The following is a 72,089-nucleotide window of genomic DNA, read 5'->3' on the forward strand; positions in this document are numbered from 1 at the left end:
AGAAAAAAAAAAAAGAATCACGCATCCGAGATTGGTGGGTCAATCACAGGTGGATCCATTCCTTTCATAGAGAGCTGAAGAAGGATGGTAATTAGTTTTTCTACTAATTAAATGTAAATTTTATAAATTTATATAATGGTTTATAAATTTTTTTATTTATTTCATATATTTGTCATGCAGGCAAGGAAATTAGATCGCGAGCCCAATGAATTTGAGATTTTTAGGAGAACCCACACTCGAAAGAATGATTAAGGACAAGAAGTATGGGTTGATAATAGATCAAAGGCCAATAATTGTATTTTGTATAATTTAATTAACATTACAATTTAATGATTTTTTTTATTAGTTGACAACGTCAATATTTTAATTTATATAAGAGGCGTTCGAGAGATTAAGTGCAGAGGCATCTTCAGCATCAGCCGGCAGTAGTAAGTCATCTTCTCCATCTACAATCGACGAACGTTAGATTTTTTATCAAGCTGTCTCTGGTAGGAACAAGAAGGGTTATGTCTACAGTCTCGGCTCTCAAGGTAGGCAGTCCTTCCCGGTTGGATCTGATAGCAGTTCCAGTGGTTCATATGGTTTGTCGACGAAATTAGAATAAATGAGATTGAGGGTCACCTAGATGAACGAGGAGTTACATTCTACTCAAACCAAGGTCGTCGAGGTGGAAAATCAGCTGCAATCCACCAAGTCTCGGATGAACGCGGAGTTGCATTCTGCTCGGACCGAGGTGACAGATATGAGAATGAGAATGTGCAACTGCGTCAGCGGCAGCAACAGATGATAGCGTGGCAAGAACAAATGAATAGACAAATGATGGCGTTACAATAACCTGCCCTGTCTTATCAGCAACCTAGACCGTCGATTCAACCAGGACCAAGTAATCAGTTTTTTGATGATGAGGAACAAAATGATGATCATTGTAATTGAATATTTATGAATTAATCAGTTTGACTTACAAATTCAGTTTTATTATTTTAATAATTAACATGAATTTTGATTTTTTTTAAAATAATATTTTTAAATTTATAATAATTAATTAAAATAAATTGTTAATTATCATTAATTTTATTTATATATAAATTTTATTTTAAATAAATATAAAATATAAAAAAAATTCGAATAATAATTAAATATGAATTTTTTATAAATATATTTTTATTTATTGTAAATTTTTAAAATTTTATTTTTAATTTACGTTAAAAATTTTATTTTTATTTTATCTATTAAAATTATTATAGAAAATAATTTAAAAATTTTGTTTTTTTTAACGTTTTTAAAATTTTTATTTATATAAATTATTAATAATTTTAAAATTTTTATTTACGTTTATTTATTTATTTTTTTACAGCTGATCTGCGACGGGTCACAACCCGTCGCAATTTATTTTTTTAAAAAAATAGCTGATTAGCGACGGAAACCCGTCGCTGATCAACGACAGGAATGCGGACCGTCGCTGATCAGCGATGGGAGTGCGGATCATCGCTGATTAGCGATGGGAGTGCGTACCTATCACTGATCTAAATTCGTCACTAAAAAATTTAGCGACAGATTTTAATGTTTTAATGACAGAAATTTTCGTTGCTAAAACTCTGATTTTTTGTAGTGTCTCGCTAAGGTTGCAATGCTCAATGCTAAGGAGTAGGGATGCGAAGGGTGTTGCATGGGCATTCAACATCCTGGCCTCATGGCGCCAAGGAGGCCTTGTAAGGAGTTTACGACCATGGTCGAATTGGTGAGGTTGTAATTCATGTGGATAGTATGAGGGCAGGACTCAAACTTTCACTACACCCATTCGTGATGCAATTTTTAAAGGATGAATTGTCCCAGACTAGCTGCACCTAAATGGTTGGGCCGTGTTGGCAGGATTTTTTATCTTGTGTAAGGACCAAGGGCTAGATCTAATGGCAGCCCCTTTTAGGTGTTTCTATTGCGTTCGGACCACGAAGGGAAAGAAGAAATTTTCAAACCTCTAGAACACGGTGAAAAAGGTGAATCTGTTTAGGGGTGCGCCACAGAAGGTGGACGACTTTGAGACTCATTGGCTATTAGTCTAGCCACCCTTAACCTGGAAGGCACCGCGATTTTGGCACACCACAACCCTAATGAAGAAGGTGCATAAATGGTTGTATGTGAAGTCAATGGTAAGGAAACACAAAGAGAAAATCAATAAATTGCCCCACGGGTCCAATGACCTTGTCTGAGTTAATTGATGATGAGTGCCTATTGGCGCCGAGGTGGATGATTATAGAGAAAGATGAGGGTGTCAGCCTGTTGGAACCCGCAACTCAAAAGGTTGGACCTTCGGAGTTGATCAGACCCAGGAGGGCCGCTCCCGTAGCACCTCACACAAAAGGAAGCGATGAGGAGAGTGAGGAAGATGAAGAAGACGATGAGAAAGTTAACGTTGTAGGAGATGAGGATGAGGCAGGAGAGGAGGAAGAAGAAGGGTGCGAGGGGGAGTCCTGAGGGTGCTCACCCTACCCTATCTTTCTTTTGATTACTTTTGTTTTTTTTATTTTAGAACACACTAATAGTTTTTTGTCCTTTTCTATTTGTAGAGATGGAGAAATTCTAAAGAATTGTGCTAACAAGATGACTAAGTCGACGAAGTTGGCCTAAGAGGCTAATGAGTGGGAGGAAAGGCAGTGGTAGACAGAACAACAACAACGACAATAATTTGCACTCACCCCCAACTTTGAGGAGACTGAAGAGGGAGAATCTCCCTGGCTCGGAGAAATAAGATAGCCAGGGTGAAGGGAAATGACACTACCAAGGTGGGGGCATTCATAGAGTCGACAAAAGATGACTTATTTGACTTACCCCCCATCACTCTTCTACCAATGCCACTATCCCTACAACCTTCCAGTGGGGTCTTCAAGTAAGGAAAGTTGCCAAATCCACCTTTACCACAAAGTTGAGGGATGTAGGCCACCTTAGAGGCTATTAGGGTTGGGGAGGCAAGGGCCTAACAGGAGCAGACCCAATTGGAAAGGTAAGATAACCAAAATTAGGTTGTGTGCCGAGTTTCACTCCCTTGGCGAATGGAGCACCTGCCCCACCGGGAGGTGGAGACAGAGTCTAGAGCGCACCTACCCCCTGTTTCCCGCCATGGGGTTGATACATGAAGGGACAATCCCCCTCCTATTGGATAAAGGCCCTTGAGAGCAATTCTAGTGACATAAAGGAACTTGATCTTGTAATTCTCTAAATATTAATAAAATGACAAGTTTATATTTTTATTTAAATCAAAATATGATTTAAATTAAACATACATCCATTAGTATAATAAGGAGTGGATACCATCTTGAAGTGTTAAGGATATGAGTAACGGTTAATCCATAGTTCATTATGCTATAAACAAGTTCCTAGCCATAGAATTCCAAACGTGGATAGTAGCAACTCGTAAAGGCTAGCACCTTGTCTTTCTCCTTATTTAGTATGAGATACTGAAGGTGAATGTTGGTGAGTCTCATATCATTCTATATGAGATATTGAAAGAAAATGAGTGAGTGCTCATTATAGGAACGAGTTCACTGAATGAGACTGTTAACATTGAATCACATGAGTTCTTGCTCACGAGTCAATGATTCAATGTTAGCTGTATATGTGCAACTAGTCCTTAGACTTGAGATGACATATATAATTGTGCATTGGTGCACTAGGAAATCGATAATACTAAATATTTGTTTTAATCAAGAATGATTATGTGTGTCTATGCGTGTGATCTAGTGGTACATGAGGTATGTGTGCGTCAGACATAGAATCTATCACATTGAGGTTTACGAGGAGGATATCCATGCTATCTAATAATTACTTGACGATGAATCCTTAGCTAATGTATTATGACAATAGAATGAGTGTTCCATAAGTTATGCCATATTAATCAAGAATGATTTTGGATTTGGTTATATGATGAGATTAAGAGATTTCACTACAAAAAATTCAACATTTAGTGACGGACGGGTTCCGTCACTAAAATTGGCATCGCTAAATTTTAGCGACGGAATTATATTACCATCCGTAGTTGAATTTAGCGCTCCCGCAAAATCAATCATGGCCTACCTACACACGCGCCCCCTCCCCCTTCCTGCGCGCTGTGTGGCCGCGCCTCTACTCGTCACGTGGCAACGCTGGGATATTACTCCCAGCTATTATCTCAAGCTCTCTACCAGATTCGAATCCCCAACCTTTCATGACCAAGTTTCACGCGCGAGCTAGCCGATCTGGAAGCCTCATTGTTTATTGATGTACATAAAATATATTTATACTATTCTCTTCTAAACTTTTCAAAATAATATTTACACTCCAAAATTTCTCAAACTTATTTAATGATATTAATGTTAGTAGAGGGAAATGAATATTATTTTTAATTTTATTTCATTATTAATTCAAATAAAAGTTTATAAAATATTATATTAGTAGTGAAAAATTATGTTCTTATTTTGATTTTAATTTGTAATATGTTTAAAAAAATATTAGTTTAATTTTTACTAATATTAATGTTAGTAAAAATTATTACGATATGTTTAAATGTAATTTTTATTTATTTTAGAGTATCATGAAAGTTATATTTATATTTGTTTAAATAATTTAAAATTTTAAATTTCTTAAATAATTTATTTTTTAATTATTTAGCGACGGAATTAACTATTTAGCGACGGAATTTTTCGTCGCTAAATAAATTTAATTTTTTTTATTTTTTAATGACTGGGTAATCCTGTCGCTAAATTTTAATTTTTTATTTTTTAACTACTGGTGTGACCTCGTCGTTAAATTTTATATTTTTTTTAATTTATTTTTATTTTTTAGCGACGATTATGACCCGTCGCTAAATTTTACATTTTTTATTTTTTATTTTTTAGCGACGGGGGTTATCCCGTCGTTAAATTTTTAATTTTTTTTATTTTTTAGCAATGAGATTATCTCATCTCTAAATTTTATATTTTTTATTTTTTATTTTTAGCGATGGGTATGACTCGTCTCTAAATTTTAACTTTTTATTTTTTAGTGATGGGTCTTTCCATCATTAATTAATTTTTTTAAAAAAATATTAGGGACGAAATTTCCATCACTATCCATCGCTAATTAGCGACGTAATAATTCTGTCACTAAATTCTGTTGCTAAAAATTATTTTTCTTGTAGTGTTTGCATACTGTCTATGATCTCATATCTTGTCGGAACATGGGATGATAGAAAGACCATATTGCATAGAATCGTAGTAAAATGTTCACTCTACTCACTTCACATTTAATTAGGTACTCATAACATATTGCTATATGTTACTCATGATTTATGAGAATTAATAATAGATTATTCTCGTTGTCAATTTAATTGTGAACTCAGAAAATCACACCTACTAATAAATCACTTTTAAGAGAAGAAGGATAAATTAGTAATTTTGGCGCATTTATTTATTAGAATAAATAAGAATAATTAAATAAATTTATTATGAATAAAATTATTAATATTATTTGTAATTGGACTAGGTTTAATGCTAGCACATTGAACCTGGCCCAAAAGTACCCTAGGGTTTCAATGGATTCCTATAAATAGAACCATAAACCTGAATCAAGGTAACAAGAAATCAGAAAAAAAAATTTAGAAAATTTCTTTTTCTTCTCTCAAGATGATCTTGGATTAAAGGTGATTTTGGGTAGACCAACTTGGCATCCTATACATGGAGGATTTTATAGCGGGTGACTTTGCAGTGAAATTAGATTTTGTCAAAATGTATTCTTCCATTTCATTATTTGTTTTGTAAATTGTAAAATTTTGAAAAACGTGATATCTGAAAAATAATTTTTATTCCACTGCGCATAATTAGATCTAAATTTCTTATAGTGGTATCAGAGCTATTGTTTTTCAATTTTACAATTTCTATTATATGATTCTTGGATATAATCGATGTTTTTGTTGAAAATCAAAAGGGAATTGTTGAATTAAATCTGAACACAACGCGGGTTGGCGGGCCATGGATCAAATCTGTCGCACTGTGATTCTGATGAGTGTTGCCTGCGGCACCATAGATTCAATTCGATGTTGCAAGGCAGCACTGTCAGACATGAGCAGGCATTGAAGATCAAATTTAGGGTGCTGGGCGGCACCATCATCCTCATTTAGGTGATGTTGGGTAACATCGTCATCGTCGTTGTTGATGGAGAATAAGGCGCTGGTAGGCAACACCTGTCGTTGTCGCCATAGAAGGTGACCAGTGGGGGGTCGCTAGGCGGCTCCAGTGAACGACACTAGATCGACAGAGGCACCATCGCACAAGGAGGCACCATCGCACAAGGAGGCATCATTTACACATATGACGTTGCCTAGGCCCGTATCTACCCTAGGTAGCATGTGCACACACGTGTGTTGGACTTGCGTCTGCCCTAGGCAGCATGTATGCGCACGATGTGGGCAAGGCCAGCAATCACAGTTGGTGAGATGCGCACACACGCCTCGGGTTGAGACGAGCTTCGTTCTTGCCTGCTTTAGCAGGCCACGACATGGCCTGACGTGGAATGGGCCGCTATGTGCGGCTATTTTTGCACGCGCGCATGATAGCCTGGGCACGCGCAAGGCACGTCGCTTCGTGCAAGTGTGCCAACTCGCATGTGTGCTTGTGTTATACCTCCTCCTGCTCGAATCTTCTTAGCCTGGCATATTTTTTTGGCACTATTTTTTTTTTAAATAGTGTTTTAAAAAACATCAAGGACTTAGGACACTACATGGATGATGTATGTGTTAGTCATTTTATTTGACGGTTTGCTTGTTGGGTTTCGTCGTTTTTCTCGACGGTTGTAATAAAATTTTAGATTTTGATTTCATTGTAAAAGTAGTTTATATTGAGTGTAAAGCGAGGGATGGATTTACTATGATCGAGGCATGACTTGGAATTAATGCATGGATTGCAAAAGGATCAAGGAAATGAAGCCCCTATGTAAAAGGGTTATGCTTGTAATAGTTATAGGCGTTTCTTTTTGGGCACTCATGAAAGCACCTTGCAATTCCAATAGCTAGAATTGCGCATAGTATGCATATTTGAGTTTATGACCATATCGACTATTTTATGTAATATTTTATGTATATAGTGGATGTATGTAAAATTGTTACATGTGAAAAGTGAGACCTAATAATTAAAGACCGAAAATCTCTCATAGTTATAAAATTAAATTGTAACTGATTAAATCTTAAGAGTTAATTTAATTAGGGCCCACCATCACTGTAGAAATTGGGATATTTTAATTTGTGTGTTAATTGGCTATGAAAACATAGGAGTTGCATATTAGTTAAAATATTTGAATTTCTATATAACATTTGATGTGAGAGGAATGCACAAATATCATGACTCGAGAATCTATAATGTGAGAGAATCAATATTTAATTGTACAAACTTGTCAAGGTAATGGTATGATTTAGCCATGTCCAATTACTAAGAATCTATAATGTGAGGTTTATTGGATTGGAAGCTGAAGCAAAAAATTTGGGTCGTACATGCGATGTACTGGATAAGAATTGTCCACTTATTAAAATTATTATTCTAAAAATCTATTATGTGATGAGTAATAAGTTTAATAAGAATTCAAATATAACAATCTCGCTCCCAGAGTCCTCACGACCAAGGAAACCGAGAGGGAGCGTTCAAAAGAATGGATACATAATAAAATTCAATTAAGAACATACACTCCATTAACACAAAATAATAAAGGCCATAACCATTTTTCCATTCAAGCCAAAATAAACATCATTTTTTACATCTAGTTAGGCTTTCTAAGAAAATATACATCAAGCCCTATTGATAAAAATGCAACCACTAGCATGGCGCAAAACAACTGACATCCCAAGACCTTTGGTTTAGGAGAGTTTTGTACACATCTACCCCAAAACAAGAATAAATCATAAGACCCAGCAAGTATAATATGAAAAGACATTAGGCATGAAACAATATAATTCAATATTTTGATAGATTCATTGCACATGAAACAACTGACCATACACAATGCCTATCTCATGCACCAATGAATAAATACAAATCAACTCTTTGAAATCACATATCTCATACCACATAACCATCGACCTTTGGGGCCCATTGGCTCAATCCAAGACTTATGCTTACAACCACATACAGATCTTGGAGCCCATTAGCTCAACCCAAGGTCATGGACATATCATACACCACGAGATCTTTGGGGCCCTTCAATTCAACCAAATGTTTATGCTTTCATACAACATACGACCATTAGGCCCGTTAGATCAACCCAAAGCCTTGGCACACATATAACATATATAACACAACATATGAAGTCATACACATAAAATGCATCCCAATTCATAAGCCCCATATAGCCTAACATTAGCTTGTTATAATGCTCATGCATGCTCGTTCATCCCCAAAAAACATGGGTACATGTACCCAAGATGAGGAGTCAAAAATAGAACATTCAAGAAATAACTAAATTTTGGAAGTAAAAAAATAGAAGAACCGGTCAACAATTGCCAACAGATTGGTCGACGGTTGCCTCTCTTAAAGACAATCAGTCGACAGCCCCCAGCCATTTGTCGACTGGAAAAACGTTTGGGGGCAAACAGTCGATAGTTCCCAAGCCATTTATCGACCTACAAAACGTTTTGCAACTCAAAATAGAGCATCAACATGCAAGCTTGTCAAAAATCCTTTCATGATCTAGATCATACCAAGAAGTACATCATTCCCAATGAATTATAGGGTGGAACAAACCCTATTTGAAGTTCCAAAAGGTTCCAACCAAAGCCATCAAGAGTCAAGGGAGATTTACAATCATATCTACATAGACATGTTTCAAGAACCTTTATTTCAAAATAGGGAGTTTTGATTGATAAATCACAAAGATATTTTGCTTCAAGAGTGAGAGAGCTAAAGGAGAGATTAGAACCTGCCTTACTATGCTTCTCCTTTGATTTAAACTTGAAGAAGCTACCACAAAAGAGACAAACTTGCACTCCAAAGCTCAAAACAGAGAAACCAGACAGCAAATAGGAAAAATAAAGAAACACAACTCCTACTAGCACTCTCCACCCTCCATGGAGCCTCTATGATCAATGGGAAAGAAGGATAAAAGAAGAAGACTTGAAGAACCCTAGCTTCGTTTCTCTCACAATGGGCCAACTCTCACTCTCTTAACCCTTCTCTCTTTTTACTTCCATGCTCTACATACATGTATAGAATATCTAAAATATCACCACTTAATCCATATATATACTAATACCACAAATTCCAAATATATATATATATATATACACCTTGCAATTTGGCATCACCCCACACCCCACCAAATCTATTTTGACTTTTCCATATTTCCGCTTTAATTGCCTTTTCCTTTGCCTTGACTTATTTCAATCTCCTTTGCTTCTTTCTCAAGCATTTGACTATTTAACATGGACTTGCTCTCTTTGCTTAGCCATTCCACCACACCTAGCAACACATATATAATCATAAAAATTTATTCGATTAAAGTAAAAATTCAACCCACATATCAATATTACCCCGATGACCTAACCCCGCTAATGGGTCGTTACACCAAATACCCATTGGAATTCATACCAATGTGAATCCTTTAATGAGTAAGGAATTTGAAAAATTTAGTGGGAGGTACTATTTAATTTAAATATCAAAATCAGATAATTAAGAAAAATAAGATATCTAATAATTTATTTTTTTATAGATATATCTAATGGCTTCTATTAATCCATTTGTAAAAAATACTTGACACTAATCACTTAACTGGACCAAATTTCAATGATTAGCTTTGAAATTTGAAAATTATTTTCAATTTGGATAGGATCACTTATGTCTTGGATGTGCCTGTTCCTACGCCAACGGCTAGATAGATTACTCAAGAGGAGTAGGATACACTTAATAAGTGATAAGATGATGATCTCATCACTAAGAGTTATATCCTTGCCTTTATGGGTAGCAAATTGTAGCGTTAACATGAAAAGATGTTTGATGCTCATACTATGATTAGTTACTTGCAAGAGTTGTAAGGTGAATAAAGTTGGACGACCAGATATGAGATATCAAAGGTAATCATTAGGGAAAAAATGACCCTAGGAGGATCGGTTAGAGAACATGTTCTCAAAATGACATCCCTAATTGAAAAATTAAAGAATTTGGAGATTGAGCTTAATGTTGACCTTCAAATTGATTTAATTATTTAATCTTTTCTAGATTCATGGGAGTTTTATTTCAAACTTCTATATCATTGAGAAATTTATATTTTGATTTATGAAAAAAAAAATAAAAAATATATTTTTAGTTTATTGATGATTTCCAAAACATTGTATAAAAGTTCTTTTATATATGTAGATTAGAAAATCCCAAACTCATATATTTATGTATGTCTTTCAAAATCAGTAAGTATTGGTTTCAGTTAATCAAGGAGTATGAAGCTTATAAAAATATTTTTCTTTAAATTGAAAAACTTCAGACTTATATATTCTTATATTCTTCAAAATAGAAATACATGGTTTTGTAATGATCGAGGTTGATATAAAATGATTGAGAAAATATTTTGAAAGTTCGGCTAAGTATAAAAGCCCTTTTGATAAACTTAGTATATATATATATATATATTTGAATCTTTAGAAGGCAAAGTATTTAAACAATCCTTTAAATCTTCTTCACTTGCCTTCGATCAAATACAATCTTTATTAATTAAATATTACTTAGTATATTTTTTAGTATATTCATGTATTTAATCAAGTTTTATAAAAAGCTACTCGAGTATGTGTTATCTGAAATCTATATCTTCAAAACTATAATCGAGTATGGTATAATCAAGTACTTTTGTAGCATGTAAAATTTGAGCATATTTTTAGTTGAGTATTCCTTTGTGTGTGTTTCAAATCAATCGATTAAATGCTTTAACAAATCCTTCTTTCAATCGACTATTAAGTTTTCATACTTGAGTATTTTATGCAAACTTTATGTATTTCAAAAATCAATAGAGTAAGGATGTTTTTAATCGAGTACCAATTATTTGTACTTGAGTATATGTTTCTGCTAGTCGAGGGAGCCTACCTAAATAGTCAAGTGCTTAAAGCAAAATTTCTATGGCTTGTGAGTCAATCAAGTAATGATTTTGTCTTACTCAAGTAAGACTTATCTATAATCGATTACGAGAAATGTCCAATCGAGTATGCGTTTCATTAGTCGAGTAGCTATAAGAGTTAGTCAAGTAACTAACATTTGATTTCAAATTTTATAATCGTTACTCTAAAAGCAAACAAAGAACAGTTGTGATCGTAAGGGCTTTGTTTGCTTATTCCTTTGTGTCTAATTGTGGTCTCTTATAAAAGAATGTTAGATTATATTTACGCAAGTGTGATTAATGCTTCCCATATATATTATGCATATATTTATAACTAATTTGACCATTAATGGTTATATCAAAGAAACTATAAGTTGCGCAGGTCTCAATACTAAATCCAACCATCAAACTTTTATTTAAGGCTAAGGTGCGTGATCTATCAAGCTGCTATTGAGCCATCAAGAAAGCCTATGCTATTAACATAGTTGCTGGTGCTTATGCTAAAACAACATAGAGCAAATCCTTTCACAACAAGCTATATTCTCTTGAGCCAATGCTTGAAGTGAGCGTTCTTCATATTTATCCTTCTTCACTTCAAAGCAACTATCTCGTGAGATTACATGTATATATTTCTAGACCAAGTAGGATTAAGAGAGTTGAGTGATTTATTCATTCATTCTTTCGAACTCCCTTTTGTTCAAGGGAATAGTGATATCATTGTATCATCTTATATTTTTTCTTGAGAAATCTTTACACATGCTCTGTGTAAACTTGTAAAGGTTATGCCTGCACCTTGAAAGGCAATGTATTGGTTGTGGTTAAGCCTCTTATGAAAAAGCCTCATGTAATGGTGGTTACTACTTAGCTTGTGAAAAACGAAAGTTCTTACTTAGCCTGTTAAAAGTAGAAGTCACTGTTCAGCATGTAAAAGCGGGGGTTTTTACTTAGCCCGTTAAAAATGAAGATTATAGTTGAACCTGTAAAAATTATTATTCTTAGTGGATGTTTTCAAAATTCTTAACGAGGAGTTAAGGTAATAGATTAAGTAGTTAGTTGAACCATTCTAAATTCATTGTGTTTATGGTGCTTATTTTTGTAGTTTCTGTTTTAATTGCATTATTCTTATTTCTCATAAAAATGTTTTTCATGTATCAGCTCATCTCACTACATTTCTTTTGAACTATTATTCCAATGATATCTTGGTTGGAATTATCTTAAAAATTACATTCTCTTACATCTAAAAGAAATGAAGTGCAATGACTCACACCTAAAAGGGAGTGAATTGAGTTTATAAAAAATTATAAAAAAAACTTAATTCTTTTAATGTAAAATAAACAACTATTGTGATTTAAATAGAATGATCTATATGAACAGCAAAAGAAATGAAATAGAAAGTGAAACTGTGAGACCCCTACATGGATACCCCAACTAAGCCGAAGAATCCGAATGAGAGCCTCACGAGGGATAAAGAAAACAGAATAGAAATCACCATAACCTGCCATGCATGCTCAACTAGGATTATCCATACTCATGCATAAAAAACAGATGCAGAAGCATAACTCACATCCTAGGCATGCATATAAAAAATAAGCGGTTATTGGGTTACATAGTGTATATACATATACACATACAAAAAAACCATGCCAAGCACTCAAGTGCTAAACATCCATGGCATAACATCACAAGAAACACACCAACTAGGATCTACTAGGACTGCCTTGTACACCACCTATCGGGATAACTCAAGATGCTAGCCTCGCCCCCATACTTAGCTTTACGTTTATCTGGAATGAAGAGAAGCAAGAGTGAGTCACAAGACTCAGCAAACATATAAGGAAGGAAAGGCTGGTAAGAGTATGAATAAACCACACCCAAGTGCAAAACTCATGCAAAGCATGACAATCAATCATCCATCCCATGTCCATGAATCACGTGACAAATATATATATATATATATATTAAAAACGCTGCATAATAAAATATGCACATACTGGTCCTTGGAACCCACATAAGACACATGACACCCAAGTCCCTATCACTACCCTGAAAGACAGTTGTACCTGAATCTCGAGTCGAAGCTCACTCGGGTAGGAGCGACCAACAGCTGTCTTTGTAACTGGAACCGAAGCTCGCTCAGCACGCTAAAACGTCTGACAAACATCCACACACCTACACGGTGCCAGTAACCATGCAATGCACAAATATAATGCAGTGGCATATGAGCATAAACAATAATACATAGCCCCCATAAGCCATGCATCAAGCCTTGCTCGCCCATATAGGAAATCACATATGATGTCGTGCTCATGTCTAAATATGATGCAGAGGCATAATGAGCATAAACGATGATACATAGCTCCCATAAGCCATGTGTCAAGCCTTGCTCGCCCCAATAGGAAGACACATATAATGCATTATGCCCATGGTCAAGAACACAAGTCTCATGGGAACCCCCAAATATATATCTCTCAGTCATGCATGCTTTTAAATGAATAACACAATGAGATGACCTCAATAAAGAACCCGATAACCAACCCCATAACAATGCCTAGGCTGGGAACCACCCCACTAAGCCTAGTTTCATTCCACAAGGAGAGAAGAGCGCGAACAAACCATCTTGAACCACGACGATGACTCAATACTCACAACTATACTGGCCAATATTTAAGCTTAACCTCGAAAAGTCAATTTACAATATCAAACCATTTGTAGAATAAAGGTGACCATTCTCTCCATGCCTTTGTCATAACACCATTTATTTTACTCGTAGGCCCTGGACAGTATACCCACTGTAAGCCTCTTTCCAGTTCATGTTTATGTTAGCCTAGCTGATGTGAATGGTAAAGATGCAAAGGTAAGGGTTGTCTAAGAGCATATAAGTCTTGGGCCAATTACTCATTTAAGGACTAAACAATTTCGAAAGGAACTTGAGTTATTTATTGGGAAGACTCCAGCCCATTTGGAAGAGTTATAATTCAAAGTGAAGGAGTTAAAGCCCAAACTAATCACATTACTTGTTTGCTTGGAAGCCTAAGACTAGAATGCAACATAGGCACTCCATGATCAAAACCAAGCAATCAGCCCATTTGTCAGGCCTAAATCTTTCCAACAAGCTCAAGTCTCATAACTGATATCAAGCATGATGTCACCCTTCATTGTTTGAGAGTGTTTTGTCTTTTATGTATTATTGTGTTTTATCATCATGATTCTTTCCTTTGTCAAAAGTGGCATGATGATGTTTTTCTTTATGCTTTTAGTTTGTCTTTTATCATCATTAGCCCCCTTTTTGTCAAAAGAGGCAATCATGATTCCCTTTGTCAAAAATGGCATGATGATATTTTACATTATGCTTTTGGTTTGTCTATTATCATCCTTGGCCCTCTTTTGTCAAAAGATGCAATGATGTTTATTTTTAATTATTAAGTTTGTCTTTAAGACTAGTATTTATATGTGTGATCTTGTAATGTTTTAGCATGAACATTTTTATGAAAAAAGTGCAGAGAGTTTTTTAATCATAATTCTCATCTAAGCAATTCATTTGTTTAGTGAAAAATTTACTTGATTCTTATCACTCTTCCTTCTTCCATCTTAGAGTGTGGTGAATCAAAGTTAGTATTTTCTTGTTTGTGGCGAACTTTCTTATCAAACGAGGGGTGCTAGTATTTTTTTTTGTATTTCGGGCACATCATATTGGTATCAGAGCCTAGGTTCTAATCATGGCTGAAGAAGATGCACCAAGAGGGCTTTCATTGGAACAAGCTCAAATCCTGGGTCTCCAACGAAGACAAGAAGAGATGATGAAGCAACTTACTCGTTTGACTTAAGCATTTGAGAGGATGGGAGTTCAACCTCCTCCACAACAGCAACACGTTCCTCGAGCACCAAGAAGGGTCATCCATGAAGATGAGGGCGAAGGAGATGAAACTGGAGATGAAGACAGCATGGTTGAACAACCATGGCAAAGGGGGCAACAAAGAGATCCAGGAAACAACATCAAGATGAAGAATTCTAGGTAGGTTGTTGTGTCGTTTTCAATTGGAAAAACATGCAAATTAAGATGAGTTGTTATGTGATGTGATTCCAATAAATGCGAGTCATTTGCTTTTGGGAAGACCGTGGCAGTATGATAGGAGGGTTGTGCATAATGGGTTCAAAAACACTTATTCTTTTGTCAAGGACAGGAAAAACATAACCTTAGCACCTCTTAGTCCACAACAAGTGCAGCGAGATCAACTCTTGATGGAGAAGGAAGAGATAGAATGAGCTTTGTCCATTCACAACTTGGTTTTAATGCTAATAGTAAAGGAAGCAACGCCAAACAAGGAAACTTCTTTCCCACCACAAATTGAGAAGCTTTTTGAAGAGTTTGTTGATGTGTTTCCAGAAGAGATACCAAAGGGGCTGCCACCAATTAGAGGAATTGAACACCAAATCAATCTCATGCTAGGAGCTACTTTACTAAATAGACCAGCCTATAGAAGCAATCCAGATGAAGCCAAGGAGTTGCATCGATAAGTAATTGAGTTCTTAGAGAATGGATACGTAAGGGAGTCAATGAGTCATTGTTCTGTATTAGCTTTGCTAGTGCTACAAAATGATGGGACTATGAGAATGTGTGTGGATAGTTGGGCAATAAACAAGATAACGATGAAGTATCGCTACCCAATCCCTAGGTTGGATGATATGCTTGATGAGTTGTATGGCTCTAAATTGTTCTCAAAGATAGATCTCAAAAGTGGCTACCATCATATTCGAATGAAAGGGGGAGGATAAATGGAAGACTGCATTCAAAACAAAGCACATGTTGTACGAATGGCTTGTCTAATGCACCTAGCACCTTCATGCGATTGATGAATCATGTACTTCGTAAGTTCATTGGTAATTTGTTGTGGTTTATTTTGATGATATTTTGATTTATAATAGAACTCTTGAGAAGCATTTGGGGCACCTTAGGAAAGTCTTTGAAGTGTTACGACAGAAGAAGCTATTTGGCAAATTAAAGAAGTGTTAATTCTGTCAAAACCGAATAATCTCTCTTAGTTACATGGTTTCACAACATGGGGTTGAACTTGATTAGGAGAAAGTAAGAGCAATTAAGGAGTGGCCCGTACCTGCTAGTGTTTTAGATGTAAGGAGTTTCCATGGGCTAGCATCTTTTTATAAGAGGTTTGCGAAGAATTTCAACACTATTTTTGTACATCAAGAAAGGTGGTGAATTTAGATGGAATGAGGCTGCCCAAAGAAGTTTGGAGCTGATCAATGAGAAATTATGCTCCGCTCTTATTTTAGCTCTCCCTGATTTTTCGAAGACTTTTGAAGTGGAGTGTGATGCTTCGGAGTTGGAATTAGGGTTGTCCTTATGCAAGATAGGTGTCCCATAGCTTATTTTAGTGAAAAGTTAAGTGGAGGAAGTTTGAATTATTCTATATATGTCAAGGAGTTCTACGCATTGATTAGAGCTTTGGAGACTTGGCAACATTACTTACTACCCAAAGAGTTTGTCATTCACACGAACCATGAATCTTTGAATCACTTAAAAAAGGCAAAACAAGCTGAGCCGAAGGCATGCCAAATGGGTGGAGTTCTTAGAAGTTTTTCCCTACGTCAAGTACAAAAAGGGAAATTCAAATGTAGTAGCAGATGCATTATCACAGAGGTATGCTCTAATCACCATGATGAATGCTAAACTACTAAGGTTTGAATTGATTAAAAATTAGTATGTGGATGATCCAACCTTTGCTTCTATTTACTTAACTTGTGAGAAATGGGCTATTAATGGTTACTACAGGCATGAAAGGTACTTGTTTAGATCTAAGAGACTTTGTATTCCTAATGGGTCTATAAGGGAACTCTTGGTGAGGGAAGCACATGGGGGAGGTTTAGCTGGTCATTTTGGTGAGAAGAAGACTTTGGAGCTGGTTAAAGAACTCTGCTTTGGCTGATCCCATACTAATTGCATCATATATCACACTTTGGACATACCTTAGACTATTGTCTGACTTCGACATTGGAGGGCCTACATGGGGGAGTCTCTCGCGTACCTTTCTAACTTCTATTTGTGACCGCAGGCTAAGTCCCAACCTAGCTTACCTAAAAGATAAGAAGCCTTGCCTCCCAAAGACCCATCGAGGTACCCTTTCTCTTGATTCCCAAGAGGCCTATCCGAGCAACTCATCCAGAAGCCCTTAAGGACCTATTCGAGTTCCTGCTTCTTTAGGTTCCAGCTTTGACCCATTCCACATCTGTTAGGCCTCGCTCATGGCATCTCAGACCCTTTGTCGTGGTGAAGAACTCTGTTTTGGCTGATCTCAAGATAAATAAATTTAATTGTTGTAGTTAGGTAACAACAATTTGGCGCCGTCTATAGAAATCGAGAAAAAATCCATCCCTTAATTGCCACCATAAGGGTCAGTTGAGTGAAGATGCACTCCCCCTTCATCCTATAGTACCTCCAAATGAGCCATACTTTGAATCCTCCATAAAGGCACTAGGGAGCTTTTTGTGAGGCTTTTCTTCTACTATTATGAACCTTCCAAGGTTTTTCTCTAGCTATTATGCTGGCCCTTGAAAGAAGAATGCACCTCCCCACCCTGTATCTCTACTAGGCATCCATGTTGTTCATCAAACCAGAGATTTAGGCTAGGCAAGTGGGAAGTGAGGAGGACGGTCCCCCTGTTGATAAAGGCTAAGTTCAAAAGCGCATCAATTCCCGAACTTGTATTTGATGGCTAGGGATCATTCTCCCTAGCAATGCCGGTGCCCACGAAAGAGTGTTATTATGAAGAATGAAGATTGTGGAAGTCTTTTTCGCGAGAGAAAGACCTCCTGGGATGTAACCCCCCGTTTTTTCCAAGAGTGCGTTAACTCGAGATTTTGGAAAAAAAAAATTTTCTTAACATAAATTTAACCACGACAATCTCGATCTACTATCTCAACATATTAATTTAAAAGAATAAGCTAAAACTAGTAATATCATCACATCAGTGGAAGCAGAATCGAAACCTCGATAATACAAAAACAATAATTTCTTTATTCATAATATAGAATTCATACCATCGATGTTCAACATGACATCACCAAAATAATACGCCAACGGCTGAATATTTCGTACATACTAAAAAACTACAAAAGATCTATTGTCACTATCAGCTACATCTCGATAACGCCATTTCCCTTAGTGACGCTGCTTTCACCTGGAACGATTGAATATTCTAATGACAAAATTCAAATTAGATGTTAAATCATCTAAGTGAGAGTTCAAAAACATTTTCATGAATATATCCAAGACATTTTATGAATTTTTGTGAAGAAACATTTTATTTACAAATAATTGTCCATTTGCACACAAATAAATAAACAATCAAGCACAAAACAAACAAGGTAATGAAATATAAATAATTAAATAAATTTGTAACATCAAATGAAAAAGTTTGGATATGTGATAGCAGATTTAAAAAACTTTTCTCCTTTTGACTTGTGACTCTTTAATAAATGTGCAATAATACTTTGAAAACCTCAAATGTATTAGATGTTTTGTTTGAGAGCGTCTGAGAGCTTTCAGGTGTTTTAGATATGCAATGGAAGCACTTGAATGTCTCAAAAATGAGTTTTAGGGGTATTCATAAAAATTTTAGAAAATACTATTCAAAACAGTCAAATTTACTATTCACAACGGTTGAATTATTGTTCACAGCGGTTGGAATACTGTAACGTACTGTAGCACACTGTAGAGTATTGTAGCAACAGTAAAAAAAATTGATTTTTGGTTCAAATTTTGAAAAAAAAAAAATATTTGTATGAATTTTTACTTATTTGAAAAATAATTTTAATGGAAAATACTAGTTTTGATAATACATATATTATGCCAAAATATTTTATATATTAATAAAAAATAATTAGGTACAAAATATCATTTTTTTTTAATCATCAAAACTTAATTGAAAATTAATAAAGCAAGTTGGCTCAATAAATGATCCCATGATATAAAAGATACAGGATAACATATATATGTTTGTATCCTTTAATTTACAACATTTCAGGAAAAGACTAAGAATCAGACTAGAGAGTTAAGGGGATGGAAACTGTTAGGCTCGCGTGGCCCATTGTACATCTCTTATAATCCAAAGTTCAGAATTAGACAAATATGAATAAATAGGATTTTTTAACAGAGGAATTCTCCCAACATCACGAATTATCTAGATAGCCATTTGTTAAAGAAAACCTCTAAGAATGGAGGTAGGAAAGGATCCAAACCGCTAAAACAAAAACATCGAAACTTCTATCATCAAAGAATGACATTCTTATCTTTCATACGTTGGGCCAGAAGAGCCATGCCATGATACATCTAGTAGACGTAGGTGCTCTGCTGAACCACTAAAACAAAAATATTTACTATCCTACATAGCAGAAGTAGGTATCATGCTGAACCACTTCAACAAAATCATATCATAGCAAAAGTAGGCATCCCGCCAAACCACTTTGACAAAACTTTATTATAGTGAAAATAGGCATCTCGCCGAACCGCTTCGACAAAACCTCATCATAGTAGAAGTAGGCATTTCGCTGAACTGCTTCGATAAAACCTTATCATTTTGGAAGTAGACATCTTGTCGAATCGCTTCGAAAAAACTTTATCATAGCGAAAATATTGATATTCTGATCACGGATTAAATGGCCTAGGAAAATTTTCACCGAATTGCGTCACCAAAATAGAGTGCCCATTGGCACACTCTGTGCCATGAAGGCCTTTTCCTTTCCACCCAAAACAAATAAAAAAGATAAGGGTCAAGGTGAGCACCCCTAGAGTCTGACTCCCCTTCAATCCCTTCCTCCTCTCTGGCCGCCTTTGAGTCCCCAGTAATATCCACTTCTTCGTCATCTCCCTTATCTCTCTCTTCTCCTTCCCTCTCATTATTATTATTATTATCTGACAAAGAAGAAAAGGGGGACACGACCGTCTGAGTTTGAACGACCCACGCCATCGCGACCTTCAATAACTATCCATTATATCTCAATAAAACATGTATCATCTATTAAATCTGATAAAACTATTGAGTCTACTTCGACTAGTTTATTGATATCATCTTAGTGATCCTTCACCAATGAATCTACTTCCACCCAATCGCACCTTATGCTTCTCAAACTCTCGGTGCACCAATATTGTGACCACCTCCAGTGTCTCGTAGAAGGTGTGACTACTATCCACCTAGTCTCAAAATCATCTATCTTTTGAGGTTCATCCCTAAACAATCTAATCCTAAAATACATCATTTGAAAGGACACAAATTCTTTCTCCCCTCTTATAGTGCAAGCGCGATAAAAGATGCACAATAAGAACGTCATGGGTTCCACCCTCCGCTTCTTACAAAAAATAAAAAATCTCGCCAGCACAATCCAGCCATTCAAATGCAACTGGGCCGACAGTAATATTTTCTCCCTTAAAAATTGCATCCCGAATGGGTGCAAGGGAATCCTAAGTGTAACACCTCACTTTTTTTATATATATATAATGAAACTAAATACAAACTAATATCCCACAAGGGCGTTATGGAAATCTTTACCAACGGAAGCGAATGATCGAACATGATAGCTAACTAAAGCTAGATAAAAAGGATTTCTAATAATAAAACCTCTAATATGAGTACAATGTAATGCGTGACTTCCAAAAATCATCAAATATCTTTTACCACGATCACATTATATAGCAATCACAACTTAGAACTTTAACAGCATAATAAGTAACTCCAAGCCTTACGTAACCCCTGTTTATACAACTACAATACACCACTCTCAAAACAAACCCAAAGATTACATAAAATCCATAGTACATGAGTAATAGAAAGTTAAACTAAACTTCAGCCTCCTCGTAACCCTTTTCTCTTGCTTATCTCTGGGTACCTGACACGTTGAGATACCTAGGACATTGAATATTCCAGGAGTATGAAACACCCGAATTAGATTATTACATCTAAGTAAGGGGTACATGGAAAGAAATTATGCATGCAAGAGCAATATGCAGTTTTTCCAGGAGACATGCAGAAATAAGAACGAAATCTTCCAAGATCACGGCTCATCGCAAGAGCACGAGAAGTCTAGGCTCACTGCAAGAGTACGAGATCTCCTGTGATGTCCCAACAACTAGCCACAAATACAAATACCGACATGCATATAAAATAGGCAAAATTTGCTCAAAAGTAATAAAACATGAGATGTAACCTCTCGGCCCCCTTACATAAGCACGAGGTGTCCTCCTTACTTGCCATGTATGAACCCCTCAGCCCCCTTACACAAGCTCGAGATAGCCCCCTTACACAGGCTTCCTTGGTAGTTCACACACGATAAGCCACCAACTAGCCACAGTCACCAAAACAACATGATGTATGACAAACCAGAAGGAATATGATATGCAAGCCACGCACGAAAGTTGTCCTGGTCAAACTCGATGCAACAAAATAGAAATGATATGCTTGAAACAAATGAAACATAAGACATAAGCAACCAACCATTCACAAATGAAACAAAGGGTGATCAAGAGGAAGCAAGAAGCATGCATAAACCACTCACCTTCGGGTTCACCAGAAAGTATCGTTTACATGCAAACTGAGGTTGTTTATTGCCAAAACATAAGTTTTCGTAAGGTAAATGCCAAATATTTTTATACAGAGTTGTACGGTATTAAAATGAGAGTATGTCATAAAAATTTCATGAAAAAATAAGGCTACACAAGCCCTCACGCGCCCCGGGAAGTGGCCCCATGAGCCGCCCCTTATTTTCAAACAGTTTTAGAATTTTCCACTCTTTCGGCCATAACTCGACCGTTTTAACTTCGATTCGACCCCCATTTTTTTTCTATAGCTCCCTTTTTCAATGCTCTACAAGATTATAATAAAAAAACCAGATTTACCCCGCTAATTTCTAACTGTTTTGGCCCAAATTCCAACGAGGTGTGATTTCCTGTCGAACCTTTGTATCTCCTTTATTCTTCCACCAAATTCACTCTCGTTTTTTTGCAGAACCTCCCATTCTCTTTTAAGAACAGAACCTCGCTTAGAAGTCTCCCAAAATAACCTCCCTACTCCCCCTTTGGACATGGCCGAATTCTCCGCCCCTAGCCTATTTTATAGAAGTGTTCAACAAATCACATTTCACCACATGTCACCTTTAATTATAACTCATCATTACTCTTCTACTCATTTGCTATGTGTCACCACAAGATTTGGTCACTTGGCCTTGAGATTTGAGCCTCATATTTATTTCTACATGTGTCCTAATCCCATGGTGCCAAGTGGTCTCAAGATCATCATTACTTAGATTTGAAGATTTAGCTTCATCATGCTTACGCCACTTAGATCAATAGGATGGTGACACGTGTCCTTGAGATTTGCACCCTAGTCATGACTTTTCTCCCCTTGTAACAAGTGGCCCTAGAGATTTGAGCCTAGTCATGACTTATCAACCCTCTCGACGAGTAGATTCATGCCACGTGTCATTGGAGATTTGAGCCACCATCATTGCTTTTATCTTATGGCGCCATGTATCCCATACAATCATGAGGTCTCATTATTACCTTCCATGTATGGCCAATAAAAGCTTGCCACATGTCCAACCTTGGACGCTAAGTAACCTTAGAGGCTAAACAAAGACTTGGAGAAGACTTGAGCTTGGACTTCAAAACAATCCAAAACTACATTTGATTGAAGTTTGATATCCAAATATATTTTGAAGTTCATATCTTTTACACTAATTCCTAAGACTTTTGGTCAATTGTACTTTTACCCAAACTTCAATAATTACGACTTTGCCCCTGACTCAAAAAATAATCTTTTGTCTCAGGCTTCAATAATCCCTTAAAATGACATATTTCCTCAAATATCGAAACCCTATAGTCTCAAGCATTACAACCTATTTGATTTTGAAAGAAAATCTCGGGTATTACATTCTCCCCCCCCCCTTAAAAGAAAATTTTGTCCTCGAAATTCCATCTTATTCCTCAAAACTCACATTAGGGTGGATAGCGTACCTAGTTTGGTGTGCCCCATCCAGTATAGTTTGCCTCAACTCTTGGCCTTAGGCACATGAATTCCATCTAATACCCACAGTCAGGGTTTTTGACCCATTCCCAACTATCAACACATGACCAACCTTCAAGTCTACTAGAATAGCTTGTCAGGTCTGTTCATCATATGAGAGTGAATCACTAGGCTAGAGACGTAAATAGATATTCCATTAGGAATCACATTCAATGCCACAGGCTAAAAGCCTCTACCAGTCCCCACTCTTGGATTAACAAAACAAGCTCATTCCCGCATCAGCCACCACATTCATCCAGAACAGCCTATTAGAGCAAGCTCGTTAGCCACCATGTTCACTTTCCCGAGATGGTATTGGATCCCACAACCCTTCGAAAACTCTATCCGTTGTTACTACCCACATTCCAACCCTTATAAAGAACAAATACCCCAAGCAATCATGAAAACCTCAAACTTTCATATAGCGTTGCCAAAGCACGCCCACTACTGCATCAGCATTCACGTCAACAACGACAGAGTTCAGGATAATCAAATCAGAGTCAATTGCTCACAATTTTCAAGGTGTACAACAATCTGCATACCAAATCGAAGGTCAGGTCGGTAACTAGAATAAAATTCCCCTTCCCCAAGGCCAAGTATGGGAACCACAATCTCATTGCTTGTTATTATGGGAAAACACATTTCCTAAGCAAGCTCATAACACATCACATGCCTACATGAAGAAAAACATACCACCCATAGTTACGACCTACCCCGATCCACGTATGCAGTTACCATTCCATCATCCATTTCTCGAACCTTCGAATTCCCAAGCCCACTCAGCACACGATGCAGTAGTCACACTTCTAGTACTGACACTTTCTCAAACTCGAATTCTCTCGAGAAGAACAAGTCAAATATCGGTCCATAAATACAATCACAAACTAATCTAAGTATGATTTGAACACCTGAATCATTAACTCATAAGGGTTATAAGTGCGTTAATCCCAAATGTCATCACTAGATACTCATAATAATCCATAACATGATCTAGAGCAACCTTGCCACACCTTATTTCTTAATCCTTAATTACATTCCTTAAACCCACAAATCATACTCAAAATTATAATTAACACTCATTAATTTATAACTACCTAACTTACTACTTGGCATCCCCTCTTTTGCCAAATTATAGGTTAATACATTTATCATCATTCCTTAAGTAATGTGAATGCATTGATCGGGAATCGACTAACACTCGCATAACTACATTAAGGAGGATTCAAGGTACCTTGCACGACCGTCGGGTTGTCCTTGGCATCTTTTCCCGTCAACTAGAACACACGACCCTACTGCGGCTCTCGGTCTCCTTGGTTCATCCTGAATTGATTGACTTCCCTCCTTTGCAGGCAATCCCTTGAGAAATGGTCAGTTCGTTGGCACCTGAAGCACTTGGGTCCTTTTGGACAGTCTCATGCAACGTGGTCACTCATCCCATAAGTGTAACATCCTTGGGATCTTTCTTCACATGGTTTTCCATGGTGAAATTTTTTACATTTGCGGCAGTTCCTATTGTGTTTGAAATTCTCTTCGAATCCCAAGATCATGTCTTTTCCCAAGTTTTCTATCATCAGCTTCCCAAAATTCTGTCCTCAGGGCGTTCATTCGATGGAGGTTGCTTTCCACAGTCAAGACTTGTGACACCACCTCTGCGTGAGTACATGCCCCTAGAGAGCTTAGTGCTAACCGGATCTCCAATTTCAATCCCCCAATGATCTTTTGTGCCTTGACTTCCTCGTACAAGTTGTAATTGGCATGTGCTTGATTAGTCGAGTAAAATTATTCTCATGCTAGGCCACAGTCATTTTCCCAATCTACTTTAGGTTCATAAACTCCCAGCCCTTTTCCAATTTCTTGCATAAGGGAAAATATTTGGTGTTAAAGGGTTCTTTAAATTGTGCCCATGAAATATTTGGCGTACCTTGTCCCTCGGGATCCAACAAAATCCTTTGCATAGTTCTCTACCAATGGTCTGCCTCATCCTGAAGCATAAAAGTGGCATAGGTAATCTTTTCCTCCTCTCTACACCTAATAAAATTAAATATCTTTTCGATCTACTCCAACCAATACTCACTTTCACTTGAGTCGGCTCCCGCTTTTCCTCAAAAGATAGGTAGATTCAACCGCTGGAACCTATCAATAGCATCAGGAGCTTGAGGGGTAACTGGATCCATTAGCTGCACCCCTTGCATATAAGTTACCATGTTTTCCATGACTCGCTCTATTCGATGTATGCAAGTTCCATCTCCCATACGTTTCCTTGGGATGGGTCTTCTTAGGGGGTCCCCGATGTTGCCTCGTGGGCGTATTGTGACTCTTCCTCCTGAGCGACACTCCCACGATGGTTTGGAGTAGCTGGTTGAAATCTTCATGATCGCCTGGTATTCACCATCTGAAATATCTAGACTTGAGATATGAGATCAATAATTAGATATTAGAAATAAGTAATCTAGGGCATTCATAATCAATCAAACTTATAAATTTCTTAACTTCCCTGACTTTTGTGAGCTCAACCAATTGTTAGCTCAATAAATCCCTAAATACCTATATCCCAGATTTGGGAATTTTGTGAACTAATTGCCTACTAAATCTTCCAACATTCCCATAAGACACAATAGCCTTCTAAATTCCAAAATTTTTGTAAAACAATTAAACAATAAAATAGTTTCCCAAGTGTTTATTATCCTCCAAAATCCTCAAAACATTTGCAAAACATTTGTTAATTCTAACAATCTGTATATCATTATATTCTCAAAAATCCAATCAGTCCCTAAATTCTTGTCTAGAGGTTTCCTCTTCTTGGATACTTACAAATCACGCTTCTCCCAAACGATTACTACCCAGGGTCTGCCAAAATTCAAAATTCATCAAACTCCTATAGCATATTTGTTAACGACCCATGTATCACAAAATTCAAGTTTCCAAAAATCTCACGAGGCACTCAAGATTTTGGCTAAGGGTTTAATCTAACCAAATAATTACTTACACCAAAGCTCATTCTACTTACTCTTCGGGTGTTGTGGATAGTCCTTTAGGGTCCATAATTATTCATATATATATCCTGAAATCTAAAAGTTTGCAAAAGTTAGTAACATCAAATATATCTCTTGAATCCCAAAATTTCTATAGGAAATAATTTTTCAAAGAATTCCCCAAGATCCTCAAATTGACATAAGGTCTTAATGACCTTAATTCCATACATTCCTTTGTCTTGCAAAGCCAAAAATCATTCTTCCTTGGTTTCAGATCTATTCCTACCATAGATCAAAACATCCTCAAAGTTAGTGAACTCAAATCTAAATCAAAATCACAAAGTCACCACAACCCAAAACATCCTCAAGATTAATCATTCATACTTAAAAATCATATATTCTAGCTTTGATACCAACTGTAACGCCCAACTTTTTTTAAATATATAATGAAGCTAAATACAAACTAATATCCCACAAGGGCGTTATGAAAATCCTTACCAACAGAAGCGAATAATCGAACCTGATAACTAGTTAAAGCTAGATAAAAATGATTTATAATAATAAAACCTCTAATATGAGCAAACCGTAATGTGTGACTTCCAAAAATCATCAAATATCTCTTACCACGATCTATGTTGCATGGAAACACCTCATAGGAGCCGTTTCCTCATTTTCGAAACGTTTTCTATTCCCGTTTCGGACCCTATTTATGCCTATTTTTCTAAACGAATGTTCGTTTCCACGTTTTCGTTTTCTATCAGAAACGTTTCCCGTTTTCGTTTCTGTGCAACATAGACCACAATCACATTACATACCAATCACGACTTAAAACTTTAATAGTGTAATAAGTAAATCCAAGCCTTACGTAACCCCTATTTATACAACTACAATACACAACTCTAAAAACAAACCCAAAAATTACATAAGATCGATAAGACATGAGTAATAGGAAGTTAAACTAAACTTCAGCCTCCTCGTAGCCCTTTTCTCTTACTTATCTTTGGGTATCTGACACGCTGAGATACCTGGGATGTTGAATATCCCAAGAGTCTGAAGCACCCGAATTAAATTATTACATTTAAATGAGTGGTATAAGAAAAGAAACTATGCATGTAAGAGCAATATGCAGCTCTGTCAGGAGACATGCAGAAATAAGAACGAAATCTCCCAAGATCACAGCTCACCGCAAGAGCACAAGATCCACTGTGATGTCCCAACAACTAGCCACAAATATAAATACCGAGATGCATATAAAATATGCAAGATTTTCTCAAAAGCAATAAAACATGAGATGTAACCTCTCGACCCCCTTACATAGGCACGAGGTGTCATCCTTACTTGCCATGTATGAACCCCTTGGCCCCCTTACACAAGCTCGAGGTAGCCCCCTTACATAAGCCCACATGGTCATCCCCCTTACACAGGCCCATGTGGTCAGCCCTCTCACACAAGGCCCCGTGGTAGTTCACACACAACAAGCCACCAACTAGCCACAATCACCAAAACAACATGATGTATGACAAAGCAGAAGGAATATGATATGCAAGCCAAAAACCACGCATGAAAGCTATCGTGGTCAAACTCGATGCAACAAAGTAGAAATGATATGCTTGAAACAAAGAAAATATAAGACGTAAGCAACAAACAATTCACAAATAAAACAAAGGGTGATCAAGAGGAAGCAAGAAGTATGCATAAACCACTCACCATTGGGTTTACCAGAAAATATCGTTTGCATGCAAACCAAGACTGTTTACTGCTAAAACATGAGTTTTCATAAGATAAATGTCAAATATTTTTATACAGAGTTGTAGGGCATTAAAAGGGAAGTATGTCATAAAAATTTCATGGAAAAATAAGGCTACACACGCCCTCACGCGCCCCGGGAAGGGGGCCCACGCGCAGCCCCTGCTGGCGCGTGAGCTTCACGCACCGCCCCTATTTTCGGACAGTTTCCGATTTTCCCACTCTTTCAGCCATAACTCAACCGTTTTAACTCCGATTCGACTCTCGTTTTTTCCTATAGCTCCCTTTTTCAATGCTCTACAAGATTATAACCAAAAAAAAAAAAAAAATCAGACTTACCTCGCTAATTTCTGACTGTTTTGGCCCGAATTCCAACGATGTGCGATTTCCCGTCGAACCTTCGTATCTCCTTCGTTCCTCCACCAAATTCACTCCCGTTTTTTTCAAAACCTCCCCCTCTCTTTTAAGAACAGAACCTCACCTACAAATCTCTCAAAATAACCTCCATTCTCCCCCTTTGGACATGGTTGAATTCTCCCCCCTCCCCATAGCTTATTTATAGAAGTGCTCAACAAATCACATTTTGCCACGTGTCACCTTTAATTATAACTTATCATTACTCTTCTACCCCTTTGTCATGTATCACCACAAGATTTGGCCACTTGGCCTTGAGATTTGAGGCTCATAATTATTTTTACATGTGTACCAATCTCACGGTGCCAAGTGTCTCAAGATCATCGTTACTTAGATTTGGAGATTTGGCTTCATCATGCTTACGCCACTATGCTCAATAGGATGGTGACAATTGTTCTTGAGATTTGCATCCTAATTATGACTTTTCTCCCCTTGTGACAAGTGGCACTAGAGATTTGGGTCTAATTATAACTTATCAAAACTCTCGACGAGTAGATTCATGCCATGTGTCATTGAGATTTGAGCCACCATCATTGCTTTTATCTTATGATGCCATGTGTGCCATATAATCATGAGGCCTCATTATTACCTTTAATGTGTGGCTAATAAGAGCTTGCCACATGTCCCAACCTTGGAGGCTAAGTAATCTTATAGGCTGAGCAAAAACATGGAAAAGACTTGAGCTTGGATTTCAAAACAATCGAAAACTACATTTGATTGAAGTTTGATATGCAAAGATATTTTGAAATTCATATCTTTTACACTAATTTCTAAGACTTTTGGTCAATTGTACTTTTACCCAAACTTCAATAATTACAACTTTACCCCTGACTCAGAAAATAATCTTTTGTCTCAGGCTTCAATAATCCCTTGAAATGACATATTTCCTCAAGTATCGAAACCCTATAGTCTCAGGCATTACATCCTATTTGATTCTAAAAGAAAATCTCGGGTATTACACTAAGTCCTACTTGCAAGCTATCTAAATGTATCGCTACATCTCCTCCTCTAACAGTAGCAATATGTTCTGTTTTCATAAGACCTTTTGGTTCCATGACTCGGGGATATAGAGTTTGCCTTTTACAATCGAGGGTCTCATCTGTGGAGAGATAATAATATCAGAAGGAGGTTGTTTGAAATCCATTTTACCTCTAAGAATTAAATTTTTCAGCAAAGTGAGTCTTCTGAAAAAGTAAAAAACTCCAGGGGCTAAGCAAAGGTCTTCAGGACGGTAAGAAGTCTTCGAGAGCTCCAAATGACTCAAGCTTTTCGAGGTAAATGTGTGGCCCATTCGGGACTACCTCTATTTATAATCGTAGCCTTCGGTAGGCCAAGCGTCAAGAGTCGCCCAGAGACTCTTCCCCAATGAGCCACATCAGGCACCCACTTCTGTGGAGTATATTATTTCCCGAAGAGTCTTTGAGATGGAAGCCTCTCGAACCCCCGATGGGTCCCCCGAGATCGGCCTAACATGCATCATTTTTTCTCAAGTCCAAGGACACCCTTCAAAAATCTCCTGGACCCAAGCCATCCGATGGCCCGAAGCCTTCTTTGGAACCACCCATAGATAGCCATCGAGTGCCTCTCCCCGAAGACTTCTCCAGGCCCTTTAACCTCCCTAAGGCCCTATCTAGAAGAGTCTTCCAACTCGACCGTGAGTCTCACAATCTCTTCAAAGGCAAATGATCTTTTTTCCAAATCTCTTAGACTTGATCCTTTTGGAAGATCTCTCAGACCAATAACTCATATAGGAACATAAATACCCTTTCAGGATACGAAATAAAGACATACACTTGTATCATACATCATACTTTGGACATACCTTGCACTATTGTTTGACTTTGGCATCAGAGGGCCCGCGTTAGAGAGTCTCATACGTGCCTTTCTGACTTCTATTTGTGATTGCATGCTAAGTTTCAGCTTAGCTCACTTGAAAGACTGGAAGCCTTGCCTCCCAAAGACCCATCAAGGTCCCCTTTCTCTTGATTCCCCAAAGGCCAAACAAATTTGGAAAGGGTCAGACCCGAAACCTGAAGAGGCAAGAACCCAAATGGGTCCTCAGGGTCTTCCAGATGAAGGATTCTGCTCTAACCCTTTATTGTGGTGAAGGACTCTGCTCTTGTTGATCCCAAGACAAATAAATTTACTTATTATAGTTAGGCAACAACAAGTATGGCTAAACTAAGCAAAAGAGGACTTCTAGAATAGTAGAGTACTGAAAAATTGGAGTTCTGTGAGTATTACGTCTTTAGTAAATAAAAACAACTCAGATTTAATAAAAGTATTTACAATACGAAATGAATACTAGACTATGTCCATTATGATCTTAGAGGCCCTGTTAAAGTTCCATTTAAAGATAGTGCCAGATATATGTTAACTTTCAACGATAATTTTTGGAAGAAATTTTGGGTATTCTTTTTGAAACAAAAGACTAATGTTTTTTCTACTTTCAAATTCTGGAAGACTATGATTGAGAAATAAACCGAAAGACAGATTAAGCATCTCTACACTGATAATGGTTTAGAATTTTATTCAAATGAATCTAATAATTTCTACAATAAATAAGGGATTTTAAAGCTTTTATAGTTCCAAATGTGCCACGACAAAATGGTGTAGCCGAGCAGATGAACAAAAACTTGATGGAAAATGACTGTTATATGCTATCTAATTCAAGTTTATCTAAGTCATTTTTGGCTAAGACTATAAACATGACATGTTTTCTAGTTAATCGATCTCCTTCATTTGCTATTGATAGAAAAAATTTTGTACTTCTACAAATTATTCTGCTTTAAAAATTTTTGGATGTCCTATTTTTGTACACAAGAAAGTACTAGTCCATCAGAACATTGTATTGTTAAAGACATACCTAGAAGAAATATCAAATCCCCTCAAATGTATGTTGAAACTGATCTTGTTACCTATACTTTGTGTTGGAAGATATCCACTACAGTAATTGTTGTGTGAATTTGGTTGGTATTCATCAGAAAAATTAATTATCCAAGATTTTGTTGGAAGAAAGATTTATGGATAATTTCAAATTTTATTTTTGTGTCAAGGTGGAGATTGTGATAATTGTAACCCAAAATTCAAATTCATCTAAGATTAGGACTTCTAATTTGACCGTGATTAAGATTTCGAATTTGACTATGATTAAGAAATCAAATTTAATTGTGATTAGAATTATCTCAAATTGAAAACTTATCTTCTTGGCTCATCTTCTGATCAAACTATAATTTCTTGTGTACATCTACAGGTGAGTGTTAAGTTTATAAATAGGTGTCCAATGCTTTGAAATTATTGTACCAATATCATCATAGTGATATTTCGTTCTTTCTGCCCGTGATTTTTCCTAATTTGGGTTCCACATTAAATTTTTGTGTTTGTTTGTGTGCTTGATAGTTTGATTGTGGTTTATTTTCGATTCAAAATCCTAACAATAACAACTTTCCTTTAGTGGAGCATCATTTTTTAATACAATGAGAAAATTTAAGAATTTATATGAAACATAAAAACCTTCTAAAATTTTGAACCCCTAGATCTTGAAACATGAAAGTTTTTTTTTAATGTAAATAAGATATATAAACAGAAAAAAGAGATAAAAGAGTCTGCAAGCCACGCGAGGGCATCCCCCAGCCCAAAAACAAAACTCAGAAAACACAAGAAAATCTACTCCTCAGCACAAGAGGATGGACACAAATCCAAACCGCAAACAAACAAAGCAACAGAAATGCATCATGTTGGATCCCTGATCACTGATGGATCCTCTAAGTCTCTTGATGATCTCGGGCCAATGCATTCTTCTTCTTCCGCTCACGTTTCCTTTGCGACTTGATTTCACATGGACATAATCAGATTCCAAGTTGTCAACCCTTGATATCGAAGTGTCTTCCTTCTCAGAGTCCCTCTCTTGACCTCTATCTTCAACAGCTATATCGATCACCCCCAATCACCCTATCTCATCTGAAACTAGCTCCTTCATTGGCAAAAGAACATCCCTATCTACCTCTAAAGGTGAATAAAATCGATTAGCCAACAAATTCCCCATATCACGCTCTAAAGCAAAATGGACTATAAAAGCACGCTCTACACTCCCCTTCATTGGCACAGAGAGAGGAACATTCTAGGAATTCCCCTGACGCTTACAATTCTGAGCCTGATCCTTAACCGATAGAGGATTTTGAACTGTTTTCTAAAGCTAATTTGGGCATCGAGACAAAGAGTGACCAAACACTCGACAATGAGAACAGACAGATGGAACCCATTGGTATTCCACAGGCAGCCGTAACAAGTTGGGCTCACCAATAGATTCATCAATACCCTTATATAAATTAATATTTCTAGAAAAATAAGAAGATACATCCATCTCAACACAAACTTGGGCAAACCCTACTCTCGACCTATCCTCACTACTAAAATCCACATGAATAGGCCTTCCAAGCACACTAGCTATTGTGGCAATGCCCTCTTCATTCCACCATTCTAACGAAATATTGAAAATCTTAACTCATAATGAAAAGGTTAAGTGGGTATCAAGAGACAAATCCATACCCAATTCCCAAATTTTTAACAATAAGGGACAATGAGCAAAATGCCATGGCCCTCCATAAAAAACTTTTAATATATTCACCTCATCACTAAAACAAAATAAATAACAATCAGAATTATTAGAGAGTACCTCAATGAGACCAAATCAATGCCATAGCCTCCTGGCGATTGATTGCACCACTGGGAATGACAAACGATCCTCAATAAAACAGCCGACCAAAGTATTACGCCAATGTTTCAGCTCTTGATCAATCACCTCTTCAGAAAATTTCACAACTGGGCCTTCAGCCAAAAAATCAAGAAGAGGATAATATCCTAGTTTTTTCAACTGACAAGTACCACGATCATCAACTAAATCAACCCATGATTTTTTATTGCCCTCCTAGACTTGAAAATCATTAACAAGATAAGAGTCCTTCGGTTTGGCCTACTTTTTATTGCCATTAGGCCCATGTGTATTGTGACCCAATCCCTCATCGAGGCTAAAAGAACGCTATTGGGCCCCACCATGGCCAACTCCACCATTCTTCTGCCTTTAACACCCACTACCATCGGACAATTGGGCCCTCGCTTCCATTAGAGCATTCATCATACCTATTTCCTCATCTCGAAAATTTCGGGATAACTCCTGCCCACCGTCGGCCGAAATATTGTCACACTTTCCAGCCGATATATCACCCTCCGAGGACTCCAACTTCTCTTAACCATCCACCTCACCCTCTCCATCTTCCCTCGAGGACTCCAAACCAGCTCCTACTAAGGGCGGAAGTCGAAACACCAATAGCCTGAACAGGGACTCGAAATAGCTCCTCAAAATCCCCATGAGCCTTATTTTGAGGTTAAAGAGCATCCTAACCAACCTCAATCCTGGCTTGCTGTAGGATTGAGCGAACAAGGCGTCCCTCATCAGAGGATAACTTCGATTGAGGATTCTCCAAAATGTAAGATATCCCATAAGCAAATGTCTCCCTTAACAAAATCTCAATAAACCTATTTGTAATCTTTCCCGCCGATAGTTGTTGCTTTAAAAAAGCAATCTCAACCATCAATCCAACCTGAGTCCCATGCCCTACTGTACCATTCCAAACCTCAGCTGATGACCTTGATCCATTATTGGAAACAACTTCAACTGGCCTACTCCACACCAGATCTACTCGATCTCACTACTGATCCACCCTCAAATCACGATGATCCTCCTCTTCCCGTTCACGAACACAATGCCCAGACCCTACTGGCCGAGAACGAGACCATATGTGGGCCTTCGAGATGACCTCTAAGATCCTGCCAAAGGGAGCCTTGTTTCGGCCACGAGATCTTACTGACAAAGGCCAGCGAGGCGGCGGCAACGTCGCTGCTGATTTCTTAGAATTCTCCATTCAGCCATCTATTTTTCTCTCTACTTAGAGAGAGGGCAAAAAAATGAAGATTGCAGGGGGAGGCAGATGATGGAGACATGGCAGCTAGATCTGGTTGCTAGAGGAAGGGACGAACGACAATGAAAGAAGGGCTCATATCCAAATCTAGTTGCAATTGTGCTCACGGTAACAGCTAGATCTAGTTGCAAGAGGAGGCAACAGGCTGTTTGGCAACGACTGAAAAGAAAAAGGAGAAGGATAATGAGAGAGGCAGCAGAGGTGAAGACCAGATCTGGATGTGGGAGGAGTAGATGGACAGCAGCAAACGGACCAGGAGAAGGCGGTTGACGATAGAAAGGCCCAGATGCATATTTGGTTGTAAACTTGCGATGTGCTCACTAAATGCCTGCGAAGGTCATCATCTCCATAATCCCTCTCTCTATTCTCCCCCTCTATGTACCAACAACGAAATGGCCAGCAGGCGCAAGAAAGAGATCTACAATGGATCTGCTACAATGGAGTAGATTTGATCATTAGCTATGGTAGCGATGTTGTGCAGCGATGCGTAGGGGCGGGCGTTGGCTAGATCTGAGGCGAGGGTGCTGCTATGGGGCAGATCTACGATGGGAAAAGCATGGAAAGATAAAATATTCTGGGTTTGGACATTTCTGGCGAGGTTTCTAGACGAAACAAGAAAGTTAAACCCCATAATTTTGAAGTAAGGTGTTGCCCCGACACTTTACTTTCTAGGGTGATGCCAACAACATTAAGCAATTCAATATTGTAATCAGCAATGTATACTATCTTGATTGTGTTTGCAATCAGCACTATATACTATCATGAGTGTGTCTTGAGCTTACCTCTTCTCCTTTTCTGTGCTTCCTCTCGAGATCTCAACCTCTTGAAGAGTATCTTCACAATTTACAACCAAATCATCATCTAAGAATAATAAAGTTAATGGATTAACAAACTGAAGCAGCCATATGGGCAGGCATCAAGCAATCTTTGCATTTCTAGAAAAAATAGGACGTATAGTAAAAGTAGCAAAAACTCCAATGCATTCAACCTTTGCTTCCCTTTAACACAAGTAGGTATCACCGTATCAGCTTGTTATGAGATTATTAGAAAAATTAGTGTCAGGCAAGTAGAAAAGTTGAATAGAAAAGATCATATCAAAAGTCCAAACAATTGAAAAATTAAAACCCTAACTAAACTCACCTTTGTGGGTCACTGGTGGATCGGTCATGGGTTGCAATCGGAGAAAGGGAAGACAAAATGGAAGGAAGGTCAAAGGCAACGGAAAACGAGAAGGGGAAATAGAAGGAAGGTCGATTGGCCAAGGGGTGAAACGGGGATGACAGTCGGTCGTCAAAGGCCAATAGCAAGAGGGAAGCCAAAACAAAAGAAACAAGGAAGGTTGAGTGGAGTGGCCAAAGGCAACGTGAGACGGGGACAATGGTCATCAATTGGCGGCTACGACGAAAAGGAAGGCAGGGGAAGGTGGAAGGTCGAAGGGACAACAATTCAATGAAGGCGAAGGCCGAATGGTTAGATTTTCAGGCTGGGTTCCCACTCTTAATTCACTGACTTCACTTCGAACTATCTCTTCTTTTTTTCTACTTTTCTTCTCTTCTTTTTCTTCTTCATTGCATGTGACAGGCTAAGAACGACATCATTTTAAAGTTCGGTTAGTTTAGTTATTTCTAATAAAAAAATCAAACCAAAATCAAAAATTCGAATTTTTCTAAAAAATTAACCGAATCAAACCAATTAAAAAATAAATGAACTGAACCAACAATTTCAGTTAGACCGTTGCACACTCCTAATTATAAATGACAGCACAAACAGATATGAAATTTTAAATTTAAATCTCGTAAACCTCATTTGTTATCCCCACTTAACTCAGAAAATAATGAAGAGGAATACGGATGTTTATCAATTCTCCACCCCACAAATATAGAATGAGCACAAGAACGACTGAACCTTTATTATTGAAGACTATCGAAACATTATTACAACAGATCTACCATGGAAAGAAGGGGCATATATAAGTATAAACAAAACTGAAAGATCGACTATAGGTCTAAAAAAAAACGAAAAAAAAAAAAAAGAAACGTACCGGAAGCCTTCACTTCATGTTAATTTTCGTCACGGATAGAAGGCAATTCGCACTCTTAGTTTAGCTGTGCTCTGGGTTACTATCACCACTTTCACAGATAGCCCTTTGTAATGAGTGCATCTACAAGATCAACACGCTGTTTGCTGCTCCCTTTCCATCGATCAGCATAGCTATTTAAGAAATCAGGAATGGTTTTACCATGGGCTTTGGGCAACTTAGGGCTTCGACCACGGCAAACCGCAGCCCATCCCTCACCGCTCGTGTCAAAGCTCAGAAGCGTCTCGATGTCCTTCATTGTGGTTTCATCTACCATAGACTCACCAGTATCCATCTTCTTTTGCCAGAGCCCTTGCAGGGTATCCCAAAATGCCGACAGGAACTTCTTTAACCCGAATGCATACAAAGTTTCCTCATTAAATTCCACCCGCTCGTTAATTATTTCCTCGTGGGCTTCCCAATCCATGTTGTTTTTTCCCAAATACACTGTGACGTAGTCCATTCTAGTGGCCTTTGCAACTTTATACACAGCGTCTAAAAATTCCTGGATCCAATCTGCATCATCCCCTCCGAATAAGAAAATGTACTTTTTCGCGTCAATCTGAAAAGCCAAAAAACCACTCTCGCGTGAACATTTTGTAATATTAATTTGGTAGATAATAATAAGTGTCATCCACATTCAGGGACGTTAAATAGATTATATAAACCAAAAGATTTCGTCAGAAAGGAGTGAACCTAACAGTTTCCGAATTGCCAGTATTCATTTAGACAAATATCTATCTTTGAGGGGCCAATTGCAAGAGAATATGTAAATACATATATATATATATATATAGAGAGAGAGAGAGAGAGTCAAACATACCCATTCAGTGAGAAATGGATCCATGGTATCTTGCAGCAGTTGAATCGTGGTCCCTTTCCAGACTTGTTCCAACTTGTTCTCCGTGCTATCAGATTCTGATACAAAAACAGACTTTTCCCATATCCAAAATGTTTTGACATCATCAGCTTTCACAAAGTCTCCGTGTGGGTCTAGTACCACAAGCAATGACTTTCCCGTGAAGTTCCAAATCTCCTTGACGTACTTGATGACAGCTTTGTCAAGCTTGGAAGGGTCACTAATAGAGTACCATGGCATTGACTTTTGAATTTCCTTGAACTTCTTTTCCATCTCTTCATTCCACGAGGTTGATTCATCCACGATGGGAATCCACACAATCTCATACAAAGTCGATCTATTCTTGTACTTATCACCGAGATTGGAATATTCATCTTCCGAGGTGTGCTCTAAGCTTGAAATGTATAACATCGCATATCTGCCACTCAGCTTGTTGTAGAGGTCTTCCTGTGCACAGAGCAACCACACTGATCCAGTAAGTAGCATTTACGACATGTAACACTTTGGAAATTATTTTCTGGGACGTTAAAGTTCCAATACATGTACAGTTATACGCTGCAGTTGTCTAAAATGGAAAATAATTTTATATGAGCAAACCTCTGCATTAGTAGAAGGATTATAGAGTGGCGCCTGATTGTCCTTGGAGGAAACTAGAGCGCTGAGGATCTCCACATTGTCGGTTTTTGTTTTCCCGAATAGCTTCTTGAGTTTCTCAAAATTTTCACTGACAACAGTGCTGTCTACAGCAATTGGTGTGGCAATGAAGGTTGAGAAGCTATTCATGAGTGCATCTACAACATCAAGATGCTGTTTGCTGCTCCCTATCCATTGATCAGCATAGCTATTTAAGAAATCCGGAATGGTTTTACCATGGGCTTTGGGCAACTTAGGGCTTCGACCACGACAAACCGCAGCCCATCCCTCACCGCTCATGTCAAAGCTCAGAAGCGTCTCGATGTCCTTCATTGTGGTTTCATCTACCATAGACTCGCCAGTATCCATCTTCTTTTGCCAGATCCCTTGCAGGGTATCCCAAAATGCCGACAAGGACTTCTTTGACCCGAATGCATACAATGTTTCCTCATTAAATTCCACCTGCTCGTTAAGAATTTCCTCGTGGGCTTCCCAATTCATGATGTTTTTTCCCACATACGCTGTGACGTAGTCAATTCTAGTGGCCTTTGCAACTTTATACACAGCGTCTAAAAATTCCTGAATCCAATTTGCATCATCCCCTCCGAATAAGAAAATGTACTTTTTCACGTCAATCTGAAAAGCCAAAAAACCACTCTCGCGTGAACATTTTGTAATATTAATGTGGTAGATAATAATAAGTGTCATCCACATTCAGGGACGTGAAATAGATTATATAAACCAAAAGATTTCGTCAGAAAGGAGTGAACCTAACAGTTTCCGAATTGCCAGTATTCATTTAGACAAATATCTATCTTTGAGGGACCAATTGCAAGAGAATATGTAAATACATATATATATATATATATAGAGAGAGAGAGAGAGAGAGTCAAACATACCCATTCAGTGAGAAATGGATCCATGGTATCTTGCAGCAGTTGAATCGTGGTCCCTTTCCAGACTTGTTCCAACTTGTTCTCCGTGCTTTCAGATTCTAATACAAAAACAGACTTTTCCCATATCCAAAATGTTTTGACATCATCAGCTTTCACAAAGTCTCCGTGTGGGTCTAGTACCACAAGCAGTGACTTTCCGGTGAAATTCCAAATCGCCTTGATGTACTTGATGACAGCTTTGTCAAGCTTGGAAGGGTCACTAATAGAGTACCATGGCATTGACTTTTGAATTTCCTTGAACTTCTTTTCCATCTCTTTATTCCATGAGGCTGATTCATCAACAATTGGAATCCATACGATCTCGTACAAAGTTGATCTGTTTTTGTACTTATCACCAAGATTGGAATATTCATCTTCCAAGGTGTGCTCTAAGCTTGAAATGTATAACATCACATATCTTCCACTCAGCTTGTTGTTGAGGTTTTCCTGTGCACAGAGCAACCACGCCGATTCAGTAAGTACCATTTTGACTTGCAAAACGTGGGAAATTATTTTCTGGGACCTTAAAGTTCCATATGCATGTACAGTTCTGTGCTGAAATTAGTCTGAAATGGATCATAATTTTATATGAGCAAACCTCTGCATTGGTAGAAGGATTATAGAGTGGCGCCTGATTGTCCTTGGAGGAAAATAGAGTGTTGAGGATCTCCACATTGTCAGTTTTTGTTTTCTCGAATAGCTTCTTGAGTTTCTTAAAATTTTCCTCTACAACAGACCATGATTCAATCCTAGGTTAGTTCCATAATGCATTCAATGCTGCTTTAAAATCTATATTGATGGGATAAAGACTCGCAAACAGAATTTTTATTATACAAGAATAAGTAAAACTATTAATTTAGTATTTTCTATATAAGAGTTCTAGAAAAATGTTATTCCTCATTCAAAGTTGAAATAAATGAAAATTTGTGACATCTAAAGCATATAAGGGAAACGCTACATAAAAAAAAAAAAATCTTAATAGCTAGAATTTTTCACTGATGTGTCAATTTTGAATTCTATTTATTTACAACAAATGATTAAACCATGCAGGTTAGTTGCATCAATTTATATATAGAACACTACTCTCTTGCGAATGATGAAACCGAATGTTAGCTGTATCAATTTTGGGCTAAGGTTCTCTATAAATTGCTGCTTCGTTTATACTAAAGAAGTGGGGGCTGTACTAACCAATTTTTTGAGTCCATTTATCCAAGTCCTCCTTCAGGTTGCTGCGCGTGTTTCCAATATTTTTCAATAGGTCAGAAAGTTTCTGGACCTCCGTTTGATCTGTTGGTTTAAACCTGAAAGGCATAAACCCGAAAGGCAGGAGCATTTCAAATTTTCTGGCCTCCATTTGATCTGCAGGTTTATACCTGAAAGGCAGCAGCATTTTAAATTTGTAACCTTTCCCTCTTGATTAGACTATGACATGAATTCTACCAAATTAATAATCAGAAAGATTGCTCAGTCGGTGAGAACATACTCCTTTTGCGTGCCCACTGTGTCCATCATCTGTGATGCACAAGCAACAATACCCAGGATGCTCAAACTCACAGCTTTCACCAAATAGTCTTTATAAACAGACTCAGATTGGATCTTGGCCTTAACAATGTCCTTGATAAGACCAAAGATGATCACAACAATTTTCATCAATTCCTCAAACTTTAGATTCAAAGGGTTCCGTTTTAGTATCTTTGGTGATAGTTGGAGGAATGCCACGGACTTGGCAAATGGGTTGCTTTTATTATAAAGCTGGGCAATCAAGCAGTATGAGCCATAGTTCACAGCAAAGGCTGCCAGGGTTATCACCGCCTTGGCTTCCCATGAGTAGCTTTCAAGTGATTGAAAAACTTTAATAGTGTTTGGAGCCCCTGAACACTTCCGAGAGAACTGTTACAATTCATAAGCATGGATGTCATTAATTTGGAGACAGCATGCAAGTCTATACAAACAGGAAGCACAAGAAAATTAAATTCCAATTTTACTCTCTTACTTAGGAACTTTTGACAACACTATCAGTTTTCATATATTCTATTTTTACCTTTTGTGTTTACTTCTTCTATAAAGAAAATAAAAAGTGAACAAAATATTTGGTAACATATAACATTTTATAAAAAAGCCAAAAATGAAATTATGAGAACATGCTTAATTAGTAACATCTCTCCATGCTAATTAAATTTTGTAATTAAGTATATGGAATAATTTATCTAATGTTATTTATATATAAACAATTTAGTTATAATAAACTATATTTAATGTGATTGTGAAATATTATATATACATATACATAAATCTATATACTTGAAGGGCTTGAAACCCAGCATCATACTTTCTTATCCTTGCTTTAATTGACATACCTCACAAGAAACCTTCTTTATTGCATCATAAGGCAAATTATCAAGCTTGCAAATCAAATCACCTTGGGAAACCGTGTCATCTTTTCCACTTACCCAAGTTCCCTGCACAAATAGTAACAGTTCATCAGCAACTTTAATTTGTTAAAGAATTTGCAACCCCAGTGCTTAGAAGTAAAAAAATGGTTCGCCACATATACATCAAATAAAGAGTTCATACATTAGCATGTTGAATGATATCCTCTACAACATCAAGAAGAGGTTGTACATCAAATTCCTTGCCATCTGGGTTGTGAATTGCCAGGATTTGTTTCATTAGTTCATCTTCATTCGGGACCATCTGTTCATTTACAGTTGCAGTATCCATGGAGGTTAGGAGCTGTGATGAGAGACAGATTAGATGTAGAGAGAAAAGTAAGAAGAAGAATGATCAATATAGAAAGTGGTGGCGTGCATTTGGTTTTCGAGGGAAACCCTTCTTAATTATAGATAAAAGAAAATGCAGACTAGTCTAGGTTAATAAATTAGATTGACTTGCAATGTAGACAACACCTAAGTCTTTCTTCTTTAATGTTTTATCCATCTGAATAATTAGCACCCTTGTTGCTCTTGTTGACTATCAATTAAAATATTATTAGTATAGAAAAACATCACACTCACATGGTGGCATAATTTCTTGCATGATATATTCATATGAGGAAAGGATAATATGTTTTTGGTAGTACCTTTCCTGAGATTAAGTGAAATAAAAAGCTGGTACTCATGTTTCTAGAAATTATGAAGACCTCTCCTGCCATTAACAACTCTTGTAAATTGAACATTTTTCACCAGATTTTTATACTCTCTCTCTCTCTCTCTTACATAAAATATATTTTGATAATAAGAACACATTTTAATCACAAAAATATAACAATAAACTAAAATATATGTTCTCTAAAATACAAATAAACTAAAAAATATATATTTACATAAATTTTTTTGCTTAACTAATTATATTTTCTACTATATATCTATGAATATATCTTCTAAAATACAAATAAAAACATAAAAATATATAAAAATAAAATGTAAATATATATATTCTCTAAACAAAATATACGAAAGATATTTAGCGAAGTACAACTATAAACAAAATATATATACATAAAGAAATTTCAAAAAATATAAATATACATAAAGATAAATATGTATCTATATATAAACCTGTTGAAGCAGATGGGTTTTATTCATCTACAGCTGATGGGGTAGAGAGGGGTATCAAGAAAGAAAAAGTGGGGTAGAGAGGGAGAAAGAGAGGGAAGTAATTGGCGCTAGTGGTGTCTTCGCCATTGAGAGAGATGAGGGCATTTTAGGTACTTTCAAAACAATAAAAGCAATTAACTAACGTAGGGGGCTAAGTGTTACAAGTTTTCTCAAACATTATGGGAGGTTCTTGTAATTTCCAGAAACACAAAGGTACTGCATGTAATTTTACTTAACCTCACAGGAGGTCTGTGTAATTATCTATATCTTTTTACCTGAATTTTTTATAGAAATCTGAACTGGATTGATTTAATAATAACATTTTTAAAATTGCATGACATTTATCTTGGTGGTTATTTATTATTGAGTGATATGATCGTTCTCATTACAAATTGTGTATGATTTTCTGTTGCTACATAATAAATTCACCAAAATGATGAGAAAAACTATTATATATAATTATGTATAATTGTCATAAAAATAACTAAAGATTAACATAGTATATGTGTATTTTTTTTCCTACGTAACATGGTATATATTTTCAAAACCCATATCTTGATATCATTCCAATAAAAAATGTAATCCTTCTCTTTTTTTTAATGTTGTCATATCTATGAACATGGATGGTGGGAAAACTTGAGTTTACTTAAATATAAAACGACTATATTTAAATAAACTACTATAAATTAAGGAGGCACACTCTGTATGTTCACGACAGACACATTTTGCAAAAGTCAATAACGGGCTGCCATGGAAAACCCCAGTTTTAATTGTCATTTCATTGACAATAGTTGCTTCTTCTATTTAAAATGACCTCACACATAAAGAATTGAGAGAGCAAGAAGAAGCGAGAGCAAAAGATGATAAGAGCTCAATTATTGATCATTTTCATATTCTTTCTTCTTTGATTTCTTCTTAATTCCTTAATTAATTCCACTGACCGGATATGTCTCTTCTTAATACTTTAATGAAACAAATGGTTGTCCTAGATAATAATTGATTCTTATTTCGTGTATCCCAGCCAAAACAATTCCCCAAGGCCTATTCCTCTCGGTCAATAAGGATCCGCCCAATATCCTTTGTTCTTTCTGGGCTATTAATTGATAGAAGTCATTGATGAAACAATAGTTGACTATTCGACAGTTCTCTCAATTTCAAAACAAAAGAAGAAAAAGGCTAAGAATATAAAAAAAAAAAAAAAAACACAGAAGAGAACAAGAGAAATTTATGCTCCTCCAACAAATGTTATCAAAATACATATAGTCTGTATCAGGTTTGGACCATGCCAGTTAACACCCGAACAAACAGAAAAACGGGAAAAGAAAAAATAAAAAATAATGAGATCGCAGCAACAACTTAACAAAAAACCAAAGGGAGATAAGAATCACTCACAAATCCGGGTATTGAGCGCGCGTCCAGTTTTGTCGAAGAATATAATTAGAAAAGAAGCTTATTATGCTCCCGCCGGCGAGGAACTGAGGCAAGCCTTCTCTTTCTCTTTGTTGCTGTTCTATTCTTCCGATTAGGAAGACATCAAGGGCCATCGCGAGGTTCATCGGCCAAACCTCGCCGTCGTCCGACCACCCATGGGTCGGCGGCGAGACCCAAGGGGCTCTACATTGACGCAATCGAGCACTGGTCCTTTTGCCTTCAGGCGTAAATGGAAGCTGGATTGGGGCTTAGCCCCAATTTGATTTCGTAACCCAAGCCGGAAAGCTGTTGACCCGATTGACCCAATTTGGGTCAAGGCGGGTTCACATGATCCATTATGTTAATTATGTCCAGGTTATTGGTTAAGAAGCATTTAGTAAAATTATTTTTTAAATAATATGTATTTATTGTATTTTATTTTATATTTAACTATTTTTTTGGTTGATTTTAAAATAAATATAGTTATTGCAATAAAGCTAACCAATAAAAAATATTTATGATGACACTAAGGTGCGTATAATATATTTTATTTTAATATTAAATATTTCTATTAATTAATAATGTATGCAATGTATTTTGAAGTATTTTATTAATTAATAAAAATATTTAAATATTAAAAATAAAATACATTAAATATACTTTAACCAGTGCTCGGGGCACTGGTGCAAATTCTAACTAAAAATGCTATTGATGGTTGAGATAAGTAGATTGAAAAGAAGAGTGAAAAGGTTAATAAGATAATTAAAGATAAATATAGTAATAAGACATGAGGGAATAGTTATACATTCTCATAGAAATAAGACCAAGCCTCGGTTAGAGAGGATAGGAATATTTAGGAGGAAGAGATTTGTTAAAAAAATAAGTTGCATTATCTTTGTTATTTTTAATTTATTTTTAATTTTTAATTTTTTTAAATAATAAAAATATTTGTATTTTGTCATTTTCAAAAATATATTTTTAAAAATAAAAAAAATTATAAAAGAAACTCAAAATAATAAGATTGTGTTCTCTTTACTTTTTAATTTTCAATTTTGAATTTTGAATTTTGAATTCATTTTTAATTTTCTGTTTTGATAGTATATTTTTAGAAAATTAAAAATGCATTCTCTTTAAAATTTTAAAAATAATATTTTATTCAATAAATTTGATTATTTAGTAAATTAAAAATATTTAATGTTAATATATTATTAAAAAAATATTTACATTTTAAAGTTAATGAATTTTGTAATTTTTTTTCTATTACAATAATAAAATATGAATAAATAAATGTATTTTAAATTTAGAGTTTGATTTGAATGAAAACACTCAAAACAACTTTTTGTTGTTTTAAATTTTCTTTACAATTTTTTTTTTTTAGAAATGCATTTTTAAAAATAATAAGGAGAGCATGTTTTCATTATTTTAGAAAATTAAAAACTAAAAATAACTTAAAAACGATAAAAAGAGAGCAAACTAAATTGTTGTTTTGATTATTTTTAACTAAAACAATTTCTAAGTCCAAAATATGGTTAACACAATCCATTTTTCATGTTTTAGCTTTAAAAAAGAAAAGGAAAAAAAACAAAACAAGAAACAAAATTTATTCTTAAATTTTAAAAATAAAATTTAATATATCTATATTATAATAAAAAATAAAAGATAATAGTATATTATACATATTATATATAATAATATTTAATATAAATTATCACTAAATATCAGCAATTTACTAATCAAATTTATTATTTTATTTTAATAATGAAATTTTATTAAAAAAGTCAATTTTATCATTTAATAATAAAATTTAATAAATAAAATATCATAAAATAATTTTTTCCAAAATTTTAAAATAAACACATTTTCTAATTTTCTATTTTAAGAAATAATTTTTTAAAATAACAAAAAGAACACTTTTTAATTTTTTAAAAATAGACTATCAAAAAAGAAAATTAAAATTAAATTTAAAACTCAAAACTAAAAATTAAAAACTCAAAGAAAACGTATGAGTGTTTAAGAGGAGGAATTGTAAAAGTTTTCCTTGATTAATTAAACTCAAATATAATGGGGTATTTATAAGTACAAACATGACTTTCAAAATTTAAGTACATGAATTTATTCATGAATTACACTAATGACATGAACAAAAAATAACCAATACATAGAAATATAATTAATAAACTAACATTGAACTTGCACACACATAAACTAAAATACATGCATCTAGAAAGTTCAAATTAATTTTAAATACTCCTCTTTAATTTGAAATTTTCTTCTTTACTACAAGACTTGCTCATAATAATTGCTGAAAATCTTCAAATTTGATGAGTGATTTTGTAAAAATGTCACAACTTGATCTTGCATCTTTACATGCTTAAGCTCCCTTCCTTTTTTGCAATACATTCTCTAATAAAATAGTACCTTGTATCAAAATGTTTGCTTTGATCATAAAAAACTAACGGCATGTTCTCTTTAGGCCCTGTTTGATTGGCCATTTTTTCTATGGAAATTGGCCATTTTCTACCTAAATTCCAGCTTTTAGAGTGTTTGATTGGTCAAATTTTCTATGAAAATAATTTTCTCACTTGGGGTCATGTGACCCTCTTTTCCCACTTTTGTTGGAAAATGAATTCCCATGGAAGGGCAGAGAATTTGTTTTCCAGGCAGAGCGTCAAAGTGTGTCTTGGAGAGGATGGACTAAAACTTAGTCTTTCCTCGACTTTGAGGGGCTGGCCGGCGACGGGAGTCAGAGGTGGGGCGGCAGCCTTCTTGTAAGAGCGGAAGAGGCGCTGCATCGGGTCGGGGCGGAAGGAGATGAAAGCAGATTACACGCAGAAAATGTATATATATATGCATATTCATTGCAGCGAGGAAAATGGGCCTTTGCTCAGTCTCTGCTGCAATGTGTATATATATATATATATATGCATTGCAACGAGGAAAGGAAGTGGGTCTCTGCTGCAATGGGTCTGGGTCTCTACTGCAATGTGTAACGAGGAAAGGAAGTGGGTCTCTGCTGCAATAGGTCTGGGTCTCTGCTGCAATGTGTATGTATATATATATATATACATTGCAGAGATGGATATGTATATATGCAGCGAGGGATATGTACTGCAATATATATATATATATACACACACACACACATTGCAGAGAGGGATATGTATATATGCAGCGAGGGATATGTACTGCAATGTATATATATATATACACATTGCAGAGAGGGATATGTATATATGCAGCGAGGAATATGTACTGCAATGTATATATATATACATTTCCTTCCTCTTTGTTGCTCTCTGCTCAGCGACAAAAATCGGTATATATATTTGTGTTTGATTTATTTTTTTGAATATTTTGTATATGTATATTTAATTTATTTTTATAATTAATTATTAATTTATATATTATTGATTAGTGTATATGTGATTATTTTTATGAAAAACAATCGTAATCAAACACAAAAGTTAGAAAATTATAATAATTTCTAGGTAACAAAATTAAGTCAATCAAACACCTTCAATTGATATTTTCCTTGGAATATAATTCTAGGCAATTGAATTACCTAGAAAACATTTTCTTTCCATACAAATTCCATGCTTGCAATCAAACGCACCTTTAATGTTTTTAACCCGTTTTTCATTTTCAGTTTTTCAAAATACTCAAAACGCGTTTCCTTACCCATTTTCAAAAACGCATTTTGCAAAACACACAAAAAATTTACATAGAAAATTCAAAACACTAAAATCACATTTTGGCTGTTTTCAGCCAAAACCAACCCCTCAATCCAAAACACAGACGACCAGTGTTTTCACCTGCTTCTCTTCCACCTCTCTTTTCTTTCTCTTCAAGTTTGGTCGCTACCACCATCCACGCCACCGCCATCACTGCCATCCACGCCCACTACCGCCATTACCGCCACTGCCCAAATCGTCCAAATTCGCCACTACCCTCTATCTGCCACCGCTCACCACCGCCCTCCATCCGCCACCGCTTGCCACTGCCCTCACCTCATCACCGTCGGCTCAATCGTCTTGTTCTTTCTCTTCAAGCCCAAGAACCCGAGAATCGTCGTCGAAGCCGTGCAACTCCCGACCTTCTCCTCCTCCAATGACACCGCGAACTTCATCCCCGTGGGGTAGATCGACGGCGGCTGCACCCAACGCATGTCCGCTAAGTTCGATGTGTAGAGGTACCCCTTTCCCCTGGGCAAGGGCGAGAAAGGATGAAGAGATCAAAAGATGATGATGATGGAGATAGAGACAAGGATAGATGTGGGCGGGAGAGTGAGGGTTTTCCCGTTGTTAATGCACCGGGTGGAGAGTCGGGCCAAGTGTCGTGTTGTTGTTGAAGTCAGGGGTGGCTCGGTGCTTGCTCTCCATTTCTTATTTTCTTCATTAATTTTTAAATATATGTACTATTTATACTTTATACGTTAAGTAATAATTATCTATTTATAAATTTTAATTTTAAATGTCTATGAATTTTAATTTTAATTGTTACCAAAAAAAAACCTCTCACTCTCCAGTAATCCCAACTTTATTGTCATCATCGCTGTATTGAATAACTAATTGTTGTTGTTGTTGTAAAGATCCATCCATCCAGGAAAAAAAAAAAGAAATAAGAGTTTTTAAATATTTAAGTAATTTAAATATTTAAAAAAAAGAACTAGGGATTCAAAGTAAATTTAATTTATAATTTATTAATAAATATTTATAATTTACTTTGAATCAAATTTCTTAAATAAAATATCATAAAATAAGATTTTACAAAATTTTAAAGAAAACGCGTTTTCCAGTTTTCTTTTTTAAGAAACAAATTTTCAGAATAACAAAAAGAATGTATTTTTAAAAATCTCAAAACACAAAATTGAAAATGAATTCAAAATTCAAAACTGAAAATTGAAATACAAAGAAAACACTACCTAAGTTCTTAGCTAATGCACGTGTAGACTTGTTGTCAATGCAAATTTCAATTAGCTGCTCTTGTGGCAAATGAAGTTTCTTTAATAAGCTCTTAAGCCAAATAACATGACATGCAACCACATATTCAGATTCACAAGTTAAAAGAGTAACAATGGTTTGCTTCTTTGATCCCTATGTAATAGCATAATCATCCATGAAAAACACGAAATTAATGTTGCACATTTTTGTATATTAGTTTTGATGATGAAAAACAAATATTGGCTTAATCCCTAAATCATGAGTCAAGGTTGTGGTTTTCAACATATATCAATTTTAATATCAAGTATTACTTTGTGAAAATGAAAACTAAATGAATTCCAAGTATCGAGATTTGAAAAACTTCATTTTTCTAAGTCTAGAAGGTTAGCACCTTATAAGGAGACATATAAGAAAATATTTTCTTTTTAGAAAACTATCTCCCGGTATTTTGATAGCTAATATCCATTAATGATAAAATGATTTTTAACGAATTTTTCAAAAATAGAAAGTATAAATTTTGGAGGTGGTAAAATCACAAAATTCTGAGTTTGTACTAAAACCAAAATTCTACTTTCTTATTATTATGAATTTTGATTTTTTGGATATTTTTATTGAATCCAAATAGGGGTACTTTCTTATTTACATTTATGTATTAAAGTAAATGGAAGGTAAAATATAAATAAAAGAAAATGTGGACATTTATGTAAATATGTTATAATGTATATATGCTATGGATTGTGTTTTCAAGTAAATGCTTCTGAAAATCTATCATGTTTCTATGCATGTTTCAAAATCTCTTTTGAAAAGGTTTCAATGATCTCTATGTGTGTATGCTATTTCGAAACATCTATGTAATTCTTTTATTTTCAAATTAGGTTTTGGACTATGTTTCGAAACCTCACATTTCTGTCACCAGATCATTTAAAAACCGAGGATGCATGTGTGCTGTAATTTTGTAATTATCAAAATCATTTGTTTAATGCTTTTTCCATGCTCTAAGGATTCAAATTCAAATTTGAATTGGAAATCATGTGTATAATCATAGTGGGCATAAGATTTTATCTCTCACTTAATGCTCTCTCTAAGTGCAAGTCCAACTGGAAAGGCTATATGTTTCGAAATATGAGGAGTATGTTTCGAAACCTTAATGTAAATTTGTCATGTTTCGAAACATTTTTTTCTGTCTTGTCTCTAATGGCTATAAACAACTAGATTTCTATCTCTTGATATAAATAACAGGTGTTTGAAGACAGGAAAAAAAAAAAAAGAACAAGAAAGCACACACTAGAGACACATACACCAGCACAAGTGGTGATCAAAATGTTTTATTGAGCTCTCAAAGAAGATCTATCTACATCTTAATCTTGTGCATTGCAAGTGTGAAAGAAGAAGCACGTGCAAACAATGAGTCCCATCTCTTCAGCTCTCCTCATCTCAAGCTTAGAGGTTTGTGCAGCCATTGGTAATGCATTTCATTGCTATAAATTTCATTGGGCTATAAAGATAAGTTTTATTTATCTTGTTAATATTGTAAGGTTTGAGTTTAGCTTAAAACTCAATGTGGCGAAAGGTTTGAGTTGAACCCGTAAAAATTCATTGTACAAGGTTTTGGGGTGAACCGTGGTAAAATCTTTGTTGTGGTTGATCACTAGTAAAAGTGATTGGGATTAAAAAATCCTTCAAGTAAGCTTGAAGGTAGTGGATTAGGTGGGGTGCCGAACCACTATATATCTTGTGTGCACTTAATATTTTTCTTTTGCTTATCGATTATTGCTTAATCTTTCATAAGATTTATTATCAAAGTCTAAAACATATTTTCCTTAAGCATAAACTTACATATTCATATAAGCATATCCTTGATCTCAAACACATTTGGTATACTCTTACTTATATAAATCATCTTTGCTAAAGATCATTATTTTGAAATATAAGCTAAAAGATTTTGAATCAAGCAAAACAGAAAAGTATATTTCGAAACATACAATCTATATTTCGAAACAAGCTATAACAGTAAGGTATATTTCGAAACATATATAGTAGGTTTCAAAACTTGCAAAACAGAAAGGTTTATTTCGAAACACATACCCTATATTTCGAAATATAGTGTTCTGCCATCAACCGTTGTTTTAATTAACAAAAAATTTATACGAATCCCAATTCACCCTTCTCTTGGAATATATTTGTCATCATTAGAACCAATAGAAACCAGTAGTGTTTTTTCTATTAGCAACATCTCTCACAAAATCCTACAAGCCTAAAATCAATGGATGAAGAATAGAGTAACCCATAATTAATTGTACCTTTGAGATATCCAAGAATTCTCTTAGCAACTTTCATGTGAGTAGAAGTAGGAGCTGCCATGAAATGACTTACCACCCCCACTGCAAACAAAATATTTGGCCTTATACATGTCAAGTATCTCATGTTTCCCACAAGACTTTTGAATATAATAGGTTCTTCCTTATATCCATCATTGAACTTTGAGAATTTTATTACATATCCCATTAGTGTGTTCAAAGGGTTGTAATTAAGCATTTTAAAGTTTTTCAACACTTCTCTTGCATAGCCTTCTAATGAAATAAAAATTCCATCCTTCATTTGCTTCACCTCCAAGCCCAAATAGTATAACATAAGTCCTATGTCCATCATCTCAAACTCCAATGACATAACTTTCTTGAATTCTTCAAACAATCTTGTATTATTACCGATAAAGATAAGATCATCCACATAAAGGCAAACTGTTAGATTTGAATAGCAATGGCACCAACATCAAGAGGGGGTGAATTGGGTTGTTTTAAAAATTTGATTGAACTTGAAATCCTTTTGATGAAAAATGAGATTTTAGTGAAAGTGAGGATTAATGAATTGCTTGAAACAATAAATGAAACAAAGAGCATAAACAAATAAGAGACACAACGATATATAGTGGTTTGGCTTAAACCAAGCCTAATCCACTACCTTAGCTCCTCACTAAGGATTTTTCAATCAATCCACTAAAATCTCCTATCTCTCCGGATAGGCCCTCTAGCAACAAGCTAGGAAATACAACCTCTTGCTTAAACAAGCAAGCCCTCTAGCAACAAGCTAAGTATTCAATCCCTTACTTCAATAAACAAGTCCTCTAGCACAACAAGCTATGAATCAAAATCCTCCTACAAGCAATGTAGGCCCTCTAGCAAAACAAGTTAGGAAAATTACAAAGAGATAGAAGATAAGAGAGGATTTGAGAAGCAATATTCTCAGTTACAAATTCTCTCAAAAATAAAAACAAAGCTTGATAATGAATTTAACAAAATGAATACAAAGCCTTGGAAAGAGAACAAATTTACCAATGAAGCACAACAATGATCTTAGCACTTAGGAGCTTGTAATGTAATCTCTTGGTTAGTTTGAATCATTCATTTGTCTTGTATTTATAGTGCCTTGATAGCCCATGCACAAATCTTGTCGTTGGAAGTGGAAAGACCACTTTAGGTGAGTGGAAAAACTACCCATTAGGGGTTTTTGTGACACAAACGGTCGACAGATGCAAAGCATCGATCGACAGATTAACAAATATTTAAAAATCGGTTGACAGATCATTTGAGCCGGTCGACAGTTCCTTGTGCAAGCATTCTGCCGGTCAACAGATGCATAGGCATCGGTCGATAGTTGGCTTGCTCACTACCAAAGCATCAAGGAATGGCATTTTACCGATTGACAGATGCATAAAAAATGAAGGGCTGGTCGACAGATGATGAGCTATATGTTGACAGATGAAGCCAACCTTCAGGACATGCATACACTACAACTTAAAATAAAATGTCCTCATTTTATTTTATTTATATTTTACCTTTCATTTACTTTAATACATAAATGTAAATAAGAAAGTACCCCCCATTTGGATTCAATAAAAATATCTAGAAAATCAAAATCCATAACAATAAGAAAGTAGAATTTGGGTTTTAATACAAACTCAAGATTTTGCGATTTTACTATCTCCACAATATATACTTTCTATTTCTTGAAAAATTCGTTAAAAATCATTTTATCACTAATGAATATTAGCTATTGAAATACCAGGAGTTAGTTTTCTAAAAAGAAAATATTTTCTTATATATTTGCTTATAAAGTGCTAACCTTCTAGACTTAGAAAAATATTGAAACCTTATCAGAAATGAGTTTCGAAACATGATGCATGAACTAAAGGATTTTTCAGACATTTAAATTTTGACCCAAAACCTTTCATGTATGTTTCAAAATATGAAAAACTTATTTCAAAATATGAGATTGACATAAATGATTTTTCATATTTAAGATTGGTTTTTCATCAAACACATTTATGTTCTAGTTAGTCTTTTGCCTTAGAACAATTTTAGCTCTATGTTGACCAACGACTTCAAAGCAATTTTGAAAATCATTTTAGGAGATTCTTTTAAAACTAAATACTTGACTTTGCAAATCTCCATATGATATAGAAAATCATAAATCATTTTGGTTTTCATTTTAACAACGCACTACTTGAAATTGATTCATTTTGGTTTTCATTTTAACAACGCACTACTTGAAATTGATTTTGGTTGAAAACCATAAACTTGACTCATGACTTGGGGATCAAAACCAAATGATGTTTTTCATCATCAAAACTAATCACAAGTGTAAACTATCACAAACAAGCATAATATCTCCATTGTCATATGATTTAACATAAAAAGCATATTCATGAAAGCAACGAACAAATCCATTGTCTTGGAAGTACTTGTCGATGCGAGTATTCCATGCCCTTGGTTCTTGCTTTAATCCATACAATGCTTGCTTCAGTCTCAAAACTTTATTTTCATGATCTTTGACTACAAAATCAATTGGTTACTCAACAAAAACCTATTCTTCATGAAAGCTATTTAGAAAAGCTAACTTTACATCAAGTTGGCAAATCCCTTACTTCATTTGAGTTGCCAAAGAAATCAACAAATGAATCATCTCCATATGAGCAACAAACACTTCTTCATAGTCTACTCCATACTTTTACTTGTAGCCTCTAGCAACAAGCTTTTCTTTATATGTAATACCCCATGTTGCAAAGTGTCAAGTAAGTTTAAGGAACTGAAAATTAGTTTGAGAATTTAGTTAAATAATTGCCGAATCGATGGAAAGGAGTACCCTAGAATGTAAATATCTAAGGAAAAAGGTATGTCAGTGACAAATGTCTTGATACATGATTTATGACACTTAAAGAAATCAGAACAGAGATAACTCTCCGTACGATTAATTTTAGCTTGGAAAATCGAATGATCGTAAGGGATGTAATACTCGAGATTTTTAGATTCAAATACTTGAGAAAATAGGATGTTTTAAGGGATTGTGGATGTTTGGAGATAAAAGTTTAATTTCTGAGCTAGGGGCAAAATTATAATTTTTGAGATTCGGGTAAAAGTGTAATTCACTTAAAAATTAGAAGCATTAGCGTAATTAATCCATTTTTCAGGGACTAAAATGCAAATAAAAATTAGCCCGGGGACCATGTTTAAAAGGGTTTAAGTGCAATTATCCAAAAGTTCGGGCAAAAATGTAATTCTTGAAACCATTTTACTAGGGGCATTTGGGAGATTCAAGAAAATTCTCATAAATGACTTTAGAGATAAGGATGAAGTGTCACGATGACATTAAAGATAAGATGAAGCCTCATGATGACGGTAGAGATAAGATGAAGGCTCGTGATGACTTTAAGTATAAGATTTGGACAAGATTTGATTGGATAATATAAGATTTGGATAAGATTTGATTGGATAAGATTTTGTTGGATATGATTTGATTTGGATAAAGATTTGATTTGGATAAGATTTGATTCGGATAACAATGATTGCAGAAGATCTTAGAAGATTTAGAATGATTGTAGAATATCTTAGAAAATTTAGTAATGATTATATAATATCTTGGAAGATTTAGAATGATTGCAGAATATCTTAGAAGAGTTGGTAATGATTATATAATATCTTGGAAGATTTAGAATGATTGCAGAATATCTTAGAAGATTTGGTAATGATTATATAATATCTTGAAAGATTTACAATGATTGCAGAAGATCTTAGAAGATTTGGAATGATTGGAAAAGATTTTGGGAGATTCGAAATGATTGTAGAATATGTGTTTCTTAGTGGCTAAGTTTCCAAAACCTATAAATAGGGGTTCATGGCCAAAGGTTTCTCATTCGAATTTGTGAGAAGTTCGTGCTAGACAAGAGTGCTTCGGGTTTAGTGGATAAAAGGCTTTTTAAGCATACGCGAAGCATCACACGTGCAAAGCACTTGGGCAGCGCATGAGGGTGTGTAAGGATGTGGTTTGGTCAAAATACTTGAGGAGTTGCACAAAAGTCGAGGTTGGGCACAAGATTCAAGGTGTTTTGAGTTTCGTTCAAGGTGAGTGTTCACCCCTAAAACTTTGTTTTGACTTGTGAATGGTTCTATCCCAAAAGTTGGTTTTGACTTGTTCAAGCAAATGGTTTTTGTTGCATGCAAATGATAACCGGTGACGGTTGGTTTTATGAGGGAGGTTTGTCCCTAAATGTTTTGAACTTGTGCATTGCATTATATAAAATGTTATTTATATGATACATTGAATTGTGAAATGTGGCATTGTATTGAATTTTGTGCATTTGTATGGAATGTCAGCCTAAGATGTTGTCTAGATAGTGTAGCCATAATTCTCCAAGGGTGTGATGGAATAATAGGGGTATCTGATACTGGTGTGCATGTCAGGATAGTCGTCTTGGTTTTTGTGCCAGGCCGTTTGGTCAGGAAAGTTGCACTAGGACGACTAGGTGGTCCATACTGTGTTGTTCATGTGGGATGTCAACCTAGGATGTTGTCTGGATAGTGTAGCCGTAATTCTCCAAAGGCGTGACGGAATAATAGGGGTATCGATACTGGTGTGCATGTCAGAATAGCCACCTTGGTTTTCGTGCCAGGCCGTTTGACCAGGGAAGTTGCACTATGATGACTAGGTGATCCATGTGAAATTTTGGAGTTGGGATTATATGGTGGTTCCTGGATGCTTAAGGTGGGAACGTAATCTAGTGAGATGCGTTGGCAGCCCCATTTAAGCTAGAATCGCGTCGTGTCGTCGAGTCGGTATTGTGGCATAACATTTAGAGAGATTACTCTTTTCCCACGGTAGGGTTAAGCGCTGGGGATTCTCTTGGGCTAGGGTTTACTGGGTGTATTGGTTTATTTCATGTCTTGCATTCATTCATGAAAAATGTGATTTTGAACTCTCACTTAGATGATTTAGCATCTAATTTGGACTATCTTCCTGGAATATTCAAATGTTCCAGGTGAAGGTAGCAGTGCGAAAGGAAAGGGAATTGCCGAGAAGTGATGGCAATTAGTTGATCACTTGTAATATGTCGCTTTCAATAATGTTGTTTATTTTGAGGACGTCTTATAAGTGTTGGTTTAACTTTATATTATTAATAAAGTTGTTTCGATTATGACCTGTTAAGGTTTCGATCTAGCTTCTGCATTCGAGTTGGTAAACCTGTCTTAGTTTATTAATGGTTCATAGTTGATATACTGAGAAGGTATAACGGGATCTTCGGGGAACAATTTTATGTTGGGTTTCTGTTGTTTGTTTGGAAAAAAAAAATATCCCCTGAATCTTACGTTACGTATAGCTCCAGAGATGTGGGATGTTACATTATATCTCTCCACATCTCCATTTGCATTCTTCTTTGCCTTATAGACCCATTTGACTCTAAGAGCTTTATGACCCTTGGTAAGAGTTGATAATTCCCAGGTGTTGTTTGTAATACCCGAAAAATTCTTGAGGATATAAATGGTATTTTATGAAGGGCATAAATGGATTTTTTTGGAGAAATGAGGCTATAGGGTACACTATCGCAGTTTTAAGTGACCGAATTGACTGAAGGGGGTACCCCAGACCCTAGATGATTAAGGAAAATATAATGGTATTCACGAGTAATACAAGTTATGATTTTAGGCATCAAAAGAAGTTGGATCGGGAACAGTTTCCGGTACAACTGTCTACCAGGTTGAGAAAACCAAATGATCGTAAGGGATGTAATACTCGAAATTTTTAGATTCCGATACTTGAGGAAATAGGATATTTTAAGGGATTGTGGATGTTTGGAGACAAAAGTTCAATTTCATAGCTAGGGGCAAAATCATAATTTTTGAGGTTCGGGTAAAAGTGTAATTTACCTAAAAATCAGGGGTATTAGCGTAATTAATCCATTCTTTATGGACTAAAATGTAATTAAAAATTAGTCCGGGGACTATGTTGAAAAGGGTCTAAGTGCAATTAACCAAAAGTTTGGGCGAAAGTGTAATTCTTGAAACCTTTTTACTAGGGGCATTTGAGAGATTCAGGAAAAGCCTCATTGTAATACCCCATGTTGCAAAGTGTTAAGTAAGTTCAAGGAACTGAAAATCAATTTGAGAATTTAGTTAACTAACTGCCGAATCGACCGGAAGGAGTACCTTGGACCCTAGATTTTTAAGGGAAATAGTTTGGTAATGACGAGTAATACAAGTTATGATTTTAGGCATCAAAAGAAGTTGGATCGGGAACAGTTTCTGGTACAACTATCTACTAGTTGAGAAAATCGAATGATCGTAAGGGATGTAATACTCGAGATTTTTAGATTCAAATACTTGAGGAAATAGGATGTTTTAAGGGATTGTGGATATTTAGAAATAAAAGTTTAATTTCTAAGCCAGGGGTAAAATCGTAATTTTTGAGATTCGGGTAAAAGTGTAATTTACCTAAAAATTAGGGGCATTAGCGTAATTAATCCATTCTTCAGGGGCTAAAATGCAATTAAAAATTAGTCCGGGGACTATGTTGAAAAGGGCCTAAGTGCAATTACCCAAAAGTTTGGGCCAAAGTGTAATTCTTGAAACCTTTTTACTAGGGGCATTTAGAGATTTAGGAAAAGCCTCATAAATGACTTTAGAGATAAGGATGAAGTCTCATGATGACGTTAGAGATAAGATGAAGGTTCATGATAACGTTAGAGATAAGATGAAAGCTAATGATGACTTTAAGGATAAGATTTTATTGGATAAGATAAGATTTGGATAAGATTTGATTGGGATAAAGATTTGATTTGGATAAGAATGATTGCAGAAAATCTTAGAAGATTTAGAATGATTGCAGAATATCTTAGAAGATTTGGTAATGATTATATAATATCTTAGAAGATTTAGAATGATTGCAAAATATCTTAGAAAATTTGGAAATGATTATATAATATCTTGGAAGATTTACAATGATTGTAGAAAATCTTAGAAGATTTGAAAATGATTATATAAAATCTTAGAAGATTTAGAATGATTGCAGAATATCTTAGAAGATTTGGTAATAATTATATAATATTAGAGCTGGCAATTTTGGACACGACACGACACGACACGACATGGAGTTAAGCGGGTTAGGGTTGGAGTTAATCGGGTTCGGGTCATAAACGGGTCAACCCGTTTATGACACGATTATTTTCGTGTCTAAGGCGGGTCAACCCGTCTAACTCGTTTAGATACGAAATGACACGTTTAATTAAACGTGTTAATGGGTTGACCCGAACACGTTAACACGATTATATACGAAATGACACATTTAATTAAAAGGGTTAGTGGGTTGATCTGAGCAGGTTAACACGATTATACACGAAATAACACGTTTAAAACTAAATAACACGTTTAACAGGTGACACAACACGACCCATTTAAATTAAACGGGTTAAACAGGTTAACAGGTGACACGACACGATACGACATGTTTAGTTAAACGAGTTAAACGGGTCGTGTCGTGTTACACGTTTAATAAACGTGTCGTGTTCGGGTTTAAGGAATTTGACACAATTATTAAACGGGTCGTGTTCGGGTTACCTAACACGTGTTATACGTGTGTCTCGACACGACACGATTACGACCCGCCAACACGAATTGCCACCCCTATATAATATCTTGGAAGATTTATAATGATTGCAGAAGATCTTAGAAAATTTGGAATGATTGAAAAAGATTTTGGAAGATTTGAAATGATTGCAGAATATATGTTTCTTAGTGGCTAAGTTTCCAAAACCTATAAATAGGGGTTCATGGCCAAAGGTTTCTCATTTAAAATTGTGATAAGTTCGTGTTAGAACAGAGTGCTTCGAGATTAGTGGATATAGGGCTTTTTAAGCATACGCGAAGCATCACACTTGAAGAGCATTTGGGCAGCGCGTGAGGGCGTGTAAGAAAATGGTTTGATCAAAATACTTGAGGAGTTACACAAAAGTCGAGATTGGGCACAAGATTCAAGGTGTTCAGAGTTTCGTTTGAGGTGAGTGTTCACCCCCCAAAACTTGATTTATTGTCCTTGTTCTATTTGAACATGTGGTGATTTCATGCAAAATGGTTTTGTGCATTGAAATGGCAACCGGTGACGGTTGGTTTTTTATGAGGGAGGTTCGTCCCTAAACGTTTTGAACTTGTGCATTACATTTTATAAAATGTTGTTTATATGATGCATTGAATTGTGAAATGTGGCATTGTCTTGCGTTTTGTGCCTACGTATGGAATGTCAGCCTAAGATGTTGTCTAGATAGTGTAGCCATAATTCTCCAAGGGCGTGACGAAATAATAGGGGTATCTGATACTAGTGTGCATGTCAGGATAGCCGCCTTGATTTCTGTGCCAGACCGTTTGGTCAGGAAAGTTGCACTAGGATAACTAGGTGGTCCATACTGTGTTGTTCATGTGGGATGTCAGCCTAGGATGTTGTCTGGATAGTGTAGCCGTAATTCTCCAAGGGCGTGACGGAATAATAGGGGTATCTGATGCTGGTGTGCATGTCAGGATAGCCACCTTGGTTTCCGTGCTAGGCCGTTTGGCCAGGGAAGTTGCACTAGGACGACTAGGTGGTCCATACTGTGTTGTTCATCCGCCTTGGTGTGCATGTTGTTTATTTTGAGGACATCTTGTAAGTGTTGGTTTGACTTTATATTATAAATAAAGTGGTTTCGGTTATGACCTGTTAAGCTTTCGATCTAGCCTCCGCATTTGTGTTGGTGAACCTGTTTCAGTTTATTGATGGTTCATAGTTGATATACTGAGAAAGTGTAACGAGATATTCGGGGAACGGTTTTTGTGATGGGTTTTTATTTGGAAAAAAATTTATATCCCCGGAATCTTACGTTACCTAACGTTCCAGAGAAGTGGGGTGTTACACTCATAATGACTTTAGAGATAAGGATGAAGTCCCATGATGACGTTAGAGATAAGATGAAGCCTCATGATAACTTTACGGATAAGATTTGATAATATTTGATTGGATAAGATAAGATTTGATTGGATAAGATTTTGTTGGATATGATTTGATTTGGATAAAGATTTGATTTGAATAAGATTTGATTCGGATAACAATGATTACATAAAATCTTAGAAGATATGGAATGATTACAGAAAATCTTAGAAGATTTAGAATGATTGCAGAAGATCTTAGAAGATTTGAAAATGATTATATAAAATCTTAGAAGATTTAGAATGATTACAGAATATCTTAGAAGATTTGAAATGATTGTAAAAAATCTTAGAAGATTTTGGAATGATTGGAAAAGATTTTGGAAGGTTTGAAATGATTGCAGAATATGTATTTCTTGGTGGCTAAGTTTCCAAACCCTATAAATATGGGGTTCATGGCCAAGGGTTTCTCATTCGAAATTGTGATAAACTCGTGCTAGACAAGAGTGCTTCGGGTATAGTAAATAAAGGGATTTTAAAGCATACGCGAGGCATTACACGAGCAGAGTACTTGGGTAGCGCATGAGGGTGTGCAAGGTGGTGGTTTGGTCAAAAGACTTGAGGAGTTGCACGAAAATTGAGGTTGGACACAAGATTCAAGGTGTTCTGAGTTTCGTTCGAGGTGAGTGTTCTACTATAAAACTTGGTTTTAACTCATGAGTAATTTACCCAAAACTTGATTTACTGTGGGTGCTTCTACCCTAAAAACTTAGTGTTTCTTTTATCTAAAAGTGTTTTGATTTAATGCAAAATGATTTTGTTGCATGCAAACGATAATCGGTGACGGTTGGTTTTGTGAGGGAGGTTCGTCCCTAAATGTTTTGAACTTGTGCATTGTATTTTATAAAATGTTGTTTATATGATGCATTGAATTGTGAAATGTGGCATTGTCTTGCATTTTGTGGGTTCGTATGGAATGTCAGTCTGAGATATTGTCTGGATGGTGTAACCATAATTCTTCAAGGACATGACAGAATAATAGAGGTATTGTGTGCTAGTACGCATGCCGGGATAGCCGCTTTGGTTTCCGTGCCAGGCCGTATGGTCAGGGAAGTTGCACTAGGATGACTAGGTGGTCCATATTGTGTTGTTCATGTGGGATGTCAGCCTACGATGTTGTCTGGATAATGTAGCCATAATTCTCCTAGGGCGTGACGGAATAATAGGCGTATCTTGTGCTAGTGAGTATGTCGGGATAGCCGCCTTGATTTTCGTGCCAGGCCATTTGGTCAAGGAAGTTGCACTAAGATAACTAGGTGGTCCATGTGAAATTTTGGAATTGGGATTATGTGGTGATTCCTGGATGCTTAGAATGGGAATGTAATCTCCGACGTAAATGTGGTGAGCCAGGTTCCTGCGTTGATGTGACCCTCTTGGGTTGGGAGTTGGTAACGATTGTTCCTGAGATGTTGGAGAGATGCGTTGACTTGCCCCTCTTAAGCTAGAATCGCATCGTGTCGATGTGTCCGTATGGTGGCATAGCTTTTAGAGAGATTGCTCTTTTCTCGTGGTAGGGTTAAGCGCTTGGGATTCTCTTGGGCTAGGGCTTACTAGGTGTATTGGTTTATTTCATGTATTGCATTCATTCATGAAAAATGTGTTTTTGAACTCTCACTTAGATGATTCATCATCTAATATGGACTATGTCCCTGGAATATTCAAACGTTCCAGGTGAAGGCAGCGGTGCGAAAGGGAAAGGAATCGCCAAGGAGTAACGACGACTAGTGGATAGTTTACTTTATGTAGTTTTCAATTATGTTGTTAATTTTGATGACGTCATGTAAACGTTGGTTCGACTTTATATTATGAATAAAGTGGTTTCGATTGTGTCTATTGAGGTTTTGATCTAGCTTCCGCATTTGAGATGATGTACCTATCTTAGTTTATTGATGGTTCATAGTTGATATACTAAGAAGGTGTAATGGGATCTTCAGGGATCGGTTTTGTGTTGAGTTTCCGTTGATTGGAAAAAAAATATCCCCGGAATTTTACGTTACCTAACGCTTAGGAGAAGTGGGGTGTTACATTGTTTTTCTTAATTGCTTTGATTTCTTCCTCTCCATAGCTTGCCTCCACCTTTTGTCCCTCATAGTCTCCTCAAAGTTTAAAGGCTCATTGTCTACAAAACGACAAAACAAATTATTCACTTCATAATTGGTGATTTCTTTAGTTTCATCATAAATTGTTAGTGTAGCATGCCTTAATGCTAGATTTAGATGACATATAGTAGGTTTGTAATAAATACATTTGTTGTATATTTGTATATATTAATAAAAGTCAAGTCTATCTTCATTCATAAACTCTCTAGTTTGCTATATAAATGAGTCTCTAGATCTTATGTTTGAGAATCTTATTCTTAAGGTGTTGATAGGACTTTTTAAATGATTCTTGGTCCTTAGATTAATCTAATGGAGACTATTTAGTCAAGTATGAACTAACACAAAGTTTACTACCTTGATTAGTATGAGTTACTAATCGTAAGGGTGGTGAGTCAGATGCCATATGACATGAAGATGTATCTAGTAAACTCGTGGGTGGTTGTTAGAAAATAAATCACTGAATGTGATGCCAATGATTGACCACATGGCATTATGGATAATGGTCATGTCGTCTAGTTGCGATAGTGTAGCTTATCCTTAGATTTGAATTGACAAGCGGCTGTTGTAGGTGCCCTAGAAAATTCCAAAAAAATTGAAGTTCTGGGAAGTGTCTTGCTAAGTTTGGAGACCTCGGAGAGTCTCCCCAGGCGAGACTCCCCCGAAGCCTCCAGAGAGTCCCTAGGACGGTCAAGCCTTACACCTTGCATAGCCCAAAAACTCCCTCAGAGTCATCTAGGCCAAAGTTACTCGGTCCACCTAGAGACATTCATTAGGGCATTTTCACCCTGAGATATCTCCAAGCCCTCTAACCTCACCCGATGCATCATCTCAGAGAGTTTGAGAACTCTTATCTGTGGACCCCACTAAATGTCTATAAATACCCCCGCCTACTCCTAGGAAAATAGATCGTTTCCTGATCGCACTTAACCCACAGTCTCTTTCTCTAAGACCTTGAACCTAGAAACTCAAGACTTAAGACTCTAAGATTCTAACTTACAGATAACTCATCGGGAGCTTATTCCCTTAAGGACCCACATCTCATACATATTTTGCATACATTTGCATCCTTTTTAAGACATCAGTGTCTGACTTAGGCATCAGAAGGCTCGCGTGGGGAAGATCCCCACATACTTTTTGACAACCTCTGTGTTTGTAGACTCATCCAAGATAGAAATCCCTAAAGATCTATTGAAGGTTCCCCCAGAAAACTCTTCGAGAACCTCTTATCCTTGCTCCCTTGAAGACTCCCATGAGGCTAACGACCCTAAAGACCCCAGAGACCTTATTTGGGCCCCTAAAGCACTGATCCTCTAAGACAGTAGATCATGCTTAGGCTCAGTCAATCCCTTGAGTGACATCCCGAACCTCACTATCTCATTGAATGGCTTTGCTTTGGTTGTTCCCAAGAAAAATAAATTTAATTGTTATAGTCAGGCAACAATAATTTGGCGTCATTTGTGGGAATAAGAAAAAGGTCATCCTCTCTTAAAGGAACCGTGGGGATCACTCATGTAAGGATGTCTCAGCACTCCCATACTCGTTTGCTTTTCCTCCCAATGAATCATGCTCTGAATCCTCTAAAGAGGCACTGAGGAGCTTTCATGAGGTTTTTCTCCTTCTATTACGCTAGTCGTTGAGGGAAAACATACCTCCCCATCTTGCATCTATTTTTTTCTTCAAAGCAAAGAACCAGTCTAAAAAAGTGGGAAGGACGAGAGATGTGCCTCTTATGCATACCCTTCTTAAGCAGGGGTTGTTCATTTCTTAGGGTATGGCTAACCAGGAGAGGGGGCTAAATTGAGTGATTAAAATTTTTCTCTTTTTTAATAAATATTCTTGATTAATGATTTTATTTAAGAATATAGATTTGATAAATATAATAAATTATGTTTAAGATTAATAATTAATGTAAGTTACAAGATCTAACAAGAATAAATAAAATGAGGCACAAGACAATTTATAATGGTTCGGTATTTTCACACACACCTAATCCATTTTCCCAAGGTCTAACCACCCTTGGGGTTCTACTAAATCAAATTCACTAAGATTTTCACATTAGTACATATTGAAAACTAGATACACACCTACATTACAACGAGTTCTAGGCAACCACTATATCAAGGTTTCAACCCTAGCTTATCTTGAAAACTAGATACACCTAAATTTTAATGGTTCTAGAAAACCTATACAATGCTTTAAATATTTACAAATAATTTGTCCACACTTAGACACAAATAAGCAATTAAGCACAAAACTATACGATGCAATATTGATTAATTAAATAAATAAATTTGGAGACCTCAAAGAAATTCAGAGTAGACTTGAAAATCTTTTCTCCTCTTGCCTTGTGGCTCTTCGGTTGATGTACAATAATACTTCGTGAGCCTTTGATTTCTTAGATGAAAACTTGAGAGCCTTTGGGATCTTTCGGGTGCTTCGGATTTGCAATCGAAGCACTTGGATACTCAAAAATGAGTTGGGAGTATTTATAGGCTTTTGGGGCACTATTTCAAACGGTCATTTTTCTAACTGAAGGGTCATCCTTTGCTTAAATTAGCAACAGTAAAAAATCCGACTGTTAGGCCGTGGGTAGACCTTTTATGTACCAAGGGTCGACCTTCTGGTATACCAAGGGTTGACCTTCAAGGTTTCAAGAGTCAACTTTCTGACACCCAGATAGTCGACTTTCAGGACTTCAAGGGTTGACTTTCTGGTCTAGTTTTTTTAGAAAAATTATTTTTATGCGAATTAAATTTTCTAAAAAAATAATTTCAATGAAAAATAATATTTTTTCTAATACATATACTATGAAAAAATATTTTATAAATTAATCAAAAATAATTAAATACTGTAATTAATATATTCAAGAGAAATACTCTTTTTGTTAATTACCAAAACCACTAAAATTTGTATATTGAAAATTCTCTTTTTGTTAATTATCAAAACTTAATTAATATGAGCAAGTTGGCTCAACAGGGGTGTGATGGTGAGGTTAATAACTCCCTAATCATGCTGGCCCTTGAGGGAGGATGAGCCCTAAAGTGGTGCAAAAGTGGAACGACTCATTTCTCAGGGATGCTTGGGTCGGTCAGTTTCTTAGGTCTATCCTATCTTGACCCCAAGCTTATTAGAGTACCTCGGGCGTCTCAGTGTCCTTAGATATGCCTTTCCCCATGCCCAAGGGGACTCTAGAGTGAATGGGGGCTTACATATTCAAATGGAGGCAAGAGTTGGGGAGTTGCGCAAAGTGCTGATGAGAAGAGATTAATTAACAGAACTCTCTATAGCAGCTTATTTTTCCAACCATTCCTAGACTATTGCACCAAATGCCCCATTTTCCAAAAGATATTTAGCACTCAGCATAAATCCTCTAACCCAACAGGAGCAAGATAGCGTGATCAACTACGATAAGAGTTTTTCATGACCTCGACCATGGGTATTTCAAAGGCAAAAGGCCGCATAATGTTATATTAATCGCTTCATGAGCGCCATTCTCAAACAGTTGGAAACAATTTAGAAGACAATGAGTTTGTGATACAAGCTGGAAGCTCTCAAGCGAAGACGTCACTAACTAGAAACTAACTCCTTGTAAACTGCGGATGTAGGTGCCTGTACCGAACCTGTAATACCCCATGTTGCCCAGAAAAATACCCAAGAGGTGGTGAATTGGTTTTTTAAAAATTAATAATTTTAGCTCTTTTGAAAACTCTTAAATTTGTTATCTTAATATGAGGTGATTGCAATAGGATTGAAATCAATAAAATCACACAATCACATAGAACAAGAGAAATTTGTAAAGGTTCGGCTTTAAAGAGCCTAATTCTCTCTCTCAAAACTTAGCTTGAGGCTCTCAAGACTTAGTTTGAGATTTCGCTAGGGAGAATCAACACTAACTTTTAATTGGAGCTAGAACCAACATAAAATCTCTTGCCTAAGCAAGAACCACTAGCACACTATTAGAAAATACAATCCCCTTACACAATAAGTGAGTAAAAATAACAAACTTACAACCAGAGACAATTACAAACAAGTCACCAATGGTTGAGAATTCCACCAGTCAACACACTTCTAGCACTTCGAATCTTCTCACTCTTGTTTGAATCCTCTATAAAGTTTTTTCTATCTTGAGCCTTTATACTTACACTATATATATATATATCTTCCAAACACATTAGCCATTAAAGAAAAGGTTAATATAAAATTTGAAATTCAAAAAATGTTTAGGCTTTCTCAAGCAATAAAAAAACATGTCTCACCTTTAATTCAAAATAAATTTACTTTTTGCATAAATAAGAAATGCATTTATCAAGAAATGAAAATTCAAATATAAACTTTTGAGACATAAATGATTAAAATAAGGAAACATGTCTAAAGACAATTCATCTTTAATTCAAAATAAATTTACTCTTTATACCCATTTTTAATTTAAAATAAATTTATTTTTTGTATGAGAAAGAAATACATTTATATCATAAAAATATTTTTGTTATCATCAAAATCGTATTTACTTACCCTCGAGCTTAACACCCCAAGAGCCCAGAGAATGGTAGTATATATCAAGGATAAGTAAGAAAGAAAACAACACTAGTTGGATACTTTTTGGGCTGAATATAGGCAAAGAACTCTTGAGTTAAGCGTGCTTGAGCTAAGGAAGCTTAAGGATGGGTGACCTCTGGGAAGTTCGCATAGGCCTATTAGGATAAGTTATTTCGGTCCTTCATATCGCTCGATGCGGGATGTTACAGGTGGTATCAAAGCCGACCCTTGGAGAAGACAATCTAATGAGAGCGGGGAGTGGCGCTGAGGCACGAGGGCTTGAACAAGGAGTGGCTCATGGCAAGCTTCTAGGATGGTAGCCCTCAAAGGGGAGAAGATCTAAGAACAATTGTAAGGTCACATGATGAGGACATCATGTGCTCAAGGGGGGAGAATGTAATACCCCAAGAGCCTAGAGAAGGGTAGTATATATCGAGAATAAGTAAGGAAGCAAACAACACCAGCTGGATACCTTTTGGGTTGAATGTAGGCAAATAACTCCTGGGTTAAGCGTGTTTGAGTTGGGGAAGCTTAAGGATGGGTGACCCCTGGGAAGTTCGCGTAGGCCCATCAGGGTAAGTTATTTCGATCCATCATATCACTCGATGCAGGATGTTACAAAACTGCTCAAACAAAAAGCGTCTATAATAGAAAAAGAAAAAAAAGGATATGATAACGTACATATGTGCGTGCTTTGTTTTACGGCAATACGAAATAAGACTTAAAGAGTCCGACATGGTTCACACTGGGATGGAAACCCCTAAGCTCAACCCAATATCAACCTCTTGTAATTAGGATTCAAAATTGGAAGATTATGAATAAACAAGATTTTGGATAAAAATGTCCGAGCAAAAGTATCCCAACTATTGATAAGATTTTTTTATCCATGAGATTCCTCAGCATTCTAATACCCCTTGAAACGTCATCTGTAGATTTGGAAAGGGACAACATTGTATCATAACTTTTGTGCCTTGAATAAGGGTATCCCTTGACATGGTCATTAGTTTAACTTCCATTTTTAAGATGCAATTGCAGACGTAGGCATTATGCTAAATCGTTGAAAAAAATTTGGATATCCTCTCTAACTGCAAACTTAGGCACTGCGTCGAACTTCCAGAATAAAATATGGATCATCTCCCTGATGGCAGACGTAGGTAAAAAGATGAACTGCATAAACAAAAACATTAACATTCAACATAATAGCGGATGTGGCGCTCTATCAGACCACTTAAACAAAACTACAATTATCATTTGATTGCGAACGTAGGCGCTTCCTCAAACCACTAAAAAACATAACTATTGTGGGTTATAGGCTAAGACGACAAAATCAACTCATATAATCACAGATGTAGACATTTCGCCGAACCAACAAAATATTTATTCTTTCATCTGATTGCGGAAGTAGGCGTTTCGCCGAACTACCAAAACAAAAATATTTTCCTCTTACCTGACTGCGGAAGTAGGTGTCTTGGGTAGGAGCTCCGCCAAACCACCATAACAAAATATTGGTATTCTGATTGTGGGTGTAGGCATTACACTAAATCGTCGAACTGTTGAAACAAAAGAGATCCACAAAAGTACATTAGCGAAACGTGTCAGCAAAATAGAGTGCCTCTGGGCATGTTTCATGCCAAGTAGGTAGATAGGCCCTTGTCCTCTCCACCTAGTATTCTCTTTCATGTGGGCCTAGGACACAACCAACAAAATAGTTCCATTATCCTTGGATGCAAAGATGAGGGTCGCCCTCTCTAATGATTGCATCTCTTGCCCTGCACATTCGTGCACCAATTCATGGAAGGAGAAAAGTTTAGGAAACATTCTTTCATGCAGGTCCATTGGTACTCACCCCCTTCACTGCACTAGGGTGTCCTTGTTGTGATGGCTAGACCTTTCCACAATAGCACTCTATGGGTCAGTATCCTCACTTCTACATGGCCTTAGGGCAATAGTGGCGATAACTTGGCTACGAATGAGACCGACTAGTCTAAGGAGGTCCAAGGACTCGGGCATGTTCATCACCCTTAGTTGTATGTGGAGGCCATGGTATCCCCTGATGCTAGATGCGGGATGATTTATTTATTTTATTCTAGATTTCTATTGGAATTCTATATTATATATTTATTAGGGCCTAGTATTTCATAATACCCTATTAGGTATATTGATACCCTTGAAATTATTTTACTTTTTCATAAAATTATATATACAACTACCTTACCCTCCACGAGTTGGAGAAGACTGGCATCCCCGTTACACTGGGGAGCTAGATTTTCTTGGTATGCCCTTGTACATGCAAGAACATAGGTACTTATGAAACATGCGGTCCAACTTTAAAGCAAAGGCATACTCCTACTGGTAACCTAGTATTATTTTAGTCATTTTATGATCTTGCTCCATTTTATTTATGCTTCATGCATGCATAAGTTCATGCATATGCTAGATTTGCACATAGCCATCCAAACACCAGGCCATTCCCCAAAAAGAATGCTCATTCTATTAATATACGTGAAGTTCCCAAAACACAAAAAATAAAATGTGCCAAAAAGTAAAAAAGAGGCCTAGTCTAAATCAATGCCCTAGGAAATCTATCCTCTAGAGTAGAGACTCCTCATGTAAAATCCAAGTCTGTGAATTCAATATCGGTTAAAGCATCGATTGCCTTTGTCCCTTGAGGAGCCACGTGGTCTGCTGGCATCGAAGGATATGAATTCGACTCTGGCACATACGGGCCCCATGGACTAGCTGGGTTAGGGAGATCCCTCACCTCAGTATTAATATAATCCTTTGGTGCCTTAGGGTCAGGATCCCCATATTCCATATTCTCGCTAATTGCGAATGCCCTATCCAACTGTCTTAGCAGTGAAGACGACATCTAAATGTTTGATATCTGGGCATGTTCTCTCTAGATAACCTCGGGCTAAATAAAATTCATATTTAATAAAGCTCTAGGCATAGCTCTCTTTTTTCTCAAAGCATGCCTGGGAATGTCAGTATTCCTTCACTGCCGCAGCTCGAATAACGTCAATATTGACCTCCTTGATCTGGAAAGCAAGTTCCTCAGTCTGCCTCTTCACCTCCTAGAGTTGGGAACAAGCATTATCCCTTTTCTCCAAGGCAAGGTTAACTTTGGTAGCTATCAAAGTGATGTCGTCCTTAAGCACTGCCTCGACTTGCTACTACTTCCTTTGCTCACCCTTCAGCTACTTTACCTTGCTCTTCAGGGAATCTCTTTCTTTCTTTTCCTCTTCGACTTCACGCTTATGGAAGCGAGCTTAGTCCCTATATTCCCTTAGGTCCCTAGCCTCATGCTTTAAATGCCTCATCTCATCCTTCTAGTGAAGGAAGTCACATATCATTTTATCCTTGTTTGCCTTAGCCTTGGCTAAATTCCCCAGAACGTTAGCTATCACAATCACTTGTTGTTAGATTCCTTGCTAGCCAAGTAAAAACTCAAAGATTGGAGGCTACAATAAAAAGAGGGAAAGCATTCAAAAGAAATTTGAAGCCTTTTGTACCTCAACCAAGTGTTTCTCTGCTGCGTTCAATTGATCATGAGTGCTCCTAGAGTACTCTGGTTCATCGCGAGGCAATATCGTGGTATAGATCAATCTTATCCCAATGCTCAGCTCCCTAATAGAATCTATGTCAAGAAGTCCTGGGCGCAGATGAAATTTGCACCCTTGGGTTGGCGAAGACTCAAAGGCACCACTCCTTGATGGATAAGGCCCATATTTAGAAATAAAGGCCAATAGCTTCTGGACTCCACATCCAGCTCCTTCTATCCTAGACGCTCCATCGATTGTGGAAAATGCAGGTTGCATATGGCCTAATTTTGGCCATAGTGCATTTCTAGCTTGGCTATACTGCCCTGTCATCCCTATCAACCTCTAAAGTGGCCTGAGTCCTTGGGCTTAATGGTGATGGTGGTGCCGGTATCTCTCCTTCTTCAATGAACCCACTCAAAGGTAGAGGAGATGGTGGAAGATCTAGCAAGGGGAAGTCAAAAAAGTCATCTAAAATCGAATCCACAGTTGTCCTTGCCGCGCTAGTCCCCTTTCCATCCATCCTCTCTCACTTGTTCCTCCTAGCCAAGGTAACCTTTCCCTTTTCAAAATATGATGTCTTGGCATCTTGTGGTCGTGCCACCTTTTAGACCTCCTGCGAGCGTTGTGTATCTTCCTCTAGCTTGCCCAACATTATTCTGTGAAATCATCTCATTTCTACGTGCCAAAAAAAATTAAGTCATCAGTATGGTCATCAAAATATCGAAGAAAGCAAAATGCCAAGTAAAAAGAAAAGGGGCAGGGTGAGCACCCTTAGGTTCTGTCTTCCATTCACACCCTTCCTTCTCCTCTTCTCCAGCCACGTCCTCAATACCCATTACATCCGTCTCTTCGTTGTCGTCCTCATCTCCTTCACTTTCTTCCTTTTCTTCGCTTCAATCTGACGAAAAGGATGACAAGGATGCAACCACTTAGGGCTTAGTTGGTCTCAATGGACCAGCATCATTGCCCCCTTTAACAACCATCCACCTAGCCATCACTATAAGAAATTTGGTCATTAGGGGCGAACAAAATCGTCCCATACGATTAGAATTTTGTCACATAATTGTGTTGTTGTCACAGTGGTAATTGTGTTGGAAGGATAGAAACATGCAATGTAAGATAGAAATTTGATCAAGTTGGACACATGTAAAGTTTATTTAACAATGAAATAAATAGAAAAATAGTTATTTTATTCCTACCTTAATTTGGGGTTAAAGGAGATAGAATTGAAGGAGGCAATTGGATCTCTGAACTCATCAGAAATTGTAGTAATTAGCTGTAACTGCTCATCATAGTATCCAATTTTCCTTTTAATTGACTTGTTGTTTCAAACTTTGTTTGGCATGTTTGTAGCTCATCTTGAGTCTTCTTAAGCTTCTCCTCCAACTCATAAGTCCTTGTTTATAAAGCTTTAAATGATTTAGGTTTAGGCCCATACCCAAGTCCCTTAACATATCCACACCTAGTGCTTAGTACACTATCCACTATGTCATCTACAGACATTGGGTTCTCACTATCTGTGGGTTGGTTTTGCAACTCAACCATTTTGTCCTAGACATTGAAGGAAAGCAACATCAATTAAAATACTCAATATAAAATTTTAGTTATAAAGAGAGAATGATTTAATCTTACATAAGCTTTTTCTACTGTAGGTGTTGTCCATCCCTTTTGTGTTGAGTAGTGGGTAACCTTGAAAAACTCTATCCTATTGGGCTCTTCATTATCCATACACTATTAATATTCAAACAATGTAAGTAATGAAACACGTCCAATAACTTATCAAAATATGTGTAATAAAAATATTACCATCTTGTTACGACTTGCTACAAATGCCCTTGAGCCTTGGTTATGAGACCATTGTACTATCAGGTGATTATTTGCATTCTTTGCACATCTTTCCTATAATTTTAGTCAATATTTATAAATAATAAAGCGAAA

General features: G+C 36.3%; 1 protein-coding gene across 8 annotated transcripts; it reads right to left on the reverse strand.

Annotated features, from left to right (window-relative positions):
* Positions 1 to 12,617: 12,617 nt before the first annotated feature.
* Positions 12,618 to 44,017, reverse strand: LOC127809551 (protein SIEVE ELEMENT OCCLUSION B-like). 8 transcript variants are annotated; one of them, XR_008025135.1, is made up of 12 exons: positions 41,324 to 41,562; positions 41,107 to 41,208; positions 40,233 to 40,639; positions 39,938 to 40,122; positions 39,348 to 39,475; positions 38,714 to 39,196; positions 37,779 to 38,450; positions 37,146 to 37,628; positions 36,287 to 36,884; positions 35,028 to 35,106; positions 13,128 to 18,260; positions 12,618 to 12,851 (listed from the first exon to the last, which is right to left on the reverse strand). XR_008025135.1 is itself a non-coding variant. In XM_052348421.1 (10 exons), the coding sequence occupies exons 2-10, from the start codon at positions 41,441 to 41,443 to the stop codon at positions 36,378 to 36,380; spliced, it is 3,087 nt and encodes a 1,028-aa protein (XP_052204381.1). In that variant the 5' UTR covers positions 43,738 to 44,017; the 3' UTR covers positions 36,310 to 36,377. The 8 variants fall into 8 exon arrangements, 3 of the variants coding, with proteins under 3 accessions (XP_052204379.1, XP_052204381.1, XP_052204378.1); XR_008025133.1 differs by having other exon boundaries at positions 13,128 to 18,278; XR_008025137.1 differs by lacking the exon at positions 35,028 to 35,106 and having other exon boundaries at positions 13,128 to 18,278.
* Between the last annotated feature and the right edge of the window lie 28,072 nt (positions 44,018 to 72,089).

Source organism: Diospyros lotus, chromosome 9, assembly GCF_014633365.1.
Source record: "Diospyros lotus cultivar Yz01 chromosome 9, ASM1463336v1, whole genome shotgun sequence".
NCBI lineage: Eukaryota > Viridiplantae > Streptophyta > Magnoliopsida > Ericales > Ebenaceae > Diospyros > Diospyros lotus.

Excerpts from the sequence above, each read along its gene's own strand:
- LOC127809551 (XM_052348419.1), bottom strand. The coding sequence starts at position 41,470 with ATGGATACTGCAACTGTAAATGAACAGATGGTCCCGAATGAAGATGAA. Across the intron at positions 41,209-41,323 it reads ATATCATTCAACATGCTAAT|GGAACTTGGGTAAGTGGAAA; the intron begins GTATGAACTCTT and ends CTATTTGTGCAG. Across the intron at positions 40,123-40,232 it reads ACAGTGGGCACGCAAAAGGA|GTATAAACCTGCAGATCAAA; the intron begins GTATGTTCTCAC and ends GCTGCCTTTCAG.